General features: G+C 36.8%; 1 protein-coding gene across 4 annotated transcripts; it reads left to right on the forward strand.

The window, feature by feature from the left end:
* Positions 1 to 10903: 10903 nt before the first annotated feature.
* RNF217 (ring finger protein 217) lies at positions 10904 to 60418 on the forward strand. 4 transcript variants are annotated; one of them, XM_081941344.1, is made up of 6 exons: positions 10907 to 11745; positions 29038 to 29271; positions 36910 to 37074; positions 40582 to 40783; positions 52477 to 52561; positions 55181 to 60418. In XM_081941344.1, exons 1-6 carry the CDS (start codon positions 11125 to 11127, stop codon positions 55212 to 55214), a joined length of 1341 nt encoding a protein of 446 aa, XP_081797470.1. In that variant the 5' UTR covers positions 10907 to 11124; the 3' UTR covers positions 55215 to 60418. The 4 variants fall into 4 exon arrangements, with proteins under 4 accessions (XP_081797471.1, XP_081797472.1, XP_081797470.1 ...); XM_081941347.1 differs by having other exon boundaries at positions 10924 to 11745; positions 52477 to 52548; XM_081941345.1 differs by lacking the exon at positions 36910 to 37074 and having other exon boundaries at positions 10904 to 11745; positions 52477 to 52548.
* Positions 60419 to 60948: the final 530 nt, after the last annotated feature.

Raw genomic sequence — 60948 nt, forward strand, 5'->3', positions numbered from 1 at the left:
TACAGGTGCACATTCCATCACAGTCTCCAGGTATTGCAATGTCCTCTAACCAGACTTTTTTGTCTTTCTTATCAACAATTGTTGTGTAACACATCTTTATTTATTTGAATTCTATGTCCACGGTGGTTGTTGCACTTATAGGCAGTATAGATTTGTAATCACTAGAGACTTCCAAATTCCATTGCTTTAATTTTTGATGAGGTAAAAATTTAACAGTTTTTCCAGATAATTTGTATACTGAATTTGATAACTTGATAACTACTATATTTGTAAAAGGGGAGATAGCATGTGCTGTCATTTTTACTGCATATTGTACATTGTGCATCTATATATATATTCAAAAATAATTCCCATTGACTTAAATTCAATTAGACTTCTCTCAAAACATTATATCTCAGTATTAATATTTATATCACTAAATTGTTACTAACACTATTAGTCATGTAATCTTGTGAGCATGGAAAATGGACACAATTTTGCACAGAACCCTGAATGTTTCCAACCACTTCCTGTTTTCTTAACCAAAGTCTAAAGTTTTGGTAATAGAAGGCTTTTATATAAATTCTTTAAAATATAAGGTTGGGTTTTTTTTAAAAAAAAAAAGGACTGTGGCTTGCAAAATTTGAAGGATCAGAATTTGTGATGTCCCTCATATATTTATAATGAAATGCTGTACATTTGTACAAACTAAAAGCAGTGCTAATCACAGAGGCAACAGTTATCCGAATAATTTCTTCTTCCTACAAAGTAACATCTCTGGTGTTAATATTATTATTTTATATAATAAAAATGACAGATCCAGTAAATCCAGTTTGTATCAGCTATTGTTGTTTTTACTATTATTAAGTCACCAGTAGTGGCAACATTTCAGAATGAGTATAAGTCTATAAGCAAGTATTGTTCCATAATCTTCCAGATGTACCATGCAAACATCTAATAATACAATATACAATAGTAGAGTTGGAAGGGACCTTGGAGGTCTTCTAGTCCAACCCCCTGCCTAGGCAGGAAACCCTATACCATTTCAGACAGATGGCTATCCAACATCTTCTTAAAGACTTCCAGTGTTGGGGCATTCACAACTTCTGGAGGCAAGCTGTTCCACTGATTAATTGTTCTAACTGTCAGGAAGTTTCTCCTCAGTTCTAAGTTGCTTCTCTCCTTGATTAGTTTCCACCCATTGCTTCTTGTTCTACCCTCAGGTGCCTTGGAGAATAGTTTACAATACAATACAATACAATAGTAGAGTTGGAAGGGACCTTGGAGGTCTTCTAGTCCAACCCCCTGCCTAGGCAGGAAACCCTATACCGTTTCAGACAAATAGCTATCCAACATCTTCTTAAAGACTTCCAGTGTTGGGGCATTCACAACTTCTGGAGGCAAGCTGTTCCACTGATTAATTGTTCTCACTGTCAGGAAATTTCTCCTCAGTTCTAAGTTGCTTCTCTCCTTGATTAGTTTCCACCCATTGCTTCTTGTTCTACCCTCAGGTGCTTTGGAGAATAGTTTGACTCCCTCTTCTTTGTGGCAACCTCTGAGATATTGGAATAATGCTATCATGTCTCCCCTAGTCCTTCTTTCTCTTAAGCTAAACATACCCAGTTCCTGCAACCGTTCTTCATATGTTTTAGTCTCCAGTCCCCTAATCATCTTTGTTGCTCTTCTCTGCACTCTTTCTAGAGTCTCCACATCTTTTTTACATCGTGGCGACCAGAACTGAATGCAGTATTCCAAGTGTGGCCTTACCAAGGCATTATAAAGTGGTATTAACACTTCACGTGATCTTGATTCTATCCCTCTGTTGATGCAGCCTAGAACTGTGTTGGCTTTTTTGGCAGCTGCTGCACACTGCTGGCTCATATTTAAATGGTTGTCCACTAGGACTCCAAGATCCCTTTCACAGTTACTACTACTGAGTAAGGTATCACCTATACTGTACCTGTGCATTCCGTTTTTGTTGCCTAAATGTAGAACCTTACTCTTTTCACCATTGAATTTCATTTTATTAGATAGTGCCCAATGTTCAAGTTTGACTCCCTCTTCTTTGTGGCAACCCCTGAGATATTGGAACACTGCTATCATGTCTCCCCTAGTCCTTCTTTCTCTTAAGCTAGACATACCTAGTTCCTGCAACCGTTCTTCATGTTTTAGTCTCCAGTCCCCTAATCATCTTTGTTGCTCTTCTCTGCACTCTTTCTAGAGTCTCCACATCTTTTTTACATCGTGGCGACCAGAACTGAATGCAGTATTCCAAGTGTGGCCTTACCAAGGCATTATAAAGTGGTATTAACACTTCACGTGATCTTGATTCTATCCCTCTGTTGATGCAGCCTAGAACTGTGTTGGCTTTTTTGGCAGCTGCTGCACACTGCTGGCTCATATTTAAATGGTTGTCCACTAGGACTCCAAGATCCCTTTCACAGTTACTACTACTGAGCAAGGTATCACCTATACTGTACCTGTGCATTCCATTTTTGTTGCCTAAATGTAGAACCTTACTCTTTTCACCATTGAATTTCATTTTATTAGATAGTGCCCAATGTTCAAGTTTGTCAAGATCCTTCTGTATCTTAAGCCTATCTTCTGGAGTGTTGGCTATTCCTGCCAGCTTGGTATCATCTGCAAATTTGATGAGTTCCCCATTTATTCCCTCATCCAAATCATTGATGAAGATGTTGAAGAGTACTGGGCCTAAAACAGAGCCTTGGGGTACTCCACTGCATACTTCCCTCCATGTAGATGCAGTTCCATTGAGAACTACACGTTGAGTGCGGTTGGTCAGCCAGTTACGAATCCATCTGGTGGTGATGCTGTCTAACCCACATTCTTCTACTTTATCTAGTAGTAGGTTATTGTCTACCTTATCAAAAGCCTTACTGAAGTCCAAGTAAACTATATCGACGGCATTCCATGTTGGCTTTTGGCTATTACTTTGTTTGCTTCTAGGTGTTCGCAAATTCGTTGCTTGATTATTTTTTCCAGAATCTTTCCTGGTATTGAGGTTAGGCTGATAGATCTGTAGTTTCCTGGATCTAATTTTTTTCCCTTTTTTGAAGATGGGAACCACATCAGCTCTTTTCCAGTCCTCCGGTAGTTCCCCGGTGTTCCAGGATCTCTGAAAGATATAATTCAGTGTTTCTGAGATCTCGTCTGCTAGTTCCTTCAGAACCCTGGGGTGTAATCCATCCGGATTATAAATTACTAATATAATAAGTTACTAATATAATAAGTTACTAATATAATAAGTTACTAAAGATAATAAGTTACTAATCTGGCCCTAATTTATTCTAAATTATGAGGTTATGTTTCAATTCTAGATCAATATGAGCCTCAATCAACTGGGAATATTAGGTTTACCATTGCAACTTGACCTAGCCATTCCTATCTTAATTCCTTCTAAATAGAGAATAACCAGACTGGCTAACAATTATGGAATAGTGATAGATCACATTTAGAAGACAATATACTGTACCTCAAACTCTTTTTGGGTCTGTGCAGTGAATAAGAATGAGGAATTGGCAAGTTGCCTATCAAGGAAGTGTGCCTCTAAGGAATCTCCAGTAATCCTTTAAGAATCTCTGGGGGGCTTTAAAACCAGTGGATTAAAATTATGATAACTATAATATTTCTTAGCCAAAAATTAAGACCCCAAAGTAAAGGAACTCTGTGTTCCTCTCTGAATATGATCCTTCACCAGAGACGTTCTAAGCCAACTTATTTCTGAACAGAGCCTTTATATATAATGTAGCAACATAATATATAACTCTGTGCATTCCAGGCAAGTAAATCCTAAACTCACCTATATTTGGTTTCCCTGAGCCAGCAGCTGAAAGTGCTCAAATTTCTCTGGAGACCTCAGTAACAATGCCCTGCTGTCTACAGTAAAAGCTTTCTTTTCTGAAAAGAAATCAAAGAACTTATATAAAGTCTTTATATTGATACAGAGATGAAATAAGATCAGCAGGTTGGCTTAACATTTGTGCCATCACACGTCGTGTTAGCAAAGGAAGAATGGGCTGTAGAACACGACTTAGGGAAAGAATAAATTGTGCCACTCCAAAATGAGAATACAGAGGTGATCTCAAATTCCAAGCAGGAAAAAGGAAATCTCACAAAGATATCTGAAATGACACCATCCTCAGGACAAATAAGAGTTCAGGAAACGGGCCTCTGTGGGGTCAGAAACCAGCATTTAGAAAATAAATAAACTTCTTTTCCCCCTGAGACTTCTCAACAGGGCAGCATTAGACGTCTCATTAAATGGATCTTTGTTAAATAGATAACAAATTCCTGGATCACTGGTAGGAATTACATCCTCATTCATACTTGCAGAAAAGGTAACTCAAAACAAGGATCTTAATCTTCCGATTTTGCATCATTAGATGTGGGGTAGGCTTCAAAAGTTTTAGCAAGGGATTCGCTGCTCGGTTGCTGGGTGAGCGTGACCATGGTGGGCGTGGCCTAGTGGGCCTCCTGCACCATGGCGGGGGGGGGCAATTCTTTCCTCCCCGGGCTCCGGAGGCTTTCCTCAAGTCTTCGGGAGTGCCCCCGAAGACCCTTCCCAAACTTCCAGTAGGCCCATTTTTCACCCATTCTGAGCCTCCGTGTGCACCCTGCACTTACTTGCATCCAAAACAGGCCACTTGGGGATTCCTAGGAGGGGCGGGGTGGGTGGGGTGGGTGGGGTGGGGTGGCCATGGCAGGCAGGGCCAGCTAGGAGTGGGATTTGGGGGTTCTCCAAACTGCACAGAATCTTAACTAGAAGTTCTCCCAAAACCCTGTGAACTCCCAACAGCCCACCCCTTCATTAGATAGTATTTAGTTTAAGAAAAATGAAGAATAGAAATAAATAAATAAATAAATAAACCTTTATTTATAACTCTCCCAATCTTCATCTACAATATAAGTAAATTTCCAGATCATTATGTATTAACACACAGGCAGGCATGTAATCCATGCTGATTTTCAAAGAAACTTCATGAACTATATTATATTCAGAAAGCACTTGCTTACTTCTGCCAGAAAGAACCTGAGTCTGCAACATGATTGTGCAAGCTTAGAAACATTTCTACCTGCAACATGAAGTTCCCTTCTCGGTCTGAGAATCATAAGACAGCTCACGTTCAGATCATTTACATTCTTCTGTACCAGTTCAATCCCCTTTTGCCAGGGAGACCTGCTTTAGTGCACGAAAGGGGAATTCCTCACTTGCAGCCTGCCCCTCTTTTCCTTGGCATGCTCTTTGGTGATTGGTTCCCTATGAGTTGCACACAAGTTCCTTTTTGCTCAAGTTTGTGGAGAGGATATGAATTGTAGGTCATAAAGTTGTAACTTTATTGGTGCTTGGGATGTTTCAAAATAGAGAAGTGCTGATTACAGTACTCCAATCTAGTAACCCTAACCCCTTTACTAAATAGCAGCAGTTCATAGTTATTTCAATGAAAATGCACGAAAAGCTGTGGTGGTGCAGTGGTTAGAATGCAGTACTACAGGCTAACTCACTGCTCACTCCAGGAGTTCAATCCTGACCTGCTTAAGGTTGACTCAGCATTCCATCCTTCCAAGGTCAGTAAAATGAGGACTCAGATTGTTGGGGGAAACATGCTGATTCTGTAAAGTGGGAGCGGTAAAGCACTATGAAGTGGCATATAAATCTCAGTGCTATTGCTATCAAGCTGATGGTTTCAAACCTCACAGGTTTCAGTAATTCACATCTCTTGAAGCATTCAGAATGGCAGAGTCTTCGGTCAACCAGACAGATGCTCTGGAAATCATTATATTTGTTTAATAGATTGATGTCAAAGAAAGGGCAATGAAGAAGTATTTATAGGAGTCTAGAAACAAATGATATGAGTGCACGAGATGAATAAGCCACATCCCCATCAGTCCAGTGGCAAACACACACCATAATTAGCTGTGGTTTATTGATTAGTTGACATGCTATGTATGCTCTAAGTCCACCAATGAACCCTCCCCTTCTTTTATTTAAAGGCTACGGGACAGGAAGTTTAAATTGCTTAAACCTACACTTCTGGAAGCAAAAGGACAATATATGTTTAGCCACCTTACAAAACTGGTTCCACTGTGCGGGGGGGGGGGGGAATGCAACAGTTGACTAAAATCTGAGCTCCATCTTCACAGGTTTGTACACACCTACCTTCTGAGATACCAGGAGTGGAATGTGAAACTGGGACAAAGCCTGTCAAACCAGGATATATGATATCTACATGTTTCTAATTCAATTTGTCATAGTTTTTTCTCCTTGGCTATTACAAAACAGATTAATCCCAATCTGAATATGAATAACAATTACAGCTAAATGTGTTTGTTTGTTTGCTGTTAAGGGCAGATAGTAGTTAGTAGGAGGATAGTAGATCCTTCTTAATAATTTAATCAGTGGTCCAAGTTGAACTATCATACTAGATCTAAACAGAAAATGGCTGAGCATGTCATTTGAATATAGCTAATATTTCAGCACCAATGACGAAGCACCCAGGTGAAAAGTTAAGCATGGACAAAATTAAATATTCATATAGGAAAAACTAAGATCTTCCCATATAAACTGACATTTAAACCATTATTAACTCACCAATTTGTTGAGAGTAAGTATACAAAGAATTTGTATATAATTCAATATCATATAAATATGTTTAAAATTTAAAATATTGCCATAATTATATATGTATGTATGTATGTATGTATGTATGTATGTATGTATGTATGTGTGTTACAATATGGGAGGGAGCTCACTACTCCCCCTTTCTGTCCTTCGGCTCGTTACAGAAAACCATCCAGGCAGAAAACCATATTTTTATTTTTAATGTTGCCTTTTTATATTTGTGTTGTATTTGTGCTGATAAATAAATAAAGGGAGACTAATTGAAATAGATCTAAACTAGTCTCCCTTTATTTATTTATCAGCACAAATACAATGTATGTATGTATGTATGTATGTATGTATGTATGTATGTATGTATTGAGTTTACAACCCCTGGTATGCCCAAATATGGGAGGAAGCCGTATATATATTCCATTCCAAAAAGATATCAAATAATCACAGGACTATATCATGAAGGTCAATGAACTCTCAAATATAAGTTAGAACATATTGGACTCTCCAAATAATGTATTTGAAAGGGTATAATGGTTATAGTTTGTATTTCTGCTAAACCTTGCTGCTTTTTTGCTAATTAATATGGAGATATGAAGTATTACATGTAGACTTAAAGAGAATGGGGTGAGTATGGGATGAAGAGGTGTTTGGTTGTATTTTAAGAGATAATGATAAATTGTTAATGTTGGTTGTATTTGCTGGGGATGAAAGGGGAGGCTTCCCTTTGTATCCTTTTCTTTCTCCTTTTTTCACATTTTTAATTTTATTTTTTAAATTTATTTTTGAACTATGTATTTATTTAATGTACCTGTATAATATAATCAATAAATTTATTGAAAAAATATAAATATAATTTTTGGATGAATCAACTTTAATCTCAAATCCCTTGACTCCTTTTTAGCAGAAGCAATGCCTCTTGGAAGATAGGTTGCGAAAAGATTTAGAATTTTCCAGATTAAGAAAAGGTAAGCACGGACAATATGATAAGTGTGTTTACAATTGCATCTATTATGGGGAATATGTTCCTCTCTCATAATTCCAGAATCTGAGAGAGTCAAGTAGAGAAGAGTGCTTTCTCCTGATAATGTTTAAAAAAACTGGAATACCCATAAAATAGTGACTGGAACCTTCTGGGATCCATTCATGAAAGATAAATCAATCAGTGACTATATACAACCTTCAGTATTAAAGACAAAATATCTCTTAATATAAATCTGGGTTGTACAGGATCAGGATTTGAAGGGCAAAATATGATTCTGATAGGACACTTGAGGAATACTTGTGATAGAAACATTTTAAAGCAGCTGTGGGTTTTCTGGGACTTGCATGGCTGTCCTGACATATGATCCTAGGAAAACATGTGTTTGAAACATTTGCTGCAATCATAAGCAGGACAGTATTACTGCAGTCACATCCTGTTTATGGGGTAATTATAAGCATTTTGTTAGTCATTATGGAAACTGAATGCTGAACTGAGTAGATTTTGTTGAGATCTATCCAGTTCTTTTGACTTTCTTGTTGGGTAGAATGAGTATGTACAGCAAATGTAAATTATTCCATTGGAATTAGGTGTGCTTTATTGCATTAGTTGACTGCTGTTCTGTTCATTTGAATATAGGGCTATGATTTCTAAGATCTATCTGCACACATGTACAGTTAGAACTATGTTATGTAATAGCTTATTGGAATTTTTGTTTTCTCTTCTCTAACAGATAATGAAACATTGAAAAATGCATTTGCCCAAAAATAGCATCTGGTTTCAACAGATTGTGCAATCCTAAAAGGCTTAAAACTGAAAGCAAAAACATTTCTCTAATCTACTTTTTTGCAAATTGTCTGAATGAGATAATGCTACGTACATACATACATGCATGCATGCATGCATACATTTTCATATAATTTCATTACACACACACACACTCACACTCACACACTGCTTTCTATAGAGTTAATTACACTTCTGGTCATTATAGATGCACTACCTCCAATTTACTAGTGTTGTATGCTAACTTTAAACAGTAAATATAGTTCTAAGTATAAAATGGTTGCGAAAATCCTATGAAATATAAACAGCCTGACTTTATGGAAGACAATGGGAAAAATAAATATGTTGTTTTTAATCTAAACTAGTGCTTGACACAATAGGGTGATTTAAACCTAGTTGTTCAGAACAGTGAATAATTCAGGGATTATCTGTGTTGACTCTCCTAGCCTCTAAAACAATAGATTACAGTAGAAACCAAAAAGAATCCCCAAAATCAAAATGGTCTTGCATCTTCCAGCCAATGCCCCTAATAAAATACTTGAGTGTATTTCACCTATGTTTAATTGCATCCAATACATTTCTTAACTTTCTCAGGCATTTCACATTGTTGCCAAGCTTGTCCCTTTGGACTCTATCCATTTAATATGTTCACTGTTAATTAATTCCCTTGATAAAGAAATAGCATCTTCAGCAAAGGATTACATATAATGGATTTTTCTTAAACACGATCGCTGCAAAAGGTGCCCAGATTTTTTTTAAGTTTATGGAGATAATAAAACTTTTTTCCTTTGCTTCTATGTAATGTTATACTTGCTTAAACTGTTATATATATTAGGCTGCTGTTAAAAATACAGAAATTGTCTTAAAACGATGGTAACCAATACAAATATAAACTTCATATGGATGAAACATTAATAATAGCATAGTGATTAGGAAAAACTAGCCATGTGCTATATCAAATTATAACATATTGTTCTGACTTAGTGCATTATGTGAATTCAGAAAGTGCAGCTTATAAACCATGATTTACAGAATATGATTGTTCATAAAATCTTAACTGAAACAAAAACATGCATTGGTGAGTGGTGCATGTATATAATGAATTAATTTCAAAGATTGAGGTTCTTATCATTTTATAGGGCACTTCAACCAAAAAATCTTTCATATGCACAGGTCCAAATGAAGTTTGGATGGGATTCTAATGGAAGCGTGGAAATTTAAAATGCAAAACCTCTGGTTTTACATATGTTGACGATGCTGTCCCCAAAACAGTTATGTTCTTCTCAAAATTGTTCTCTGTGACACCTGCTGAGTGTACACTTTCTTGAAATTAATATAGAAAGTATAGATTTTAACATAAAAAGTCTCAGATAAATTGTTGTTGAAAAAGCACCTCTGGAAATCTGTGGCAAGCAAAATGTTTACGGGTCAATCAAAAGCATTATTTCTAAGTCCTCATACCAATTGAGTCCTATTTCTCTGTGCTTCTGGTTTTCTACACATTACTGTTTACCAGTTGTGAATATGCCTACCCTTTTTAGCTATTGTGCAATAAAACAAAAGTGAGACACCACTTAGGGATGTCTAGTGAGAAACTATGTGCGAACAAGACAAAATATTACCTGGTAGAGTGCTTTGACTTAACTATTCAAGCCAACTGTGCTATCTTCCCACTTGTCCTGCTTGACAAGTTTTTTTTTTCAAGTGGCATTCAAAATTGGATGGTCACCAACTCATAGAGAACATTTCACTTGCAATATAACTGTTATATTTTATATATGTTTCTATTATCTTCTGGTTTTATTTTAGTTATAATGTAATCATTATTTCCAGCCAGTATAACTTTTCTAATCTTGAATCAAGTGAGGCTTTTTGGTTTTGTGCTATAGAAGGGTAACGTTTCTCAGCTGCCTTCTGTTCTTTTCCGGATCCTCCTTAGCCGTGATGTCTGATTTCTTTCGTTTACTGACCCGATCGTGGGGTTAAAATGACCTTATTGAATAAGCTTTCCTCACACCCTGACTAATCAGAATCAGCTAGTAAGGTAAAGCAAGGTAAATCCGTGACGCAAAGCCTTGAGGAGCATCTTAATATACCGCATACAAATAATATACAAACGTCATGCCCATTCAGTTTTATTAACAACTTTGGTCCCTCTCGGCCGCCCTCCCTTTCTCTCGCACTTTGATTAAACCTGCATAACTTCAACTATCTGAAAAGTTAAGCTGATAAAATGAGGAGGCGAGTTCAGGGAGGCTCCAAAGCTCTTTTAAAAACAATCCCTTTCGAGGGCGGGGGGGCGGAGGAAAGAAAGAAATCTCGGCACGTTCTATTCATACACCATCTAAGTAAGAGAAAGGTGGCATTGCGACGACTGGATTTGGAAACGTCGAAGAGAGGGAATGAGGCGGGGGGGGGGAGAAGAGAAATGGCAGGCGCGTCAACGAGCTGGATACAATCCCGCAAAAGAGGAAGGTAGGTAATACGAGGCGGTGTGTCGTGCGCGCGCGGCGCGGGGGCGGAGCTACTCCTCTTTGAACTCGGCGAGCCGAGCAGGAGGAGGCGGTGCCGCGTTGGGGCGTCGGGCCCTCGGCGCGGAGAGCTGCGAAGTGGCTGCTGCCCCTCCTGGCTTCCTTTTGCCCAGGGGCTCCCGACGGTCGCCTCTGGTTTGGGTGCGAAGGCCAGTCCCGGCTTGGGAACTGGATGGGAAGCAGCCTCAGCCAGGAAGGCTGCAGGGACGGCGGGCATGGGGGAGCGCCTTAGCACGGCCAGCTCTCCGCCGGAGCCAGACGGAGTCGCCCCCGAGCCGCGTCTCCCGGGCACGGAGACCCAACCTCCGCTGCCCACAGTCAGTGGAAGGACACCAAGGCCACAGCAAGAGGACGATGCTGGACCGCCGCCGACTGAACCGCCAGGCCAGGAAGCCGGCGACGGCGGCGGGGCTCCCTTGGAGGAGGGTCCACACTCGGAAGCACCAAGTAGCAACAGCTGCCGGCTTCCTTTGAGGCCCGTCTCCCCTGCGGAGAGCGAGCAGTCCCGCGACGGCCCGCCGCCTCTTCCTTCTCCTCCTCTTCCTCCAACTCCAGGAGAAGTGGGCCGACAAGAAGACCCCCCGCCCGCCGTCTCGCCGCCGCCGCCCTCCCAGCCGAGCGCAGTGGAAGCTGGAGGAAAAGGGACCCCTTCCGGCAACGTCGAGGTCGACCTGTATCTTCTGCCCGAATCTCTCTCCGGGCTGATCTCCGGGGACTTCGGGACCCTCCTGGTGCTTTCTTGCCGCGTCTGTCTGGAGGAGAAGCCCTTGAAGCCGCTGCCGTGTTGCAAGAAGCCCGTCTGCGAAGCGTGCCTCAAGCGCTATCTCAGCTCCCAAGTGGGTACAGCTTTGGCGCAGTTGTCCTTGACCTGCCCTTCTCTCCCCTTTCCCCAGAACGGCTCGGGGGTGGGCGATGATGCCTCCCCTCCCAACAGGCCTTCGGGCGTGTGGTCTTCGCCGGGAGTCTCCCTCCCTTGTTTGCCTCCTTAGGGCGATCCCGTGTTGCCCGTCCTTCCGTCTCCTGCGGGCGTCGGTAAAATCCGTACGGGGATTATAGCGCTCGGCACATGTGCAGAATGCTTCCCTCCCAAATCCGCGAAAATCTACTCTCCACCCGTCCCCGATGTTTTAGGGGACGAAGCAGCCAGTCAGGAAGTCGGGGAAGACCTGGCTTAGTCTTCTAGCCCTTAGATTCCCACCGTTGTCTTTTCCTATTTCATACGTGATCGTAGGGCTTCTTAAATGTGGAACGTCCCTCGTTTTAACAGCAGGTTCTTCCTGAGTTGAACGCCTAAATTCTTTTTTTTGTTATCCTCCACAAGGTTTAGCAACACCTTTTCTATCGGTAACCCCCCCCCCCCCAACCACATACACTTCCTGTTCTGTATCCTGCATCCCTGAATTTCCTGTTCTTCCTTTCTCCTCTCATTACTCTTTGGTCCACTAAGCAAAACTTGTAAGGGGAGCAGAGGGAGGGGGGACACCTTGTTTTTAAAAGACACATGCTTTCCTTGAAACTTCCTGTTCCTTGTGTGTGTGTGTGTGTGTGTGTGTGTGTGTGTGTATGTGTGTGTGTGTAGGGGGACAGTGGTGATTGGAATGTGCTGGTTGTTTATTGGTCATAGAAGCCATTGAAGGCAGTGCAGTGAGAAGATAATGCAGCCTTTTCCGAATGTGAACTTACTTTAGGTTGGAACAGATGGTTAGAATAGTGGTTCTCAACATGTGATCTGCGAAACCCTAGGAAGGGGGGCATGATGTCCTCACGGGGGGGGGGGCTTGCGAAGAAATGTTATGATTTAAATCTTGAGTTAAGCCTTGGGGGGGCATGGTCTGTGGCCACAAAAGGTATTTAAAGGAGGTCCATGATGAAGAAGAGGTTGAGAAACCACAGGGATAGAATAAATAGAAAGTGGGGGGGGGAGTGGAAACATCCTAGAAGATAATGTCAAATTCTTCCATGTTGTTGTTGGGAAAACTAACCATGTGTAGTCACCGTAGTAATTGAGAATCAAGCTCAACTTGAAGGATACTTTTTACATTACTCAGTGCTGTAGGAGAAAATGGCATTTGGCATTTTCTTGTGAAGAATTTTCTTTTTTCCTCAATATTAACAATCCATTGCTGCTCTAATGATTGAGTTCTGTTGCAAATCATAACTGCAGCTCCTCCTATGGGACACACAAACGCACTTGTCTGCATTTTTTTTTCTTTAATGTTAGCTACACTTTGTGTTTTGATTTTTTTTCTCTGCCAAGGACTGTCTTCACCAGAGTTCAATTTTTGCATTTCTTTTAGAGTTAAAATCAGTGCGGGAATAGGAAAAAAAGATACATAAATGGACTTATTCCTCTGTAAAGAGAGAGAAAAAACTTAAATGTTATAGAAGTTGAAAAGGCTTTTCAGTTTTTAAGAAACAGTTTTCAGGTTAGTTAAGAAAAAATGGTGTATGAGTGAAAGAGATTAGTAAAATTAGCAGCATTATGTTTGTGTCCTCTATAATGCTAGTTTACTTACGTATCAAAAAGTTTTCCTATCAACATGTTACTGACATTTGTGATGCATTTTTTTCTTTATCTCATATTTGATGATATTATCATAATTTTTACAAGGAAGATTAGCAGAGTTCATACCTTACTCTAAGCCAAGGCTTGCTTTAACTATAATTTTCTGAGTTAGATTTATACAGTCTGCTAAGCCATAAGCTATGTTTTGCAAATGTATTACATAGATTACACAAATCACATTATGAATTAATTTTGTGAACCCAGGTAATTGTAGTTTAGTTAATAAACTGTGACTTAGCAGGGTAGGTGAATCAGATCATTAACTGACTTTTTCATTTAAAACTTTTAATCAGTTTTAATCAGGCGAACAGCTTGGATATGTATTTAAGCAAGATATTCTTTTATGCTGTAGAATAGCTGTTATTCATCAAGGTCAGTTGAAGATATTCATAAAGAATGTTTAAAGACCAAAGTGATCATTTGTTTCTATTTTGTTATTTTCTATATGTATCAATGTATTTAAAGTTCTTGTACTTTCCATTCATCTGAAAATATTACTAGAACAGATTACAATTAGCGGAAATAAAAGAATCTTCAGATCAAATACAGAAAGAAAAGAGGGTAAGAGAAAATATTTTTTTATATATTAACAGCCCTGTGATGTAGGAGCAAGCTATGAAAGAGTGATGTGGTTAAAGAATCTAACAGTCTATAAAGAAGTTGAATTCCGTCTCCATATTTACATCAAAGAATCTGAGACACTGCAGCAGTTTTATCTATATGATTGACAAAAAGCTGTTGCCTATATGACTACATTTTTGTGGTATATTTAAACTGAGTCATTGGGAAATTGGACAAGAGGTTATTTAATATTTTACATTTATATGAGGCTTTGCACTCTTGTTCCAGTAAAAATAAAATCCTATGCCCAGTTTTGGTGCTAATGTTTTTATTTTGTTTTGTTTTCTTGCTTGTCTTGATGCTCTTCTTTTGAAAAAGTTTATTTTTTACTTAACTTGATAGAAAATTCAGGTCTTTCAGGATAGGTGGAATGTTGACTTGCTGGTAGTGTCTACCGATAGGCACACTTCCTCATTTTATTCTATAAAATTTCCCAGTAATTTTTGTTTCCCTAATTCCCTCAGAGGTTGAGGGAACTGGGCAATTTTGAGACACTAGTGACATTATTCCAAGCTGTTGACCAAGATTTATCTTGAAAACCCATTTTGTGTTTGATTTTAATTTTAAACATACACATAAACACCTGAATTATAAAAAAGAACTTAATTTCATTTTTTTTGTACACAATGGAAAAATAGTTATTGTATGCTTATATAATTTAGTTCTATGTTTACTGGCACTTCATAAGTTCGTATGTTGAAGGAAAGTTAAAAATAGTATATAACATGACAGTAAATGTTCCAAAAGCTTCATATTTATTCCTTCCAGGTTACAGCATCGCTGTGAATAGGTCAGTGTTACATTGTTTATTATTTGTGACTTTCTTTGCTCTAGTCTAGAAAGTACAGAGAGATGTTTGCCCACAACCCAGCAAACACAATAACATGTTTAAAATACTAATTGGGGAATGGGATATCAGTTACTGATGAATATCAATTAAAGCTCATACCACCGTGTAGAACTATGATACAGATGTTGATTTTAGCTAAGTCTCGAGCTTTCAGTCACTCCAAATCTTAATGGTATGTCTCTACTCCAATAATAATAAATTGAACTGAATAGGATTGCATTTTTTTTTGCATCAGAAGTGACAAACAATTACTTTTAAGGTACTTAAACTCAGAGACAATCTTTTGAGAGGGCATATCTGAATTCATCACTTGAAGACCCTGGCAGGGTGGTGGGGCTTGAAGTATTTTTGAATACTAGAAACACTGAATCAAGGTCATAATGACCCACAGTAATGCATATTGTTTTGGACAATTGGGGTCATAGGTCCTCACCATGCAAAGTCCTGAGCAAATGTTTGTTTAATGGGTAAATATACTAAATAATTAAACAAAAAGTTTTTTTTAAGAAAAAAATGAAAAACATGATGTGCATTGTGTGTAGCCCAGGTCTTGGCTTTGTTGTTTTCTGTAGAACACACCATACAAATGCATGCTAGATTAGGTAGAATAAAACTATATATATAAAGCGATTGGTTCTTGACTCATTTTTGATACACAAAATTGCAGCAGCTCCTTCAGCATAGCTTGGCCAGGAAATAGGAAATATTTTGCATGATAACATTATATAAGCAGCATACTTCAAAACATGGGTTGGTCATGTGTTGTCTTCAACCAAATAATAGAAAATAACTAGATTATACAAGGCAATAATACACAACAAGAAAATGAGACATTATAAAAAACTGTAATTGTATTTGTTTGCTTTGGATATAGCATTTTATGTGCATCCAGCTATTATTGTGTTTGAGAGACTTAAGACCATGTGTGGAACCAGGCAATTGTATTTTTGTTTCAGCAAAATATAGTTGAACAAACCACAGCTTAATCCTAACATTTGAACCTACATTGTGCCTACAATGAATTGACACTGAACAAGGAATGGATGTTATGGCAAGAATATTCTTCACTTTTTCTTTAGATGTTTCTGGTGAGAACAATAGAACATACTTAAATCTCAGCTAGAAATAATTCTAAAGCTGCTTCAGTCTTCAGGATTATGTCAAGTGATGGGGGGGGGGGAATGTCCAACTCTCTACCTTTGGCAAACATTTTCAAACTGTTTTACTCTTTAATCAAATTTTGTAAGATTCTAAGCAAAAAGATTCCCTTTCCTATTCGGCTGCTGACTAATGACTGTGTCACCAGAAACATTTCTGTGTTTTGTGCACACAGTTTGTTTAATAATAATAGGCTTAACTACAGATAGTCCTCGACTTATGACCTCAATTGAGCCCAAAATTTCTGTGGTTAAGTGAAACAATTGTTAAGTGAGTTTTGCCCCATTTTATAACCTTTCTTGCCACAGTTGTTAAGTGAATCACTGCGGTTGATAAGTTAGTAACCCAGTTGTAAAGTGAATGGGCATCCATCATAAATGGGATCATGTGACCCTGGGACACTGCAATGTCATAAATATGAATCAGCTGCCAAGCATTTGAATTTTGATCACATGAACATGGAGATGCTGCAAAGGTCATAACTCTGAAAAATGGCCATAAGTCACTTTTTTCAGTGCCGTTGTAACATTGAACGGCCACTAAACAAACTGTTGTAAGTCAAGGACTACCTGTATGTATATTAAAGAATTCAAATGTTTTATCATAATTCCACTAGGCTGGAATAACAACAAATCTGTACAGAGTATTCTCGCTATATTAAAATTTGAATTATTTGTTATAAAATTCCACGCAATGTATTATGTTTGCTTCATTATATGATATATATAGGTGCAAAGAATATCATTACTGAACTTTAAAAGAGAATGTATTCAGATTTAAATTTATTAAACACTGCATACTGCATGCTGTTAATGAGCTGAAAGAATAGTATTACACTACAGTAATGTCAGACAAATAATGAGCAGCTGGAGATAGAAGCCTGTGGAGTCAGCAGGCAAAAATAGGCATCATTTTGAGTAAGCTGAGTCACATATTCAGTAGAGTTTTTCCAGCCAATCATCAACTGAACTTTAATGGGGTTTTTTAAATTAAATTGTTTATGTATAGGGCTTGGGTGATGAGAAAAATTTTATCTGGCACTATATTCGCCTTTTTAATTTCCAGCCATATGCAGTATATGAAGTGTTTTCTTGCTGTACTTTATTTTATTTCTCTTATCAAGTTATGGATTATAGTCCTTTAAATCATTGGATCAAGATAGCTCTCTATGAATTACCTTGGGTATTATATGAATTGCTGTTGTTTTTGTGTTGTTTTCTGCTTCTTTGTTTCTAAATGTTTTATCAATATGTAAACTACCCTAAGAGCATATAAATATACAGCATATAAATTTAAGTAGTGGTTATTTCGGTGTGCTATTTTAAGGCAAGAACAACCAAGCAAACTTTAGGGCATGTGGGGATTCAATCGATTAATTAAATGTGTGCATTAAGAGCCTCCAAATATTAATTAATATGTATTCTATGAAGTGTTAAGGGGCTTCACTGCATTTCCACAGCATTTTCTAAGATCTGTTCCAATAATTCCTGAAGCCCTTTTTGCTGCACAAGTCTTCCTTCCCTATAAGACTGGTAATACTAGATCTGTGAATGCTGTTGAATGCTTGATATGCATGTACTCTATGGAAAACACACTCCTGTGTATGCCCATATGTTTTCTATATAGAGTAATGATGCCTTGTGTTCAATATACTGTTCAGAGTGTGCTGTGATGGCTCAGCTCAAAATATTTTGCATTATATGGACTGCCTAGGATTTTTAAATTGATTTTCCAGCAATTTTGAGTTGCAATTTATTGTGTTGAATCTGAGGAATTGCCTTCTTATACAGAAGCTATACTTTTTTGGAATCATGATATTTCAGTCAAACTGGACCTACTTCAAGCCAGATAGAATATAGAGACCAAGTGCACCCTAACATACCCCTAACTTTAGTGTTTGATATACGCCCTAACCTTGCTGTTTTTAGGTTTGATTCTTTCTTAGAATGATTTATATGGGGTGCAATTTTAAATGAAATGTTTGAGATTTCTTCAGAAGCAGGGCTATTGAAGTAACGATCATAGTGTTAGCTAGCATGTTCTTTTTAGTGATAATTAACCAGTTTTTTATAGCAGGCTCTTACTGGATTGAGGGAAGACAGGTTTGAAGCTTCAAATGTAATACAGGTGGTCCTCAACTTACGACCACAATTAAGCCCAACATTTCTGTTGTTAAGTGAGGCATTTGTTAAGTACATTTTGCCCCATTTTATGACATTTCTTGTCACAGTTGTTAAGCAAATCACTGCAGTTGATAAATGAGTGACTCAGTTCTTAAATAAATCTGGCTTCTCCTCTGACTCTGCTTGTGAGAGGGTTGCAAAAGGTGATCACGTGATCTTGGGATGCAGCAACGGTCATAAATATGATCAGATGCCGAGCAACTGAATTATGATCACATGATCATGAAGGTTGCAAAGGCTGCAACTGTGAAAAATGGTCATAAGTCACATTTTTCAATGCTGCTTGTAACTTTTTCTGCTGGTTGAATATAGGATTTGCTCAATGGAAGAGAGAGGGAAAGCTTCACCACAAAAATTACTCTTCTTTCTACCACACATACTAGTTTGACCAATTGCTGTTTTGTTAAACAGTATTCTTAGTATTTTATTTATCTAGTTATGAAATTTATATGCTGCCCATCTCACCTAGAGGTGACTGTAGTATACACCAGTGTTCCCAAACTGCTCTACTCCCGGGAACTGTCGACTGATAATTCTGAGATTTGTAATCCATCACGACTGGACAGTTTCAAGCAATGAAGGATTTATTGCAAAACTTCCAACATCACTATAATTACCACATTCCAAAATGGGTTGGACCAAGGCCGATTTTGAAAGGGATTTTTAATAGTCATTTTTTCCTTGTTTGCTGTTTCTTATTTGATTCAATAACACAGCGGATGCCATTTTAAAAACATTGCTGGCATTAAATGAAAAAGAAGAGGCACGTTAAGCCATGAATGTACTTGGTGGGTTACCCTAATTTTAAAAAGACATATTTAGCTTGCCAACCACACCACTTATGGTCTATTATGCTATATAGCTAAAACGTTGTGGTTGGAAACTTGTAATTTAATGCAGGTACAAGAAAAGTTGGAAGTTCATTATCTAAAATAATCCAGTGGCAATATGCGGTTTTCAGAATCACTTGAAGAGTTTTCTGAAACTATAATGAAATTTCCACTGAGATATTTAACTGGTTGCTGAAAAGGATATGCATTAAGAATGGTCTGGAAGGCCATTGAGGTCAATTTCTTAGGACAAAATCATTTGGGTCTGCTTGAAGTTAGATGTCAGCTGGGCAAATTCAGAGGAAGTATCTGAGACTACATCTTAATAGGTTATCTATGAGGAGTTTGATTCTGTAATAGCCAAGGAACTGGACAAGGTGGACTGCAGCATTGACTTTCCGCATGTAGTCTGGATTTTTCCCTTTCTCGTTGGTGCAAGTCTCTGGGGAGGTGCTAGGAACTTATACTGAGGTGGCGATAAATACATTGATAAGTAGAGGGAGTGGCCATCCTCCCTGAAGGAAGCAATAGGTGCTTCTCTTGCATTACATAGACATTCTGGAAACTTATGGTTTCAACCTTCCGTTTTAGGGAAGGTTGTTAAGAAAGTATTGGGGCTGCCATTTAGAAAGCCCTGGAGGAATCAGTCTCAATTTAGTCAGATTTCAAGCTTGGGCACAGTACATTGTGACATAATTTGCATTATGGGTAACCAGATAGGGGAAATGTGATGCTCCTAATGCTGTTTGATCTCTCTAATTGCCGTTCAGTACTGTCAATTATGGAATCCTCCTGACTTGCCACCATGATTTGGAATAGGAGGCACTGTTCCACCATGATTCCAACAGGGTCCAGTTGATGGTGATGTAGGGAAAGTTATAGGCTTCACTGTTATGGAATGAGGTCATCCTTCTAAGCATGGGCATGTTTTCAGTGCATAAGATAATGCCAATGAAATCTGTGCAGATACTTGCTTGGGTCTGGAAAGATAGCGATAGATTGAGTCTTAACCCCTTCGGGATGGTGTGGGTTTGTAACCCATTCAACTCCAGAGCAGTTTGCCATAATAGTTCTGGACTGGGTTGGTCTCTATTGACTTGGCTTATAAATTGGAAGTTCTTCTAATCCAGGGGTGTCCAAACTTGGGAACTTTAAGACTTGTGGACTTCAACTCCCAGAATTCCCCAGCCAGCCATTCTGGCTGGGGAATTCTGGGAGTTGAAGTCCACAAGTCTTAAAGTTCCCAAGTTTGGACACCCCTGTTCTAATCTAAGATATACTGCTCCTTCTAGGGAACAAGTGGTAGCTCCCTCCTGTGATACAGCCTTTTCTTCAAATGACTCCTTTCCTTTTGGCATTTTAGGAGGACTATTGAGACATTGCTAGTTACACTGATTGTATTTTCCCTTCAGCTTTAAAATAGTTAATTATGATTAGTTGGTTGTATTTTATTCCTAACTTCCAGTCTTACTATAAAATTATATGTTCTATTGTTTTCTTCTTTTGTATCTTTTTATGCTGAGTAGGAACTCTACGATCAGAATCCTAAACTGTCACAAATCCAGTAAAAGTAGTCACTCTTTCTATCTTAAGAAACCAAGTATTCTTTAAATCTTTATCATTTAATACAATTGCTACAAGGCAAAACCAAGGGATAATGGCTGTTTATAATAGTTGCTTGTTTGTTTCCTTATAGGTATGGCTTTTCATCAATAAGGGCAGTTTGATGCAAAATGTATTAAATTGCTCCTACTTCTGAAATTTGATTCAGTTAATTTAGTTCTGTTTAAAAATAATACTTTCCAATATTCTTGTGTGATGTGTTTGTTTGGGGAACGTTCCAAGCACTCAGTTATCATTGCCTATTACCTCCCCTACTTCATTTCACTTCAGGTGCTTTTAATATAGGACTTGTCATGTTGCCTAGATATCAAAGGCAGTCAGTCAGTAAAGGCAAATTCAGTAAAAATAAATTATTTATCTAATTATTTTCAGCCATTTCACAGAATAGGTTGTCTGAGGAAACCAGTTCATTCTTTCAAGTCTGTCTGTCCTTAATCCAAGGATGATTGTGGTTATGTCCCCAAAGTAATAAGGCACCCGAAATTGAGTTTGCTTCACGCATTAATTCAGAAATAGCTTGCTTGAATTTAAATCTCAGTGTGTTAACTTTTTGCCAAATAAGTTCCAGTTACTGAAATGATACAATATGTGTTCCTTAAATCTCCCTTTGGAAGACTAAGTTCTACAGAAGTGAGAAATGTTTCATGTTAGATGAATATTCTGTGATTTCAATGTTTGTATTGAAATGTTTTTCAGATGAAGAAATTTTGGAAAGGTTACTCAGTCTGCTGCAAAATATTTCATGTTCTGAGATAAAAATGTGGGAGGGAAAGTTCTTTACAAATATTGAATTAAAGACTTTACATATTCTACTTTCACATTAATTTATAGTATGATAAACAGTATTAAGTTTTTATGTCTCAAGCTTGGAAGCAGATAGAATTTTAATTAAATTTCAGGCAAGTGGTACTATTCCAAAGTTGGGTTCTTTAAGCTATTAAAATGTAGTAAATGAGAAATATTCATTTGTGCTAAATAAAACAACATATACATTATCTGTAGATATTTATATACTTTGAAGGAATAGATGATAAGATTGGAAGATATATTTTCTGTGTTTCAAAATCAGTTTCCAATTCAATATTAAATTATCTACTACTAGATAAAGTAGAAGAATGTGGTTTAGACAGCATCACCACCATTCGTAACTGGCTGACCAACTGCACTCAATGTGTAGTCCTCAATGGAACTGCATCTTCATGGACGGAAGTATGCAGTAGAGTACCTCAAGGTTCTCTTTTGGGCCCAGTACTCTTCAACATCTTCATCAATGATTTGGATGAGGGAATAAACGGGGAACTCATCAAATTGGTGAAAAGAGTAAGGTTCTACGTTTAGGCAACAAAAACGGAATGCACAGGTACAGTATAGATGATACCTTGCTCAGTAGTAGTAACTGTGAAAGGGATCTTGGAGTCCTAGTGGACAACCATTTAAATATGAACCAGCAGTGTGCAGCAGCTGCCAAAAAAGCCAACACAGTCCTAGGCTGCATCAACAGAGGGATAGAATCAAGATCACGTGAAGTTTTAATACCACTTTATAATGCCTTGGTAAGGCCACACTTGGAATACTGCATTCAGTTCTGGTTGCCACGATGTAAAAAAGATATGGAGACTCTAGAAAGAGTGCAGAGAAGAGCAACAAAGATGATTAGGGGACTGGAGACTAAAACATATGAAGAACGGTTGCAGGAACTGGGTATGTTTAGCTTAAGAGAAAGAAGGACTAGGGGAGACATGATAGCATTGTTCCAATATCTCAGGGGTTGCCACAAAGAAGAGGGAGTCAAACTATTCTCCAAGGCACCTGAGGGTAGAACAAGAAGCAATGGGTGGAAGCTAATCAAGGAGAGAAGCAACTTAGAACTGAGGAGACATTTCCTGACAGTTAGAACAATTAATCAGTGGGACAGCTTGCCTCCAGAAGTTGTGAATGCCCCAACACTGGAAGTCTTTAAGAAGATGTTGGATAGCCATTTGTCTGAAACAGTATAGGGTTTCCTGCCTAGGCAGGGGGTTGGACTAGAAGACCTCCAAGGTCCCTTCCAACTCTGCTATTGTATTGTATCTTGAAAAACAACAAAGAAATCAAAGTTGCTAATTTGATTTTGGATTTAGACACATTCCATGAAAACAAAATTTCTAAGGAGAAAATAATAAATTGTTACAGCAAAAAGGAATTTTGTTGTCAGTTGCACCTGCAAGAACTACTTTAACTGAAAGGATGTTTTGCTTCTTGTTAAATCCTAGCAAGAGGATTTCTTGCTAGGGAATCCTAGCAAGAGGAACCTTCAGACTGTGGTGACTCACTGTCTCTTACCACTGATTTATATACTGATCATTGAATTAATTTACCTTGCACTCAAATTTTAAATACAGTTGATACTATTGCAACCTTCCCCAAGCTATCACCTTCCAATTGTCTTAGGGTTGCCATGTTATGTGGGAATTGCAACTCCAGCACAATAAAGCATGCTTTATTGATGACTGCTGCTTTAATGTATCTACATACTCATTGATTTCTGTTGCTGTAATGGAATGCGTATATGACCTTGGAGGGAAAAGGAGAAGAGATGCTGCCTAGGAAATGATCAAACAAGAGAGGCAGAACTCCACCCACCCACCCCAAGTGGGGTAATAGCCACAAAAAGTAAGGAAGGACCCTCCCTAATTGTTCAAATGGTTAAAAGTGGTGTACTTGGAAGATTCTGCCAATGTAGCCTCACAATAAAGTAGAATTAGTACATCTAGCTGTGTTTCTTGTCTGGCTTACAGTATGTTTGTGCGCGCACGCATGTGCACATATGCACATATGTTTTGTGTGTGTAGGTAGGGACTGGCAATAATTTACTGTTACCACACTTGTATGTCAAAATTATTAGATTACTGTATTAATATTAAATTGTATATGAAGCATTAGTGTTATTATTCATCACTCACATTTGACTGATTACCTGGCAATTCTAGCTGTGGAACCTGATACATTCCTCTCTAAATGCTAAAATGCATGTTATCATGTATCTAGGGCTCTATATGGGTTCTAAAAGGTTGGTCGTGGCCCCTGAAGCCCTTCCAAAAGTTGTTGCCAAATTGCATTTTAAAAATGAGATTTTTTAAAAAATGAGAACTATAAAATGCATCAGGAATATCCCTATGATTATATTAAGTTAAATCTATATTTAATTCTAATTCTAAATTAAATAACTTTTTTTAAATTTTCAGCTTATTATTGTTTTGTGGACCCCTTGACCCCATTCCAAGATTAGTAAGATCCTTAGCCCGAAGAGCTATATACTCCAGATTTTAAATGAATGTATCTAAATACTGAATTTTCAACACATTTTGGTATGCTGGCATACATAGTGCTCTAAATATTGCAGGGCAGATATTTTATTGCAAATGTTTAGCAGGATACTTGCTTTTAAATAATACATAGATAGTTGTATCTAAACTCTGCTTTATATAGACAATAAATAGTGGATAGCAGGGATGTGAGAAATTAAACTCTTATTAGTGTCTATTTGCTCCTGATTCCTGTTTTTGAAGATTGTCTTAAAAATTATTTTTTGCTTCTGAAATACCAAGTAGATACTTAAAATAATTGTGCAGTATGTAAGTAAAGCCTCCATATGGTATTGTTTCATATATTACATCATGGTACTTTTGAACCTTACTTTAGTCTTCAAATAATTTATTCTTGTATTAAAATTGCATGTATGAACAGTTTGACCTCTGTATTCACAGTCTCTATTGAAATGTGATGATCAGGAAATCATTTCCATTCATAGTAAAAGAAGCCAAAAAGGGAACAAAAAAAACCTCTTTATCAGCAATACAATACCCAGATGGGCAGAGAATAACACTAAAATTAACATTAGGACAACTATCAAGAAGCAAACAGTGGTTCATAGCATACCAGATTTAATTGTGGTTGAAAAGAAGTAAATGTGGATAACTGATATGACAATACCAGGGGATAGTAGACTAGAAGACCAATAATTGGAGAAGATCACAAAGTATCAAGAGCTGAAGTTGGAAGATTATTGCATAAACCAGCCATGGTGGTCTCAGTGGTTTATACTGGGTGTCATAACAAAAAAAATCTTAGATAGCACTTAGAAAATCTGCACAATAACAAAATTTTCATCTGCCAATTACAAAAGGCCACACTGCTTGGATTTACTATGCTGATACATTGCTATCCTAGGTTCTAGACAAGAACCTGATGTATATGAAGGCCATCTTCAGCTAAAGAATTGGCAGCTTTAATTTCACATTGCTGTGTACAATAATAATAATACAAAGTTGGTAAACTCTAATCAAGTGAATGGCCTAACTATGCAATAGCTGTGAACAGCCAGATACTAAGTCAAAGCAAAACAAGAACCCTATAGTATCTTCCAGTTAATAGCAACTAACATTGAGGGGCCGACTGCTTCTTGACAATAAAAAAGTAACATATGATAATATTGCCAGTCATTTACCCTCTGTGGATTTTTTGAATGTTCAGGAATTACAGCAAATTCAAAAATAAAAATGCTACCAATATTTTTTGTTGGTCATGAAACATTTTTCTGAAATAATCCCTTGAGCCTGTTGAAACTAAGCAATTCTGGAATTGGATCAGAACTTCCAAAGAAATTCTACTACTCCAACAGAAAAAAAGATGATAGCATGATGTTGTTTTATGTCTTATCTACATTTCTGCATGGAATTTTAGGACAAGGGATTTGATAAGTAATGGAAGTTCATTTCAAGAGAAGTTTTTCTTAACATTGTATTGCTGTTCTGTTATTCAACTCCCATTATACTCAGCACAGTTTGTAGTCTTAAGACATGTGGAGGGTACACGGTTGGAAAATATAATTTTAGATGAGAATATTCCTCAAAATGTAGAATATTGTGTCCTTGTTGATATTATTCTTAAGTCCAACTTGTAGAACTAATTTCTACCTTCAGATCTTGAATGGATTTGGGCTGGAGTACTTGAGGAATAGCTATTACTACTTTTAGAACAAAAGAATGTCTCTGCTTACTTTTTAGGTCAAGTATAGAGAGATGTTCGATATCATCTTACTGCTTGAAGTTTAGTAAAAGACATGGACTCCCAAAAGGCGACATTTCTGGTTCAGTCACAGGTTAATTCAGCAATTATTGAAGCATGATTCTTCTAAAAGCTGTTGTGGTGATACAATTTCAAAATGTTCACAGTTAAATCAATGATGTGCAACTTCTCAAGTTTGAAGTCTCGGCTTTGATTGCCATGCTGGGTTACACTCGAGGTACAAAGTTACAAGGGTGTCAAACTCATGTCATACAAGGGACCTTTTTCCCCTTCACTAAACTGGGTGTGAGTGTGGCCAGAACGTGACGCATCCGGCCTGCAGGCCAGAAGTTTGAAAGCCCTGCTCTACAAATTAGTGACTGGTGCTAGGATAAAATATACAGTACAAAAGGTAATGGCAAAAGTTTCCCCTGTCCAGTCACATCTGACTTGGGGAGGGGGGGTGCTCATCTCTATTTCTTAGCCAAAGGAGCCAGCATTGTCTGAAGACCATTCTGTGGTCATATGGTCAGCATGACTATAAGCACACAGAATGTGTTAACTTCCCACCAAAGTGGTACCTATTGATCTATTCTTGTTTGCATGCTTTTGAACTGCTAGGTAGGCAGAAGCTGAGGCAAATAATGGGAGCTCACCCCATTGTGCCACATTCAGGTCTTGAAACCTGGCTGTCAGCTTTTTACCTGCAAGCTCATCATCTTTAACTGCTACGTCATACCACCCCTCATACAATATATAAAGTGAGATATTAAGGCTGTGGAGTGTTTGAGTTTCACTTTGGAAATGGTGCTTTGAAACACTCACGAATGCAAATGCAGCCCTGTTTGGGCATCATTAAAACAGCATCTGTTTACCAGGATGAACAGTTGGTAAACTGTAGCAAGAAGCCTCCCTCTGGCAACTGTGGAAACCTGGAAAATTAGAACATCTGCTTTAATGATATGCAGACAGTTGCTGTATTTGCATGCATGTGAATTGTCTCTTGAACCGACCCTAATTATTGCATAGTCCTATAACATTATCAACATAATTACTTTACATAATTATTTTGTGCTGTTGTCACGTTATATTTTGATAGTGGACATTTAAAGTCTCTGGGTGCTGCACCTAAAGCTTTGGACCCATGCTGATTTAAATCAACAATTTTAAATTAGGAAGAAACTAGGGCAATTTATAACAAGTTCTTACTAGTGTGATGCATATACTTTATATTGAGCAGTGGTTGCAAAGTGGTTAGAATGCAGTACTGCAGGCTAACTCACTTTTCACTCCAGGAGTTTGATTCTGAGAGGCTCAAGCCTTCCATCCTTCTTACGATCGTAAAATGAGGACCCAGATTGTTGGGGGCAACATGCTGACTCTGTAAACCACTTAGAGAGGGCTGTAAAGCACTGTGAAGTGGTAAACGGGTAATCCTTGACTTACAACCATAATTGAGCTGAAAAATTCTGTTGTTAGGTGAAACATTTTTAAGTGAGTTTTACCCATTGTATGACCTTTCTTGCCACAGCTGTTAAGTGAATGTTCAAAACAACATATGGTACTTGAAGTATAAATACTCATAATAAAATAAATCCTAAAATAAGCATTTTAAGGCTCAATTGAACCAATCGGGCCTGTCAGCCTTCCTAGGTAGACTGGACAGGAAACATGATGAGCTAATTCTATTTTATTTTAAGGCTACATTATCAGAATCTTCTAAGTTTGTAAGTACAAATCACTTACCCTCTTTTTACAAACTGATAAGTTAAGAGCTCTCTCTTTGTCCCCAATACACAAAGTCATTATCACATCCCATACAGGGATCCAGGAAGAGATCTGTTTATGTTGTGGTGCCTGCCATATGGAACAGCATTGCCCCAGAGATTAGACTTGAACTGACTTTACTGGCCTTTCTGTAAGATCTTGAAGAAAGGTTTTTGTTATCAAGCCTGAGCCTGTATCACAGGGGTGTCAAACTCAAGGCCCGGGGGCTGGATCTGGCCCACGGGGTGCTTAGATCTGGCCCACAAGGCCATCCTGGAAATAACAAAAGACTGACCCATGGGGCCGTATGCAGCCCTGCCGGCCTCCATTTTCACTGGCAGAGGGCAGCAGGAGGATTGCCCCAGCTCCACCCAGGCCACCTCAGGTGTTCCCTAATGCTAGTGACATCAAGCTGGCCATGCCCACCCTGTTCATGCCCACCATACCATGTCCACACACCCCCAAGGTCAAACACAACTCTGATGCAGCCCTCAACCCCTGCTGTTCCATGATCAACCCCTGCTGTATCATGATTGTCTTTTTTGGTTTGTTAGCTTGTCTTGGATGTTATATATTTTTTTAGTTTTGTTACATTGTTTCACTGGATGTAGATGTACCTAATAGATCTAGCATTCACTATTACATAGTAGAGATTAATTTGTCTGGGTAACTGATAATTTTTGAGGGTTTTTAAAATTAAAATTGTGCAAACATGAGAGATTAAAAACCTTTATTCTTCATTTTAAATTTGTTTTGTAGGCAGATTTTTTAAAAATAAATTGTCTATACAGACTTGGTGGCAGTGGTTGTCCTTAAATGTTAATGAAATAACCCTCTTCACAATCTCTGAGCATTAGTTGTTTTATTAACCCAAGCAACTTCTGGACTCTATGAGACCACAGCTTTTGATTTTTATATTAGAATATTCCATAATGATGTTAGTAAGTTCTGGTTTTTTTCCTTTCATTTTATTAATATAGCTTGTAGTAGTTACACACAATAAAATGGATACTAAATTAAAACCCTTGCCTTATACCAGGTAGTCCTCATTTAATAACCACAATTGCGACTGGCAACTTCATCATTAAGCAGTGTGATCACTAAGCAAGATACCTTGTGCACCCAACTTTCAACTCTTTTGCTAGCTTCTCCATTGACTTTGTTTGTTGGGAGCTCTCTTTGAAGCACACAAATGGTGATCATGTAACTGAAGGATATGGTGAAGGTCATAAATGCCTGCTGGTTGTGAGGCACCCTAACCTCTTTATTACACGACTGTGGGAATGCTATGATGGTCATAAGTGTGAGGGCTAGTCATAAAATTACTTGTTCAGCCCCATCTGAACTTTAAACGGTGACTAAACAGGACAGGTGTTAAGTGAGGACCAGGACTAGCTATTCACTTAAAGGATGAATTGAATTGTTCTATGAGGTTACTTTTGTGACATATTATCTTATCAACATGTTCTTCTGTTTATATGCAGGTGCAGGTGGGGCAAGCAGATATCCCATGTCCAATTACAGAGTGCAGTGAACATCTGGATGAAACCACTATCCTCTTCAACTTGCCACATGATGACATCATCAAATATAAATACTTCCTGGAACTTGGCCGTATTGGCTCAAGCACCAAGCCATGCCCTCAATGCAAGCACTTTACAACCTTCAAGAGGAAAGGTCATATTCCGACCCCTACCAAAATGGAGAACAAGTACAAAGTGAGCATGCTCACACGAGTTATGGATTAAATGGCAGAGTGTGAGCAGCAAAATTAGGCCAGGATATGGTGGGCATTTAAATGGGCTTTCTTCCCTTACTGGAATCTCATGTAAGATGTGTTTTTAGACTACAAATATATAGCTTATACCCATTATTAGTCAACCATTAATCTATTTGGACTAACTAGTCAGATGCCATGTTAATCCTTATGTTGTTACACCTTTTTGTCTACGTTTAGAAATGGCCATCCGGCCTGCATTATTTTATGGAGTTTGGCAGTTCTTACCCTTTGAAGTATTTGGTGGTCTTTGCAATGTTTATTTTAAGTATTGTACTATATGAGTACCTAGCTGAAGTTTACAAAGTTCCCAGTTTTACTTTTGTGATTTGGTACTGCTCTGAAATCGACCATCTCAAAGTACATGGAGAGCTTTGCATTTTACTCTTGGGATTATTCTGTTAATTCTCATGCCATTTTGGTCTGACATTCTATTAATTAGTTAATAGAAGTCACCTACAAGAATGCAGATATAACGTGGCTTAGTATAACGCGGCAATAATGGATATGTGTTGCTATATGTGCAGAATATTTTTGGAAAAATAGACACTAAAAATATGCATGATAAACTACTGCATGTGCCAGATTATAACATATAGTCCCAGATTATAACATTGTATATACGTAAAAAGAATTATCAGTAATATGAGCATAGAGTTTTGTCTTAGATTCTTATTTTTAATGCTTATGTCTAATGCTAGAGCAATTTAAAGGACTATATAATAGTAAAAACAACATTTGGAACTAGTGGTTCAGTGTTCTACAGGATCAGGACAACAAATTAGGGACTGGTAGAGAAATGTAAACAAAATTTCTTCTTGTAATGTTTAATGTGGTTCTGATATATTATTAACTCATAGTTCAAACTCATGGGTATGCTCGTTGATTTTAGAATTTTCAGTTGTAGATAATTCATTGCCAGGAGAATGCAGTAAGTACTAACTGATATTTAAGATTCTTTTTTTAAAATGCTCAGTATGGTATGTAAGACTTGGTGTTTTGCTAGATTGTTTTTCTACATAGACATTATAGAACAGAGATTTAGAAAAGCCCCACCAAAAATTAAGAGATCAAGGTTTCTTCTACATAAAACCGCTATTTTGTTGGTTGACCAAAATTGATAATCTCATGTCACTTTAAGTACAGTTAAATATTTTGATGCCTTTCTCACTAACTGTTACTGATAGGTACGCAGTCTTAGACATGAGTAATGTTCTACAAATCATATGGAAATAATTCATTATATTCCAAAAATGTTTTTCAAATAGTGCAGAAATACAAATTGCTCTTTAAAGCAACTGAATCTATTTACAAAAATATATAGCATCTCTACAAGACAGTCACATGATCCTTGGAAAAGATGCCTCTGCTTTAAAAAGTTTTAGACTATGGTCTCATATTCACTAAAGGACCTTTTGGAACTGAATTGGAAACTCTGTACAGCCCTAATATTTACATTTTAATGTAATATTTATTAGATTGCATTTTATAATCTAATATTTCATCATATTGGTAATATAAAATTAGCAATTAATTAGATACAAAAGCTCAGTGTTCTTGGAAAAAGCACACTTTTTGAAAATATTTTTATAACACAGAATACTTAATGATATTTATATATATAAATTTTTAATTTTTAGGACTAATGTGCTTTATATTCTACATTCTCTCTTGAATTGTTTTTTTTTCTTAAATCACATTGAAAGGATTAGAAAGCAGATTCAAAGTTAATAGAGTTAGAACTTTGGAATGTGTTATTGACTTGTATCCTTACTCATCCCTCAACTTCTTTATTTCTATTCTGCTGCTGTCTAGACAATATGGCCAGCACATTGAGTAATGCTGCTTTAAAGGCTTCCCCCTCCCCTAACTTCCTAATAGTTGCTATGCCTTGCAAATATGTAACTTGTTACTGTGGACATTATGACCAACTCTGATTTAAGAAAATCTACAAAATGCTTGTGAGCTTTGAACCATAATTTATTCAGCTCATGATACCTGAACTATTTTGTGGAATTATCCTTTAGAAAACCATTATACTTAGGAAAATCAAACTTAAATGTGCATGTCAGTTGTTCATGAAAGACATCCAGTGAAAGAATCTGGTAGTATGACATTAGGGTGGATATATCTTGTTTCCCTAAAATAAGACTTGAAATTTACAGAGAGCTCAGGTGTATGCTTGAACTACAACTTGTAAATTTCTGTGCACTCCTCATGTCAGCATATATAGCATCCTCTCCCCCCATTTTAATGCACAACATCAACACTGTCAATATACTGGGTTGAAAAGCAGTGTGAAAAACACAATTGGAAAAGAAAATCTTCACACATAAAATCTTGGGATAGGCTATCTTGTGCCCTCTGGATGCTGTATATTGCAAGCCTTGTTCCCCTAATCACTAACTATGTTGGTTGAGCTGAGAAAAATTAAATCCAAATCATCTGGAGAGAGCCAGGCTAGATCTTAGATTTATTCATTTGGAGTATGGCATGGAATACATGGATAACAGTAGTAAGGATGTATAGAAGGAACACGTAATAATATCAAGCACATACAATGAAGATCTGTGGTCAATTTCGTAAGATGTAAGAAATTCATGAAGTTATATTTTGAGTTAGATTTTTGCATCCTATTAGATAAATTGTAAGGTTGTACAAAGCACTTTATACACTTTATAAAACACGCATTAAGGTATTTGTAGCCTTATAAAGGATCAAATGCATAGGTATCTGTTCCATAGGGAATAAGGCAAAGTTGTTTCGCCTACAGATACCTGCTGAAACTATCTGAAAGATACTTTAAGACAGCTTTGTCAAGTCTTCCAGAAGATGGAGAAACTTGGCACTTTGAATAGTGGTCTTTTATGTGCTAAGTACACTATGTACACCTAACTTAAACCTTCAGTTGAAATGTTTTTCACATATTTAATCATCTATATTTTACATAGATATGTATGATTGATTTTCTTCTGCAGAGAGATTTTTAAGGATAGATTCAGTTTTGCTGACATCCAAAATAAAAGCCACTTGCTATCTTTCTTAGAACCCTAAGCTTTACCATTCTTTGCATACAGTATAGAGCTGTGATGGCGAACCTATGGCACGCGTGCCACAGATGGCACGCGGAGCCATTTGTCAGGGCACGTGAGGCGTTGCCCTGTCAGCTGGCCAGCTGACTTCTCCCTCCTTTTGATGTCATTTTTCGCCCTCCGAAGGCTTCCTTGAGGCCTCTGGAGTGTGAAAAACTGGCCCTACGGGCAAACCGGAAGTTCAAGTACATACTTCCAGGTTTCTCGTAGGGCCGGTTTTAGTCCTCCAGAGTGTTCAGGAGCCTTCAGGAGGCTTCCCTGAAGGCTCTGGAGGGCTAAAACCGGCCCTACAAGCAACCCGGAAGGGCTTCCGGGGGGCAGGGGAGGCTGTTTTCGCCCCCCCAGCTACTATAAAGCCTCTGGAGCCTGGGGAGGGCAAAAAAAGCACGCCAAAAATGGGCAGCACTGGTCATGGGCGCATGCACACGGGTCATGCGCAAAGCATTATGGGTGTGGCATTTCCATGCACAACCCCCCTACATTCCCCCCTGCTTTTGGCACGTGAACCAAAAAAGGTTCACGATCACTGGTATAGAGGAAATATCTGCAATGGCTGATCTTGAAAGATTATACCAGGTGTTTCTTACACACCGAAAAGGAGAATACTCTGTAGTATATAGTAAATGTTAAGCTTGCAGTATAAATCTGCTAGTATTGCCTCCTTTTACTTCAATGTTTTATTGGTTCTAAATTTTGCACTTTTTTATGCAAATGCACATTGCCAAATCATTAAAAAATACTTAGCCAATTTAATGATAATAAAGAACTATCAGGTATAGTTCTACAAGCAGCTTATGTCTGGCTAGGTTTAATTTGATATTAAAATTTTCCTCATATTGTTGAAGTGGTCAAAAATCTCTGTTGTGAAATTAGGTTTTTGTTGAATATCAAGAGCACAACTTGCTCAACTAGGTCATATTTACATATAATTATTAATATTTCAAAGGTCAGCTGCTTTTTTTTTCTTTTTGAGTTGCTGCATGTTAAGCAGCATGAACAGCTCCCATCAAAGATAGAATATTGCGACTTGGAAAAATAGAAAACCTGGTTGGAAGGATAATTAGTTTGTTATCTAATTTCTAAAAAGAGGCCTAATCAAAGAATTCCCAGTATTGATCAATGCAAAATATATTTATGTTATGACTATTGATTCAAACAATATTACTGATTTTTAAAACTATAACATATTCTGTTGAAAATATGATATAGGAATAAAATATGATATAGGAATAAATAGTGTATTTGCCCAAATATATGTTACCAGGAAGAATATTCGTTTGGCTTATTGTGTCTTTTCTCTAGAAAATCATGTCAATAGATAGAATAGAATAGAATTCAATTCTTTATTGGCCAAGTGTGATTGGACACACAAGGAATTTGTCTTTGGTGCATATGCTCTCAGTGTATATAAAATGACAAGATACATTCGTCAAGAATCATAAGGCTCAGCACTTAATGATAGCGATAGGGTACAAATAAGCAATCAGGAAACAATATCAATATAAACAAAGTTACAGTCCTGCAATCATAAGTGGGAGGAAATGGTGATAGAAATCATTCCATTTCTTTTTCTTTCAAATCTGGGAGGTATATTGGGCTAAGAGATAGCAACTGTGCCAGTGAGCCTTGGTGGCTGGGAGGGTCTTGCACATGGAAATCCCAATGCTGTTACAACAATTTAAACATAACATTTCACTGGGGCTCATTTATCTAAGAAGAAAATAGGGACTTATCTATGCCTCCTTGAATTCCTGAATGAAAGACCACATAAACGCAAACAAATATAGTCAGTGGCTAAGGGAAGTACCTAAAACAAAGAAACTGTAATTATGAGAATATTCTTTGTGTGTTATTGCCTATTTGCCTATTATTTCAGGCAGTAGTAGGGCTTAGCCACATTGCATTCATCCATTATATATATATATATATATAATTATGTTTCAAAAATTAAAATAAAATAGATCTTTGTCTTGACCAGAAAGACATAATGAACTTGACCTCTGCTTTATTAACATTCTGCTAACAGCTTTGTTATGCCATTATTTTTAGACTGTACAAATTCTTATGAATACAAAACCTAATGCAGGAGAACTGGCTTTGATCAGAGGTCATAATAATAGTAGGATGCTTGCTGAAATCTTAATGGAATCTTACCAAGACACTTGTTCTATTGCAACAAATCCACAATCCTTATCATATCCAGGTTGCTGCAGACAAATAGCTATAGGGTTCGGTCAAAATGCCTTACCAATATGAAGATAAATTTATTATCTTGGTAGGAAAGATAAACATATGACACCAGTTTTTCATTTGGCATGTTGCAATAAATGTAACAGAGCTGACATTCTGGATTCTTACAAAAGTTAAAACCTGTCTGAGAGTCGTCACTGGACAAGTTGGGCAGCACATAAATTAAATAAATAAAGGCATAAAACAGACGAGAAAGAGAATAAAGACTGAATGTTTCCCTATTTTAGGAGTAAAACACACAAAGCATTCAGCAGATGATCTCTATTATTCATTTAATGAGATTTGCTTTACTTAGAGGAAATGTAAACATAAACATACAAAGATTACTGTGTTGTTGTACTTGGTCCATAGTGCATATTGAAAACTCAGATTCCTGTATTCCTTAAACATTACCACCAAACATTGTAAGAATGATAGTATTATAGTATAGTACAAAACTGAAACATGAACAATGAAATAATGAAAACAATATGTTTTGAGGAAAATGTACATATGATAGAAAGCCTGAACAAAATTCCCAGATATCTATTATCAGCCAATGAAAAAGAGCATTCTTCTTACACCTGAAGATTTGTTGCAGATTCCACTTATTGAAGGCAGCTTCTTTCATTAAATAGGCTTTGAAGACAATCCTATTTTTTGGAGCATGTAACTTTTTATAAACTGAAGATCACAGCCTTTGACTGGGAGGCATTGGGGCCAGGGGATGCAAGATTCCAAAAAGAAAGTAGGCATCACTGCGACAAATATAAATATATTAGATTTAACTTTTTAATTAACTTGGAAGGAAGCCTGTCCTGTGAATATACTGAAGATTGAATATTGATTAGTGTTTTCCACTTACCATTATCCAATTGATTGATAATGAAAATTTGCAACTTTTTGTATACCGTATTTTTTGGAGTAAAAGACACATCTTTTTCCCTCAAAAAAGAAGGTGAAAATCTGGGTATGTCTTATACACTGAATACAGTATTTTTTGCCTAACAAAACCCTACCCCCTTTGCAAAAATGGATGTGCAGAAGGTTTGGGAGGCTTGCAAAGTGCTTCTGAGGGCTGGGGAGGTAAAAAACGAGCAAAAAAATGGACTGTTTTGCTTGTTTTTGCCCCTCCCAGCCCCCAGAAGCACTCTACAAGCCTCCCAAAGCCTCTGCATGTCCCTTTTTTTGCAAACCATTTCTGTGAAAAACAGGCCATTTATTGTTCGTTCCTCCCCAGCCCCCATGAACACTCTGAGCAAAAAACGAGGTCTGCAGAGGGATTGGGAGGCCTGCTTAGTGCAAAAACTTTTTTTTAATTTACCTCTTCAAAATCATGGTGCATCTTATACTCCGGTGCATCTTATAGTCCGAAAAATACGGTTATTTGTTCAATTTCCTAAGGAAAAGGTGGTCTATAGTTGATGCTCAAGGGAAAGATAAATGAAATGAACAGCTAGTAATAATAAATGGATATTTTACTTCTTGTCTTCCAAATTTGGTTAGAGCACTAATATTAGTGATAAGAACAGGTTTTGTACCGACAGTAATCGAAGCAAGTGGAATTAGTGTGGTGGGGAGATAAATTATATAAATCAGCCTGCAGTGACCACAGTCTGATTTCAAGAGAATGTTATTGGTTTAAGCTGCCCAAAAAAGTTAATTCCCTATAAAATGTATTTTTCTCTAAATGGTAAGGCTTCTTAAGAGCTTCATCTTAATGTGAGAGTAAATGAGCAGTTGCAGATTACAGGTAGCCCTTGACTTACAACAGTTGATTTAGTGACCATTCAAAGTTACAATGGCACTGAAAAATGTGCCTTAGGACTGTTTTTCACAGTTACGATCTTTGCAGCATCCCCATGGTCATGTGATCAAAATTCATATACTTGGCAAGTGGTTCATATTTATGACCATTGCTGTGTCCCAAGGTCATGTGATCATCTTTTGCGACTTTCTCATAAGCAAAGCCAAATATGTTTAACAACCTGGTTACTAACTTATTAACTGCAGTGACTCATGTAACAACTGTGGCAAGAAAAATTGTAAAATGGGGCAATACCAATGGAATTTTTGAGTTCCATTGTGGTCATAAGTTGAGGTCTACCTGTATTAGGTGGTTTTTCTGATACATGCCTTCACCATCTATACCCCCTTGTCATTTTTGTGCAGGGGGGAACTGAGTTACTGCTCTGCCAGCCTCTGTTCAATGGCCATTTGTTTAGAAGTTCATTGCTTTATGCTCTTTACTTAAACAGATCCAGTGCCCAACCTGCCAATTTGTGTGGTGTTTTAAGTGCCACTCTCCTTGGCACGAAGGTGTCAACTGCAAAGAGTTCAAAAAGGGAGACAAACTGCTACGTCACTGGGCCAGTGAAATTGAACATGGGCAAAGAAATGCTCAAAAATGTCCAAAATGCAAGGTAAGAAGACAGCGCATGTTCTTGCAATACTTTTTGAGGTGCCTGGACAGAGTCAATTAGTAGAACTAATACCTACTGAGAAACAAACTGAGAAAACCAATCCCTTTTATCTGTTGACATTACAGTTCTTATCACTCTCTTTATTGAACCAATGACTTTTAGAATTGTGAACATTCTGTTTCTCAGGAAAAGAAAAGAAGCCAAATAACCTTTCCTTCCCTCATTACACACACACACACACACACACACACACACACACACACACAACCTAAGATGTATTTAAATGGTAAGTTCTAAGAATACACTATTTGGGATAATGATATTTGATCATGTATTTCTCTGTTTCAAGACATTATGGATTGGAAGTTGGAGAAAGAAATGTCAACTGAACTTTTTTGATGGAATCTACATTTAGCAGTATTGAAAAGCACTGCACTTAAAAAAATATTAATGTTGGTTATTGATGAAAGGTGAACTGAATTGCCAAGGTTGGTCCTATATTTCTTAATGAAAAACCAGGGCAATGTAGTTTTATGTGAAAAAGTTTTTTTTTTAAATTAAAACCATTTAACTCTTTTGTGTAAATTTTTTTAAAAAAAATTATGACAACGTTCATTTAAAAAAAAAAAGTTTGCTTTTTACAGCTGAATTCCAGTGTAGCTTAGTTTCCGTACTGTACATGAAGTGTCAATGATATTTTCAGGGATGAGGGTCATCCCATGATTTTACATATTGGGACCTTCCTTCTCAACATCTTGAAAAAAACTGACCAAATCTTGCAAAAATTTAACCCCAAATATTTTGAGATCACTGATTGTTGGTTCCTTCATTCCCCATGGGCAGTATTTCTCTGATCTGTGTTTTTACACAAATAAAAGATGGAACATGCAAATTTATTTTGTAGGAGCTGTCCAAAACATGTTGAAACAGTGAGGCTCTTGCATTTATTTAAGTAAAATTAAAGCAAAATGTTTGCAACAAAGTGCGTAAATAGCATTCAGGCAATAAATAGGAAAATAATGTCATCAAATGCTAGTCTGAAAATAGAAAAAGATTTTCCCACATTCTGATGATGCAGCCTGTTTGTTAACAGCTATTGTTTCATTCATTAACGAATATAGAACTCAAAATCTGATTGCAGGAATAAAATGTGTTTCAAGTTTCTTCATCTGACAACTTTGTCAATTGAAAATGAACTTTCTACACACAACAAGAATTTTTATTGAGCAAACTTGTGCTCTATGTTCTAAAGGTGATAATATGCTACATGTTTTCACCAACTGGTTCTGCTTGTTTTTACAAACTGCATATTCATTATATAAAACCAAAGTGGACTACATTTTTGGAACACTTTGTCCTGATTTGAAAATAACATTTCAGATTTTCAGCATTGTTTTCCTAGTGTTTACTATAAATAAATTGATCTATTGAGTTACTGCAGAAGAGGCTATAAATTATACCAAACGATTACTTCTTTCGGTTAGTTAGCAATTTGTATCTAGTCTGCAATATTTATTTTTTAATGTCAAGGCAACGTTACTGTTTTAAAATTGTAAGCTTTGAAATTGAGCACTGTATAGAATTCAAGTAAAGGGTTATTCAAGACTCTGCTACAATTTCTCAAAGTTTTAAATACTGCTACATATAAAAGGAAGTACCTTAGCTTTCCAGTGATTTGCTATAGTAATATGGTATTGAATTTATTTGTTATTTTTGGAATCTGGAAAGGAAAATTCACAATAAAGTGGAACTAGTATTAATTGCCATATTTTATTTATCAAATTTCTTCAAAAGCTTTTGATCAAAATGAATAGTTTATCAGCAGTTATTTGTATCAATTTGATTATAACTTTCAAGGGCAATTTAAAAATACTTCGAAAATACTACAATTTTAAGAAAATAGATTTTAATAGTTGAATTATTTTTATAATAAATTCCTGGTTAGGTTATACAACTGAAAAGTCATGTGTTTCAGTAGTTTAAATTTTAAATATATTGTTCAAAAAATATTGCTTTACTAACTTTCAGCCTAATCTGAAACATTTTTGCTGTACTAATAGGGAATATCTTTCATAAATAAAATACCTAGAACATTGATTTGCTTCTAAAAAGTAAAAATAATATTGGCACTTTACAGGATTCTTTATGACTTTTTGTATAAATTCTGTGATTATGTTTTGTTGATTTAAAATGATTAAAATAATTATGATTTTTTTATTTTTGAATTTAATTAGCTCCTTTGTTTTCTATTTTATTATTGTGAGCCACTCAGTGTTTCCAGTTTGGACAACAGACACATGATATTAAATAGATAAACAGCTGAATGGATTTTTCTCAATAACCAAACATTAATAAACTAGAAATACAGTCAATTACCATATTTTTCGGAGTATAGGATGCACCCTTCTCTTTCAAAAAAAAAGGCTGAAAATCTGGGTCCGTCTTATACAGTAAATACAGCAATTTTTGCCTCCCAAAACCCCGTCCCCTTCACCAAAATGGCCGTGCACAGCTTGTAGGAGGCTTTCAGAGAGCTCCGGGGGCTGGGGGGGCAGAAATAAGCAAAAAATGGGCCATTTTTTCCTCAATTTTGCCCTCCCCCCAGCCCTTAGGAGCATCTATAAGCTTTGTAATGCTCTTTTTTTGACAAAAAATGGGCCCATTTTTGCAAAAATGGCCTGGTTTTTTGCTTGTTTTTGCCCCCCCCCCCCCCAAGAACACTCTACAAGCCTCTGAAGGGCTATTCATGTCCTCTTTTTTGGAAAAAAAATGGGCCCGTTTTCATGAAAAATGGGCCATTTTTGGGAGGTTTGCAGAATGCAAAAACTTTTTTAAAAAAAATTGCCTCTTCAAAACCTTGGTGTGTCTTATATTCTGGTGCGTCTTATACTCCAAAAATATGGTAAGAAAAAAAAAGGTCAAAGAACCTACTTTTCATTGAATATATTTAATACACATATATGTTTTATGTTTATATACTGTATATCTGAGCATAGACTCATACTGTTAATTACCTTCTAAAACATACCAATAGCACAGTATAATCTAAACCTATGCCTCTATCCAAAGACTTAGGCAGAAAGTTTCTCTAGCAACTGTTTGGTGATGGTCTAATAACTTTCCTCCTTGACTGGGAATGAGAGACTTGGTATGCTAGTTTGGAAAGTCTAAATTGCTGAAAAATCTTGTCAATTTTCTTGAATGCCTTAACTTTGCAACACTTTAATCACTTTTTCTTAGATTTGACTTAAAGTTGTGTCATTGTTATAGAGCAAATAACTCTTAAGTTTATGAATTTTTGTGGCTTTAAGCAGTATTTTTAAAACCTTAATTACAGCAGCCTTTTAGCTTCTCCTATAACTCTCTCTATTAATAAAATAGAAGCTTTCTTCAGAATTTTTTGGATGATTTGTCATAAAACAATTAAGGTAGTTAATGTTGGTGGAATCTTTCTTTTTTTAAAGCAATTATTTTTATCCCTCTCTCCCACCTGTTTTACTTTTAAAGATTCATATTCAGAGAACAGAAGGCTGTGATCATATGACTTGCTCACAATGCAACACTAACTTCTGTTACCGCTGTGGGGAGAGATATCGCCAGCTTCGTTTCTTTGGAGATCACACATCAAACCTCAGTGTTTTTGGATGCAAATACCGCTACCTCCCTGAAAGTCCACATTTAAGGAGATTAGTGAGAGGCTCTGTCTGTGGTAAGTGGGTAATAAAGCCTTTTGGGAAATTACGTCATCTGTGAAGTAATTGCCATTGATAGGAATGCTGATGCTTATTCCTCATTAACACCTCATAGAATAATAAACATTTCTCCTCCAACTATAAATTTTTGTTCTGAACAAAAGATTTATTACCATGGAAATCTCTTCCTAAAGTATGTTTGTCAGGTTTCCTAATTCTGTGCATCTTGAGGTTGCATGAAGAATTGCTCAAATGTGATTTGAACTTAACAGATATATAATTAGATGCCAGTTATATATTCTGAAAATTTAACAATCAAGAGCAGGGGCGTCCAACCTTAGCAACTTTAAGACTTGTGGACTTCAACTCCCAGAATTACCCAACCTCCACATAGAATGAAGAAATTAGAACTTTGGTTTCACAATCAGATCTATTAACATAATATAATGATGGATTTATCCTAATATTTTCTATACATTTCAGACTTAATCTGTTTTTTAAAAAATGCAAATCATGTTAGATTTAATGAAAATAATAAACAACTAGGCTTACACATTTTCCATTTTTCTGAACCCATTTTTTTACCTCCATCCATTCTAGTCCCTTATCTCTGTCTCTATATGGGGGATGCTCCCATACAGCCCCTTTGACTTTCAGAAGAACTGATAATAAATTGAATAATTAATTAATCTTGAGGGGGTCTCATAGCTGCCAAATGTTGTGTTGCTATTAAAAAGAATGAGTTTCAAGGTACCGGGGTTTTTGCAAACTCATGATGCAATCTTGTTAAAGGTTATATGATATATAGATTTTTTGTGCTTTAATGGAACTCTCATAATACATCAAAATCAGGGATACAGGGGGGCATAGCAGAATAGTTCTGTTAGAACTTTTCATTTCTTTCATCCTTTTTACAAGTTCAGGATGGAACAGCAAACATAGCAATATAGCAGCAGAGTTTAAAATAAATAAAATACACTGGATGTTTTAAAAAAACTTGTCTAAACTGAAATGATGATTGCCTATGGTTCAGGATTATTTTTTTTAAAATGTTAAGGGGGAATTTCTTGACAATTCTACTGCCTTGCTAGAAGGACCTTGCTTTTTGTGTGTTGATTTTATAGAGCTGCTAATAAGTACTAAACATTGAGAAATGGGTAGAAAAGAAGATGTGTTAAGGAGACACATTAATAACAATACTAATAGCTGGAAGAGTAGTACAGTTGCTCTTGCCAATGTAATTCAATAAAATATGAAATAAATGTACTGACCATTCCATTAAGCAATTACTGCAACGGTAACTGAATTATCAGTAGAAGCTATTGTTCTTAGGCATGATGTAGCTTGCCTTATAAATTGTAGGGGGTGGAGGGGAAGTTTATTGACAAGTTACCAAAAGAATCTATTTCTACATAATATATTTCCATTATGTGTTCCCTTTTCTGTATCTTCATCTGCTAATCTGTAGTGTGGGGAACCTCAAGAAAAAAACATGCTTTTAAAAACTATTTGTCAAAGAGCAAGGCAAAATGTTAAGTAATTTCTTTTTGCCCAGCTGCTTTGAAACTCAAGATGCTCTTCCAGAATTGCTGATGTTTTGGCCAAGATTGCATATCCCAGTGATGATTTGGAAATTAGTAAAATGCAGTGCTTTCAAATGTATTAAGATATTAAAGCACTGCAGAATCTGAATCCAATTAAGTGAATTAAATAATAGATCAGATGATGCATTACTGCTTATGTATTGTACTCGGGTAAAACAAACCACATAATTCATTTCTTTAAAATGGGAGAAGGGAGCTGCTTGGCATTCAACAGATTTCAATTGATTTAACTTCAGAGGAAATAGAAAGATGTACAGATTACTAAATGATCATGAGTCCCTGCCCATGCATAATCCTCTCTGTAATCAGTAGGAATATGTACTCTTAAATAAGTCCAGGACTAAATTTAATTTCTCTACTTAACAAAAAATGCATACATCTGTCTAGGCAGAGCTAGGACAACTAACAAATTAAGCATTCTGAGAGCAACATTTCCAATGCTTATTGAAGTATCGTGTGTATGTGTGTGTGTGTTTATAAATGAATTATAAATTGTTTGGAATTTTGATCTGTAATTATATTTGTTTTACTGGATTTGATAAAGGAGGGTTGTAAGAAATATTTCATAAGATTGCTTTAAAAACCTACTACACTTGCATTGCATTCGTGTTGGAAGCATTGAGGCACTTGTGGGTTGAAAGGATTAGCTGGTAACATCACAGTTGCCTGGGGATGCCTAGCTGGGGGGGGGGGGGCTTTCATGTCCCTGTTAATGTGCCCACTGGTATCTGTTTACCTACTTGCATTTGCAGGTTTCAAACAGCTAGATGGACAGGTGGACGTACTACACTTTGACATGCAATGTGAGGCAAGATTTTTAGATCCTGCTTTTTCCCCTCATCTTCTCCCACCTTGTTTCACCACTGTGTGCATTCATGCTTGTGAGCTGCTCATAGTGAGTTTCCTCACTGCACAACAGTCTACTTCAACAAAGAAAAGCATTAGAAACATTGCATGATTTGCCTATTACTGCTATTGTAAATTTCTGGCCCAGTGAAGAATCCCCATTTGACCATGTTGATTCTAGGCCAAGTTCTTTTGTTCATTAAATATTATTTATAAACCAGATAAGCCAACTGACTCTTAAATATCAGAAAAGTCAGTTTAAAGGTGACAATAGATTAATCATTTGCAAACTGAAAATAGACTTGCTGCTGCAGTTGTATTGTTGATTTTGTCATTGCATAGATAGTCTTCATCTTAGGAATATCATTTAATGACCAAGGTTACCATGAACTAAGAAAGATGTTTTTCTTGTCATAAACCACAGTCATTGCAAAACATCTCACTGTACCCTCCCTCCACAGTCAAATCACCATATTTTGGAAACTTGACAACTGGCTTGTATTTATGACTGGCTGTCAAGCACCGTACAATCATGCAATTGCCATTTGTAGTCTTCTCTGCCGGCTTCTGCAGAGAGTTGGGAAGCTCACAAGATGAAGGTTACAAGTAGAGGGGATGGAGAAGAGAGGAAAAAATTTGTGGGGCTGCAGGAATAGAGCTGAAACATTTGAGTTTGAAAGGGTTTCCTGCCAGGAGGATTTTGGCTCCACACAGAACTGAAACCCTCTGGTAAGCAGCACTTTCACTCTTAAGGAACTGCCTGCCAGGGGGATTTCAGTTCTGTGCGGAGCTGAAATCCTCTATCAGGCAGCTCTTTTGTTCCAGCCACTTAATGACCAGGAGATTGCTTAATTACTGCAACTGGAAGTGCCAAGATTGCAGTCATTGAGCAAAGCAGTCACATAGTGTCTAACTTAAGTACCACTGCACTCAACAACTGAGATTCTGGTCCTAATTGTGGTTGTAAGTTGTGGAGTACCATGCAAATGCATGTATACTCACATCCTTGGTTTTGTATTTTTGTTCAAATTCTCTTTTGAAGCACTTTCTCAACTGTCTTGGTTAACACTTTTCTCTACATAATCCTTAAGGAGAAATGGGAGTGTATATGGTGTGAGAGACAGGCAAATCTTGTGAGTGTATTTGCACATGGAGTTGTAGACATGAAGAGAAAGGGAAAGAAGAGGATGCTTTGCATTTAGCATAATTATCACAGAAAATGTTTGTCTGGATATAGAAAGAAGGTAGATCACGCTGTTGGTAGAATAGGTAGGTAGATGCCAGCCCACTAGAATGCAGGATGCAGATAGATGTCAGCCAACATGGTTGATTACAACTACTTTTATTGAGATTGTTTACAATAGCGGAATCATGCAAGTGTGATTGTGCTGTTCTCTCTCTCTCTCTCTCTCTCTCTCTCTCTCTCTCTCTCTCTCTCTCTCTCTCTCTCTCTCTCTCAAACACACACACACACACCTGCCTGAGCTACTTCTGATCGCTCTCTTGTTTGTTAGATCTTAAAAGATGTTTCAGCATCCTTTGTATATAGGAAAGAGTTCTTTCATATTTCCATCAGAAACCATCTCCCCAACTGTCTAGTAGATATACTAGGTAAACTAGACCAGAAAATCAGTTCCACAAGAAAATCAGAACTAGATTGAGACTGGCTAAAGTAACAGAATTTTGCAAGCCTGATAATGCTTTATCTCCTTTCTTTAAACCTTATTGAATCAGAGAGATCTCTGCCTGAGCACCTTCCAGATAATAATTTACTTCCCAGAATTTAAAGAATGTATCAGCTATCTCTGCTTACAGGTGAAACTCGAAAAATTAGAATATCGTGCAAAAGTTCATTTATTTCAGTAATGCAACTTAAAAGGTGAAACTAATATATGAGATAGACTCATTACATGCAAAGCAAGATAGTTCAAGCCGTGATTTGTCATAATCGGGATGGTTATGGCTTACAGCTCATGAAAACCCCAAATCCACAATCTCAGAAAATTGTGTATAGAATATTGTGAAAAGGTGCAATATTCTAGGCTCAAAGTGTCCCACTCTAATCAGCTAATTAAGCCATAACACCTGCAAAGGGTTTCTGTGCCTTTAAATGGTCTCTCAGTCTGGTTCAGTAGGGATCACAATCATGGGAAAGACTGCTGACCTGACAGTTGTGCAGAAAACCATCATTGACACCCTTCATAAGGAAGGAAAGCCTCAAAAGGTAATTGCAAAAGAAGTTGGATGTTCCCAAAGTGCTGTATCAAAGCACATTAATAGAAAGTTATGTGGAATGGAAAAGTGTGGAAGAAAAAGGTGCAAAGCAGCAGGGATGACCACAGCCTGGAGAGGATTGTCAGGAAAAGGCGATTCAAAAGTGTTGGGAACTTTCACAAGGAGTGGACTGAGGCTGGAGTCAGTGCATCAAGAGCCACCACACACAGACGGATCCTGGACATGGGCTTCAAATGTCGTATTCCTCTTGTCAAGCTGCTCCTGGACAACAAATAACGTCAGAAGCGTCTTACCTGGGCTAAAGAAAAACAGACCTGGTCTGTTGCTCAGTGGTCCAAAGTCCTCTTTTCTGATGAAAGGAACTTTTGCATCTCATTTGGAAACCAAGGACCCAGAGCATGGAGGAAGAATAGAGAGGCACACACTGCAAGATTCTTGAAGTCCAGTGTGAGGTTTCCACAGTCTGTGTTGATTTGGGGAACCATGTCATCTGCTGGTGTTGGTCCACTGTGCTTCATTAAGTCCAGGGTCAATGCAGCCGTCTACCATGAGATTTTGGAGCACTCCATGCTTCCTTCTGCAGACGAGGTTTATGGGGATGCTGACTTCATTTTGCAGCAGGACTTGGCACCTGCCCACACTGCCAAAAGCACCAAAACCTGATTCAATGACCATGGGATTACTGTGCTTGATTGGCCAGCAAACTCGCCTGACCTGAACCCCATAGAGAATCTATGGGGCATTGCCAAGAGAAAGATGAGAGACATGAGATCGAACAATGCAGAAGAGCTAAAGGCCACTATTGAAGCATCCTGGTCTTCCATAACACCTCAGCAGTGCCACAGGCTGATAGCTTCCATGCCATGCTGCATTGAGACAGTAATTGCTGCAAAAGGGGCCCAAACCAAATACTGAGTACATATGAATGCTTATACTTTTCAGAGGTCCGATATTGTTCTATGTACAATCCTTGTTTTATTGATTGCATGTAATATTCTAATTTCCCGAGGATTTGGGATTTGGGGTTTTCATGAGCTGTAAGCCATAATCATCACAATATGACAAATCATGGCTTGAACTCTCTTGCTTTGCATGTAATAAGTCATAGCTCATATATTAGTTTCACCTTTTAAGTTGCATTACTGAAATAAATGAACTTTTGCACGATATTCTAATTTTTTGAGTTTCACCTGTATGTAATAGTCTTGCATATTTGTCTCAAGGTCATCTCCCTTATTAATTGCAGACATGAATTCAACCTTGATGTGTCAAATGCACATTTCTTTTGTTTTACATATAGATGGTGCTGTCATAAGCATTGAAGACAATTTCCATGTGACTGCAATGAGTAGTTATGCTCTCCATGTCTTCAGGGGTTTATTTCTAAATTGAGTTTAATTAATTTTATGTAGATTAAAACACATAGCAAAAGTCCATTCTTAAAAGCCACAGTTAGAGCCTAAGGCAGTGATGGCGAACCTATGGCACGCGTGCCACAGGTGGCACGCGGAGCCATTTGTCAGGGCACGCGAGGTGCTGCCCTGTCAGCTGGCCAGCGGGCATGTGCGCGCTGGCCAGCTGAGTTCTCCTTTTTAAAAGCCATTTTTCACCCTCCCCAGGCTTTATAGGAGCTTGGGGAGGGCGAAAAGAGCCTCCCCGCCCCCCGGAGGCCCTCCGGAGGCTTCAGGGACCATCCGCAGGCTTCCCTGACATCTTTGGAGTGCTTAAAACGACCCTCCGAGCAAACTGGAAGTCTCGGAGGGTGGTTTTAAGCATTCCGAAGGCTTCAGGGACCGTCCGGAGGCTTCCCTGACGCCTTCGGAGCGCTTAAAACGACCCTCCGAGCAAACCGGAAGTCACGCCTTCGGAGCGCTTAAAACGACCCTCCGAGCAAACCGGAAGTCACTTCCGGTTTGCTTGGAGGGTCATTTTAAGCGCTCCGAAGGCTTCAGGGAAGCCTCTGGACGTTCCCTGAAGCCTCCGGAGGGTCTCCGGGGGGGCAGGGAGGCTCTTTTCGCCCTCCCCAGGCTCCTATAAGGCCTTTGGAGCCTGGGAAGTGTGAAAAAAGCATGTAAAAATGGGGAGATTGCACGTTGTGCGCGCATGCGCACTGGGGGGTCATGCATTGCATTATGGGTGTGGCACGCCTGCACACGACCCCCCTGCACTCCCCCCCTTGTGGCACGTGAGCCAAAAAAGATTCACCATCGCTGGCCTAAGGGAAAGCTTGAGCAGAGTTATTAATTCTGGCATATTGGTTTAATATCTGTAATAAACTAAGTAGCAGATTCAGAAAAAAAAATCATCACAAGAATTAATTTTGATGCTGTTAGATGAAATGGAAAACATTTCATCAGTAGCTTTAACCAATAACACCCAAACCTGGTGTACCTCATGGGCGTTGGGATGCCAAGAATCCCAAAATTGTATTTCAGTGCATTGTTTTTGAGCTAAGATAGTCATGCAAACTGGTTAATGCCAGCCCATATGACTTCAATTTGACTTCAATTTCAAACATGACTTCAATTTCTGAGGATGCATTAATTTTAGGACATTGTAAAACCATATTGTGCAGATCATTTGGGATCCAGTCTATGCAGATACAAATGCACCTAATTATCCAGTTACAGGCTGCTCTCAAAGATACATTTGAGAGGTACCCCACTCTGCCTCTTCATTTTTTTGCGAGGAATGTGGTGTTTACCAAATCTGAGTAGAAATTGTAAAGTCTGAGTTAGTGGCATAATTACTTCCTCTGAACAGGTGAATAGCTTTGTTAACATTGCCACCAGTACTTCCTTTTGAGCCAGAGGTGGTCAAATTGTAGTTCATAAAATATACCCAGAATGGGCAGAGTGAGCTCTGCTAATATGTTTTGTTTTAATAGACTGGGAATGTTTACTTTTTAATCATCTATTTATTTCCTGTAGATTTTTAATCTGTCTCATGTTTTCTCTTAACCCATTTCTCCCTTTCTGCTTATAACTCATTATACTTCTACCTACGTCTATATATTGATGATCTTTTAAAATAAAATAATATTTATCCGATTCACAGGTATTTATACCCAGTATTTGTGTTAAGGATTGTCAGGTGTCCATCCATTCCATCAATGTCCATAGTTCACCCTCTCACATGTTAATTATTTTGCATTAGCTGGATCAGTGATTCAAGTGTTTCAGTCTTTCTGATCCTACCTTTAGGGATAGAATTTAAGATATTGATGATGGTTTAAAGACCAATCAGTAAACACAGGATGTTTGGTCTTTTTCTTTTTGCCAGCTTATCCATTTTTTATCTTTATCAAGTTTGAATTGGAGAGGGGATTTGAGAGGAATGAGGGCAAGGATGAAATAATTTGTGCACATAATTTTTATTCACAGTCAACCCCTTCCAATTCTACTTGAAGAACCAAATTATTATGAAAAATTGATTCCTTTATCAAAAATGCTAAAAAAAAAAGGATTGTATTGCATCTTCTTTAACAACAACCAATGCTTCTGTCTCACATAATCAGATGACAATGGTTCAGGAAACAGTGTCTTTTATTGTATGTTTACATATATACAATACAAACTGACTTGCACTACTTACCAATTGGATAATATGGTGTAATATGTTATAAGACCTGGGCATTTATGTTACAATAGATGGAATGCAGTCTCTGATAATAGCCATTGGGGGAAGTTTAGTTTATCTCTTAACAGCTTTGTTCTTTGTTGCCTACTGTACTGTTGTCTATCCTCTATGCTGTCTGCTGGCTTGTTTGCTTAACAAGAATGGTGCTGTCTGCTTTTTCTATAACATAGTGTCTACCCTACAGGATCCCAGGAAAGAAAAGATAATAACATTTTACATAAAACAATTGAAATGAAATGGAATGCAGTCAATTATAGGACAGCATGTAGCAGGACATCAGTGAATATTTAAAATTGCACTGAGCATTTAAGATAAATGTTGGGAGAAATGTCACCATGCTAAATGTCATCAAACTTTTTGCAATGTAAACTTAAGCTTTTTTTCTAAAAAAATACAAAGCTGTCATCATCAATAGAAATAGAGTACACCCCTTATCCAAAATTAAGCTTTGCAAAAGGTGGAAGGGGTGATATTTTGCTTCCACACCTCATATGGACATATTTTAAAATCATAATTACATCTTATATATAAAAGGAGAAAGAAAAAGAAAAGATTGATCTATATTATATAAAGAATTAGTTTACATTTCACCAACTGTGATTCATTCCTCTTTCAAAATAACTCACTATGGCTGTGAGTTATGTACTATGTTCCTCTTTTATCTGGCTAATTTATATTCTGTGTCTCATCAGTAGATTTAAACAATAAACTTGTACTTGTATTTGTACATACTTTCAAATAAAACTCAGTGGGTTTTTTTAAAAGAATATTTTTGTGGTCTATGCAGAGCCAGTAGCCTGCATTTCTGTCTGAAGCTGGTACTTTTGTAATAATATGCCAACTTTCCACTAATTATTATTTTTCAATTAAATGGTTGTAAAATAAATTAGTAAATCAAGTGAAACTTGGCTATCACCAAGAGAGGCATCATGGTAGAATTATGGATGTGATGTTGGAAATTTAGGTCATAGCTGGCCATTGGGGTAGATGTTTATAGATGTTTAAAATTTCTGTTCTAATTTATAAACTTTTACCTCTATACTTAGAGTCATTTGAACGTGCAAAAACTGCCCTCTTATTTTTTAACTCATACACCTTCAGACATTTCCATTGTAAGTTTATAGTTTTAACATTGAGAAGTACAATATTGTACTTGAGAATATTCATTAAAATCAGATGATAATTAAAACTCTAGCGTGTTCATTTATTGCACAAACTCTTGTGGTCAAGCTCTGACTGATGTCCCATAATAGAAAAGTAAAATTGAAAGAATTAAGAGGGGGAAACGAAATAAGACTGCCGGAACCTAGTAGCAGTTAATTTTCTAATCCATATCTGTTCATGGGCCACATCCAGCCCACAAATGGTCACAGACTGATCATCTGAGTAGGGCAAGGCACTGGTAGTTCCCGTTTCTCATATGGACCCATGGGAAAATTAATTGGGAAAATTAATTGCTCACCTCTGTTCTAGCCATTGAGGGAGAGTCCTACAGCAGCAATTGCCTACTGCAAGGGCAGGAGCCATATCATCAATCCCCCAAAACTTTCTAGAACAGCCAACTCTTGGTTGAATGCCAAGATGTGGGCTGACCTTACTTTGTACAAGGACAAATGTGCCACCCTGAAAAATGTTGCAAGGCTTCTGTCTGCAGTAAAAGACTAATAGAGGTGGGGCTATGGAAACAGTTTCAATATTTTGTAGTCCTGGATTGATTCTATGTGTTTGGATTTTATATACGTTTCAAAAATAATGAGATGGAATTTTTTAACAGTAATATTATAATAGTGGATTCCAGAGAGATCATACAACCACGAACCCATATGATTATGTATGGAAGCTGTGAGGGGGGGGGGGAGGAAGAGAGAGATGGAATCCATTAATAAATTTGTGGAACTTTAATATTTGGTAGGCTAAATGTACTTTGTAACTGCATTAAATATACTAGTAATACATGAAGTTATATTTGCAATTTCATTGGAATTATTTAGAATTAAGGGCATACACTTGTATTGTAAAAATAGTAATAAACGGTGGAAGAGAAACATCACATTTTTAAAATAGGAGTTAATATACTAAAATTCAATTAGAATGCTGAAATTTATGACCATGTGTTGGATATATAGATCAATTGTTTTATTTGCAAGTATCGGGAAATATTGTTCTTCATTACTTAAAAAAATAACTAATAACAGCTGCCAGTGACTTGCTCAATTATTTGAATGTGCTTCCTTGAAATCAGTGTTTAATTTTTGACTCATACCGGGAATAAATATGCGCAGGTCATATTTGACAGGCAATAGATTTGTTCTGCAAAGTGCAAATATCTTGGGTGTACAGTATTGTGCAACAGTATTAGGCAATTGGGCAAAAATCCTATAAATTAAGAATGCTTTCAGAAACAGAAGTGTTAATAGTTTATTTTTATTGATTAACAAAATGGAAGGTAAATGAATCAATATTTGGTATGACCCCCCTTTGCCTTTAAAACAGCATCAATTCTTACACTTGCACAAAGTCAGGGATTTTGTACAACTGGTGTCAGGCATATGATTAACCAATTATAACAAACAGGTGCTAATGATCATCTATTTCATACATAGTGTGTTTCTAAACTACCATATTTTTCAGAGTAAAAGACGCACTTCCCCCACCGTAAAAGAGCATGGAAATGTTGGTGCATCTTATACACTGAATACAGCCATTTTTGGCCTCCCAAAGCCCCACTCCTGCATCCCATTTTTGCGAAAAACAGAGGCTTTTTTTGCCTTGCCCCAGCCCTGCTGAAGCCTGCAGAGTGCTGCTGGAGGCTAAGGGAAGGCAAAAACTTTCTTACTTACTTCTTTGAAATCTTGGTGTACCTTATACACTGGTGCATCTTATAGTCTAAAAAATATGGTACTGTAGAAAAAATGAAGTCGATTCTGATTATTGGCCTCTTTTCTTCGGAAAGAAAAGAAATCACATTGAATTAATAGTGTGGTTTTGATATTATGAATAATTTTGAAATTTAATCCTAGAAAAAGGGTACAGTTTCCATTGAGAAGATAAGGGATAAGGGATGTTCAATTTTATCCCCATAATCTAGTTATTCACTTCCTTGTGTGCAACTGCAGTTAGATTTATAAAGCAGTGATCGCCAGCCTTTGGAGTTGGATGGCCCAAAATTGCATAAATTAAATGTTTTTTTTCATTAATGGGTATATACTATAATTACTTTCACAAAATGGAAACCAATTTAGCATTTTCTCATGTAAGTGAGTGGTATGCATATTCCTTAAATTGTTAATGTTTGTTCATTTATTTTTATTAATTTATTCCCAGCAGAAATTAAAATAGCATGGTTTGAAATATCTCACAATCTGTAAAAAAATTCTATTTTTCAGGTGGGAAGTTACTTATTGCACCAGTAATACTGGTTTTGGGACTGGTAGTAGGAGCTGTAGTAGTTCTAATAGGTAAGAGAAAAAGGTATGTTTTGAATTACATAATTTTCAAACTCTGGAACATATCGAATTCAAAGAAACTATAAATGGGGAAAAAAGGAAAGATTTCAGAGATATCTGACATTGAGATCTGGAAACTCAATTAAAAGCACAATTAACTCTCTCTTTCTGTCTCCTGAAATTCAACCTTATCTATTTATAGATAAATAATCTATAAATAACACCCTACAATTCAGTAAGTGCACATTTGGAAGACAGTTATTGATTATATTTAATATTTGCAAGTAACAGTTCACATAATTCCATTTTAACACTGATTGTATTCATTTAGATTACATTAGGTTCTCATGAATTCTGATCCAGTGTAACATTTCGGTGGTATAGGTAGATAATGATTGTTTTTCTGATTCTTCTTCCTCTTGCAACTTACCTTTACTCTGTTTCCCAATAGATTTAGTTGAAACTGCTATCTTCTGCCTATCATTATATGAAAGTACCGTAAATTTTAGAAAAGTCACAAGCTAGAATAAATAAATTCAGCAGGAATCATTGAAAACACTAGCGAACAGCACATTGTAAAATTCTCTTCTGAATATCAGAAGCTAAGTCACAGTGAGTAGATATGTTTGGAATTATAAGAATCTGCTAGGGATGTATGTCAGAGTCACACTGTCTTGAGTTGGGCAGCCTTATAAATCTTGAAATGAAATGGTGGCTTTGTCCACCTACAGTGGTTACCATGCATGCTATAACCCCATTTCAGAATCTACCTATCATGCCAATAAAGCCCATTGCTCTGATTTGTATTCATTTTATGAGTAGATGGGCATACTTCCAGAGAAAGTACTTGCAAAGTATTTTCCCTAAACATTTTTACTTTCTTGGAAATAAAAATGATGCTGGAAGATGGCACTTCGCTTTGCAGCACAACAGTTTTGTTCTCTCTGTAGATTGTTTTTATTTTAAGATAAAACTGGGGGAATGGTAAGTGTTAATGGTAATCTGTGGATAAATTTCACCTCCAGATGCCATGTCAGAGATCCCAGATAAAGTAAAATCTGATTGTTGCACTGTTTTAAAAAAAACACCTTGCACTTCATATATTTAAAAAGGATATTGCTAGATCTCCCAAGACAAAACTTTAAAAACGATATCTTCAGTAATGAGGGGGAAGATGAGTGATTTTTTTGGTACATTCTGTAAATTTATCTAAATTTGGGTATATAGGCAATACCTTGCTTATTAACTGCCTTCAAATGCCTTCATTTGCATAATTTCCACAGTGGCATTCAGTTAAGTACTAGTACAGTTGCAAATGCTACTCCAAGAGTAAAATTTCTGAAATGTTTACAAATTGTTCGAAAATACCAATATTATTCATTTCTAAGTATCTTTGTTAACAAATACTATTCTTAGACAGATTAAAGGTATTGGTTGTACTATACAGTATCTGTGATGATGAACCTATGGGACACATGCTGTAAGTGGCACACAGAGCTATCTCTCCGGGTAAACGACCTGTTGCCCATTCCTATTCCGGGTTCCGGAGCACCAGCCAGTTGGTTTTCACGTGCACAGGAACACCAGAAACTGGTAAAGGAGTCGCCTGGTGCGCATGTGCACGCCGGGAAGATGATCTTCCAATTTTTGGAAGCATGCATGTGTGAAAACAAGCTGCTGTTCCGGTTTCAGGCGCAGGCATACACACCAGGCAGCTGCTCTTCCGGTTTCCAGCACTGCACACACTCGCGCTCCTGTTTTGGCACTCAGTACTGAAAAGGTTCGCCAACACCACCCTATAACATACATTGCAAAATTCCAGAAATTTCATTTTACTTTTTCAGCTCTTTAAATTTTAATATGCTGAAGTTGATATAAGATGTCCTAATCTTGAATTGGATCTATGGCAAAGAGTTGGAAAACGGTTTCATTTTCCAACTTATTTTTATAATGTTATAATATTTATATTTTATAATGTAATTACTTTTAGTATTGAATTTTCGGTGCTATTTCAGAATCATCATTTTTATTCATGCTTTCATGAATCTATGTTCCCTTCAGCCATGTTTATGCCCACTGGATGATTTTAGGCTCGTCCAGTTTAAGTCATCTGTGGTTTTGGGAAGACTTTGCAGGAAAATATGCTGTATAATGACCGTGAGCTATTGAAAGAAGAGCGATAGAAATCTGAATAAAGAACGTTCCTCTAAAATTCAGTACTCTGAAGCAAGCATTTTCTTATTTTGTGGCATCAATCGTGGCTTTTAGCCGATCACCTTGATAGATTTTCTCAAGGATGATCTATCCATAACTTGTTTTTTCAAGTCTCCCAATGGTGTACTCATTGCCCCTATAACTGAGTCCATTCACCCTGTCATGCCACCTTGTCATCATCTTCTCTTTCCTTTCACTTTTCCCATCATCAGAGCCTTTTCCAGAGAGCTGTGTCTTCACATAATATGTCCAGATAATTTGAGTCTAGTCATGTGAGTCATATGAAAATTCTGGAGAATAACAAAGTTATATGCACGGCTACTGAATTTTGCTTGACTTTACCATAAAACGTTTACTCCAGTTCATAACTTTCTGTACAGTGATATTGTGGGCATGTTTAAAATGTAATGATTTCTCTTGTTTTTAATAGGTTTATTTGTATTCCCCATCTATTGCCTTTGTAAAAAGAAGAAGAAAAGACCACAAACTGAAATGCCCTGGTACGAGTGAGGAGTTGTGAATCTGAATGGAGCTGATCCTGCAAGGCTTATGCAAAATAACAGCAACACAGCAATAGTGTGTTGGTTAACTTTCTTGATATCACAGCTCTGGCAGAGATTAGGGGCCATCTGCCCTATTCCTATTGCACTGTACACTACTAAAGACAAGCCAGAATTCTGCTCAGACCTGGGGCCTCAGAAGTTTTTGTTTTTTTAAACTCCCAACCCAACTGCCCTACGGTTTAGTTCAGCTCTTCTTTCTTGAACTCTTACATCTGCACTGTAAATGCCTATCTACTGATGAGCTCATGAAAGGAGTATATAATTCAGCAACATTTCCCCCAGTTATTGACAATAATTCTGGAACTTTTGCAGAAACAATTTGAGTGAAGATGACTTCAGAGTTTGGTTTCACGCCGGCCGTTGATTAAAAGTGTTACGTTAAATGATTACTGTGGCCATCAACAGTATGATGATTGGATCCATTTGGTGCTGAATGCAATAATTGTCTTAGATGTGAAATTTTACCTAATAATGAACCATATTATAGCTGTTGATAGATATCCAGAATAGAAATGAGAAATGATTAGACCAGCATCAATATCTCATACTTTACTACTGTTTAAAAAGTTGGAAAAATTAGCTTGGATGTTTGGGAGATAATGTCATCCATTTATAGTGTTTTGAGTTGTATAAGCAATTCACTGTGTCTAACTTAGAGAAAGACAAAAACCTGCTCTTTATGATTGTTCTGTAGGGTCTGATGCAATGCAAGTGTTGCCATACATATCCACACCGCAAGACAGTAGCATCATCATAACCTAGTATGCCACAGAAATAAAAATGTTTTGAAGAGCTAGGAAATGAAATAATCTTCCTTCAGATAGTTCTTCAGTGTTCAGCAAAGTCCATTATAGAAGTAATACTTTGCTCTGAAGAAATCAACATATATTACATTTCCACCAAACTGTATCAGTTTGTCTAAAACTATGTTTCCAGTTCTTCCCTAGGAACATCTAGGAATGTCTATAGTTCCAGAAAAGATTCTTAATATAAGGCCAATTAAAACACAGTGCCAGTTGGTCTGGTTCTTCATAATGGCGAAGAGAAGACCTTATTGATTAGTCTGCCATATCATGATTCATCCCTAAAAGTTGGGAAGGATCATGACTACCAGGTTGAAATCTCTGTTTTTGTATGGACTCAGCATGCTAATGCTTCTCTACAGTTCTCTGGTGTTTACCAAGTGTCATAAAGTAGGTTATTATATAAATAAATTGACCCATATACACATACTGAATATAAGAGATTGAATTGATTACCAGTAAAATTCTAAGTTTCTTAAAAGCGATGACAATAAAATTGAATTGTACATTTGTTTGACTTCAAGAGTAGTTAGCCAAATAACGTTTTGTTTTTCTTGTTGGTTTGCTTTTAAAATAATAACCATTGATTGGATTTAAAATTTAAAAATGATAATAAGCTAACAGGTTTAGGAATTAAAATCAAGGATATTTTTAAAAGTTTTTTTTTTGGTCCAGGGTAACATAGAAGAGAATGTTGGGGAAAGGGGGAACATGGTATGCAGTTAGTCCTTAGGAACTGAATTTTAAAAGTGTCCTTTAAGTCACTGAAGTAGTTCTACAGTGAGAGGAAGTATCTTTCACTCATTGAAGACCTGCAGCTCAAGTGCAATCTCCCTCCCTCCCTCCCTCCCCCCTCTCTCTGTCTCCCTCCCTCCCTCCCTCTCTCTCTCTCTCTCTCTCTCTCTCTCTCTGTGTGTTTGGCTTGGGTGAGAGAGGCCAAATCACCTTTTCCATTTCTATGAGTGTTGAGACTTCCATTTGCATCCTACAGACAGCATGATTCAGTCTGAGGTATAAATGCTTCTTTCACTATTGGAGATCCTTAAAAAAGTAAGACAGTATTACTGAAAATGGCTATTTTGCAAATCGTTTGTTCTTGAATTCAGGTTATAATAATGCTAATAGGCTCCATGCATTGTACAGGAAGGGAACATGTACACATTTTAGCAAAACTTCTTAATTAGAGCAGTTTGTTGATTGGTATAAAATCAACTGTAGTATATAATCTGGATTCATTGTCTGGCCTGTTGAAGTAAACTAATGACTCTAATTTGTTAAATATTTTCACTTTAAATTATGTTTTGCATCAGTCATTTTCTATTAATTCCAAATAATACCCAAATTTACTGCTGCCTTTTTATTCTGATTTTGGGAGACATTGCATATTAACATAATTTTTATTTATTAAAAAATAAGTTTAGATCTGTTGAAATTAACGGCCTTTAAATTAGTTAGAACTACTTTACATAATTTGATTTCAATGGGTCTGCTGTTAACGCAAATCTGCATTCAACTATGTATCATTAATATGTTTTTAGCTTAATATGTTTTCCTTTTATTGTATTTCTCAAAGTTGAATGTTGCCTTAAGAAACTTTTTTTAAAAAGATTGTATACTTAATCCCAAATAATTGTTTTCTCAGGCCAAACGTATCTATTGTCTTTGATTTACTCAGGGATTTTAGTCCTTCCTTATAATGTCAGATGCTTTTGTGAAAACATTTTTGTATTACTAACATTCAGACATCCAAGTTATGATTGGATTTGATGTTTATAGTGCGGAATACATTAAAGCAATGTCGAGGCTTCCATTTGATTTAAGAATTATCTTTTCCTGCAATGCTTCCATATTTTCCCCCTTCTTTTATCTTTGTGAAACATACTATTTATATAGTAATCCTTGGATTTTGTCTAGAAACCTTCATATTTAAGAGCAAATTATGTGCAAAAATAAATGCTTATCAGCTAACCCATTTGGCTAGAATACAATCAGGTCTTGCTAGAGATAACAATCAGTGATTTTGCATACAGATTCTGCATTTGAACTATCAGAGTGGACCCTTATGAAATGCTGCAGTCTTTTTTATTCATGTTTGCACATTTGGGACCACATAAGATAATCTCATTTATGGAAGCCGAACGTTGAATCCAAAAGTGGATTAATTTTGCTGGAGAATATGCATGTCTGTTTTCCTTTTTTTTAAATGGCATCTTGGATATAAATTGGATAGTATTGAAAAAGTTGATATATTAAAATAAACAAGAGACACAAATATGTATGCTGCTTATGCCTGTAAGAAATTTAAAATTGAAGCTTTATTTCCATTTTAATTCTTAACTTTTAACACTAAACATACTGCTTGAAGAAATATTTCAGTCAAATCCTTTAGTAAATTCACCACAAAATGAGTTTATACTATCCCATTTAAAAAACATGCACTAGCTGCTTTCTATAAAGTGTTTATTAAAGATTAATCTTTGCAAATTGTACTTCAGTCAGCCTTAACTACATATCTGTGAACATGTTCAGTTTAATAATCATTGAATAATTATGGATTGCTTCTGGGAGAAAATTGTATTTTTCTGAATTGTTTTTCGACTATTATAAATATTGTGTTTCTCTTTCACAATTTCTGGCTTGTTCTTTGGTGCTTTTCTGAGAAAAGTTATTCCAGTTTAAATTACTTTTGTCCCCAATGTCTCCAGTCTTTCCTTATTTATAGTAAGGAAGGCATCTTTAACATTTTTATTTATATAATGTGACTTTATCAAAGTAAAAGACTTGAAATATTTAAATTATTTAAAAGTTTCCTTTTTAGGATATAATTCTTTTTTAGTTTGACAGTGCAAAATAGAAAAGCTTGAATCATATTGTGCCACTCAAGTATTTATTCTAAGGTCCTGATTGCTGTATAACTAAATATGTCAACCCCAGGAAGATTAGATTATCCAGTGCTTTTTAATATATATATTTGCCAAATAGAATTGTATTTGCATTCAAAATAAAATATTAAATTGCATGAGGATTTCATCTTAATGGAGAAATCACTAACATTCTGGCTCCTTTTGATATTTACCTTGTGTTTGGTTTCAGCAAATAGGCTTTCTCTGATTATAACAAACTATTGTGCTATGTTTGGACATTTTCAGTAAATGAAGTTACCTTATAAAAACCATAATCATAATGCAGTGCTGTTCTTGGCTACATATTGGCTACAGTTCTATATTTCTAAAGCATTTTCTTTAGAATTATTCATTTAATGTGTTGTCTATATCAAAGTAATGAATAGATTTTAAAAAATAAGATGTAGTCATGTAACACTACTGCCTTTCTGGTACAACTTTCACAAAATTATAAGAAATACGATCTTGCTTTAAGTGGCGTGATGATTGATAATCTGTATTGATGCTTGCCTGTTTTTTTTTCTAAAGATGATGGCATTCAAAGTTTTTGTTAAAAACAGAGAAAGCTGCCCTACAATTTGATGGATCTGACATATTGAAAAAAGCAGGTGAATTATTGAACACATTTTGTTTTGCTGATGTTAATCTAAGCAAATACGTCATCCATTTATACTTCCCTCCAGCAGTGCTGATTTATGCCTTTAAAGGGCTTCTGTAATTGTGTTGTCTTTCTGAATGTGTCTTAGTATTAGCAAAATACGCTAGAGAAGAAAATCCCATGACATGCATAATAATTCTGTGGCATCAGATCTGATAGTACTGATCAACTGTATCTCATGGGAGGAGATCACTTCATTTTGCATCAAGAGATGTCAGCTGTGTGAGTTGTTGCTTTACCCATTTGCTTCTCTGAGGTGTATTTTGTATGGTAGTAGGATCTGAATACAGAATTTTGAAAACTGTAGAGTACTAATTATTACTGAGTACATTAATTTACACTTGCAGTTATATACAGAAGTTTCAAGGACAAAAGAGTGAATATGTCTTTTTTTCCTCCTGTGTGGCATCCACAATCTTTTTAATGCATTGCCAATGTTATGTGCTAACTTCATAGCTTCTCTGTTTGTATAACATTTCCAAATAAGTTGCATATGAAATCCTGACTATGTGAGAAGGCAAGGTGGTTGGTTTGTTTTGATTTATTTAAACAACCTAGTATGTGTTAAAATTACACTTGGACCTATATGTACTTTTGTGCTGTAATAGACTTTATTTGATTATAAAAATCATAAAGATTATTTCTGAAAGGAAGTGGTGGACTAATTGTCACACAGTAAATCTGAAACAGTACCCTTCCTATGGTAAAAATAAAATGAAAAACATCTGTGTTCTCCTCTGGTTTCAGAATCAATGCCTCTATTTTTCTTTTTCTGTAATCATCTATAAAAGTTTGTTGAAGACTTTCATTTAGTTGCAGTTAATCTTTCCTGCCCATTCTGTAGTTCCCAATAACTGGAAGGATCTCTCATGTCAAGATCAGTTTTCAGGAATACAATGATACAATTTTTACTGAAAGAGGGATGAAAGCTGGATACATCTGCAATTCTTAACCTCTAACCCATATTTTTTGTATGAAGTGGATGTGAAGAACATTTTTAATAATACTGGGGATTATTAGAGACATTCAGGAGTTCCATTAAAGTGATTTTAAACCATGGAGAATGAATATTAAGCAGAGATTTTGCAACCCTGAGTAAAATTTCTTGACCTTTAATGCAATTTGAGGTAAAATAAAGGTGAAATTTATTCAGTAAAACCCATTGGGATAAGAACATATCACCTCAGAACACACACACACACACACCTTTTTCCTGTTGTGTGTGTGAGAGAAATAGGTGACCAAGAAACTGAGATTTAAAACACTATTTT

The sequence above is a fragment of the Natrix helvetica genome (assembly GCF_964273705.1).
Source record: "Natrix helvetica genome assembly, chromosome: 2".
Taxonomy (NCBI): Eukaryota; Metazoa; Chordata; class Lepidosauria; order Squamata; family Natricidae; genus Natrix; species Natrix helvetica.

What these genes read in the sequence shown, in the direction of transcription:
- RNF217 (XM_081941347.1), top strand. Translation starts at nt 11,125, where the DNA reads ATGGGGGAGCGCCTTAGCACGGCCAGCTCTCCGCCGGAGCCAGACGGA. An exon ending in AAATGGAGAACAAGTACAAA is followed by an intron (nt 29,272 to 36,909) that starts GTGAGCATGCTC and finishes TTACTTAAACAG; the next exon opens with ATCCAGTGCCCAACCTGCCA. An exon ending in AGTGAGAGGCTCTGTCTGTG is followed by an intron (nt 40,784 to 52,476) that starts GTAAGTGGGTAA and finishes TCTATTTTTCAG; the next exon opens with GTGGGAAGTTACTTATTGCA.